This window comes from Callithrix jacchus, chromosome 10 (assembly GCF_049354715.1).
Source record: "Callithrix jacchus isolate 240 chromosome 10, calJac240_pri, whole genome shotgun sequence".
Lineage (NCBI taxonomy): Eukaryota > Metazoa > Chordata > Mammalia > Primates > Cebidae > Callithrix > Callithrix jacchus.
Genome location: NC_133511.1, coordinates 109,592,870 through 109,663,199, shown reverse-complemented (window position 1 = coordinate 109,663,199; position 70,330 = coordinate 109,592,870). Strand labels below are relative to the sequence as shown.

At 53.5% G+C, this 70,330-nt stretch overlaps 1 protein-coding gene across 3 annotated transcripts; it reads right to left on the bottom strand.

Moving 5' to 3' along the window:
• Positions 1 to 11,937: 11,937 nt before the first annotated feature.
• Positions 11,938 to 66,149, bottom strand: CD82 (CD82 molecule). Of its 3 annotated transcripts, XM_009007975.5 has the most exons (11): positions 66,052 to 66,149; positions 65,460 to 65,517; positions 43,465 to 43,546; positions 36,670 to 36,752; positions 31,076 to 31,148; positions 25,580 to 25,704; positions 25,334 to 25,408; positions 16,498 to 16,599; positions 13,598 to 13,801; positions 13,242 to 13,325; positions 11,938 to 12,925 (listed from the first exon to the last, which is right to left on the bottom strand). In XM_009007975.5, exons 4-11 carry the CDS (start codon positions 36,730 to 36,732, stop codon positions 12,848 to 12,850), a joined length of 804 nt encoding a protein of 267 aa, XP_009006223.1. In that variant the 5' UTR covers positions 36,733 to 36,752; positions 43,465 to 43,546; positions 65,460 to 65,517; positions 66,052 to 66,149; the 3' UTR covers positions 11,938 to 12,847. The 3 variants fall into 3 exon arrangements, with proteins under 3 accessions (XP_009006223.1, XP_009006221.1, XP_035118295.2); XM_009007973.4 differs by lacking the exon at positions 65,460 to 65,517; XM_035262404.3 differs by lacking the exons at positions 43,465 to 43,546; positions 65,460 to 65,517; positions 66,052 to 66,149 and adding an exon at positions 37,892 to 37,965.
• Positions 66,150 to 70,330: the final 4,181 nt, after the last annotated feature.

Below are 70,330 nucleotides of genomic sequence, written 5' to 3'. Positions count from 1 at the left end.
ATGCCTATAATTTCAGCTACTCGGGAGGCTGAGGTTGGAGAATTGCTTGAGTCCAGGAGGTGGAGGTGGCAGTGAGTTGAGATTGAGCCACTGCACTGCAGCCTGGGCAACAGAATGAGACTCTGTCTCAAAAAACAAAAAATCCCAAATCTGAAACACTTCTGGTTCAAACATTTTGGATAAGGGACACTCACCCTGCATTTGCCATTCCAGAGGCTGCCAGGGCATAGCCCGGAACTGGGAGAAGCCGGGAAGAAAAGGTTTTTGCCTCATTGGTCCTGTCGTGAGATGGCTTCTGCTCACAGGTCCTGGCAGAGGGCAGTGCTGACTCTGTGGGTCCTTCTGGATGCCTCCTTCCTGCCCTGGGGACCTTTGGCTGCCCTTCCCACACTGCAAGCCAGGGGTATCCTGCAGGCGGCTGCTGCCTGCTCTAACCCTGGCTTTCCACGTTCACCCCACACTCACGCTCTGCTGTAGCGCCTCCCAGATTTACTTGTTCACATGATTCTGAAGATGAGGAGGAGGAATAGCTGTGTTTTGTGAAACTTCTTGGCAGAGTAGGCCCATGTTTGGTCCCCGTTTTCTGCACTCTGATGAACCCTGGGGGATCCCAGCAAATCCCACCGCAGATCCGTCTCCTTCCACTTACTCTGACAGGGAGCAATTCTTGGCTGGTCGTTTCAGATTTTCCTGGTGGGAGCTAACTTTGTCCAGGCTTCTGAGTCCCCAGCTCACTGGAGACATGTGTTACCATCTCACAATCCACTGGGAAGCTCTAACCAAGCCATGGGAGGGGCAGGCCCTTCCCAAACACCCCCTTATAGGGGCTGGAAATCTAAGCATCCCCAGATCTCCCTCCAAAGAAATCCTTTTGACAAAGTGTCTCCTTCTCTCTAGTCACTTGAGCTTTTTATACCCTCCACAGTCAGGCCATTAGCCTGTTCTCGGCCCAAGCTTCCACCATGACTCTTATTCCATGATAAAACCCCTCATGTGCCATCTGCCCCCAGCGGCACTCCTTCCCCAGGGCCCCCAAGCCCAGGAAATAAGGCTTCAGCATACTCAGCTGCTCAAGCTGTATCTGGGTCTTCACTGACCCTTGCACTGTAACCCCAATGGGCCCTTTTGCTCTGGACTTGCCCATCTCACACCTCTCAGCCTTGGCACCTGCTCCCTCCTCTGCCTCCTCTCCCCTCCAGAGCCTGGCAAATACTGCTCCTCTCTGGCTGTCCAGGGTGGCTCTCGGTCTCCTGCCTGCAAATACAGCCTCAACTCTAAGGTTGTGCAAGTGCTGCCCTCTCCAAGCTCTGCACAGGCTCCCTGGGTCCTATAGACCTGCATTTCATTGGACAACACGTATGTGGGCATACTCAACTTACCTATTCATTTGCTGAGCACCTACTGCATGCCAGGCACTATGCTAGGCACTCAGGATACAGTGGTAAAGATTCAACCAAAACCCTGTATACACTCAGGAGCCCCACAGCATACATGTGGACACACATGCACACATGCACATGCACACACACAGGCACACATGCACACAGACATAGAGAACCCAGTTTACAACAGCTTTCCTGGGGGCTGGACTCCATGAGGCCCAAGTTCACAGTCAATATCTAACAATAAAATGTCCCTCTCAGCTGGGCTGGGTGGGAGGCTGAGATGGGAAGATCACCTGAGGTCGGGAGTTTGAGACCAGCCTGACCAATATGGAGAAACCCCATCTCTACTAAAAATACAAAATTAGCTGGGTGTGGTGGCATATGCCTGTAATCCCAGCTACTTGGGAGGCTGAGACAGGAGAATCATGTTAACCCTGGAGGCGGAAGTTGAGGTGAGCCAAGATCGCACCATTGCACTCCAGCTTGGGCAAGAAGAGTGAAACTCCGTCTCAAAAAAAAAGCCCCTCTCGCTGCCTTCTTTCCTCCCCACCTGTGCTGGGCTGAAAACAGGCTAATGGCCCGCCTATGCTCAGGAGGCAGTGAGAATGAGACAGGCATCTTACGTTCCGAATGTCCTCACTGAGTGCTAGTCCTAATGCCTGCTTTGGGAATCCAGACTGGCCACCCTCACTCTGGACCATGATAGAAATGGGAGACGCTGCTGACCATCACCTACCTCGCCTTCTTCCCCTTCCCCTAATCCTTCTAGACTGGGGCAGCTCTCCTTCCAGAGCCTTGGTGCCTCCTCCAGGCAAGACCTGCTGGGCTAATCCCAGGCTTGAGGTTTTGTCCTGACTGGGCCACCTTTAGAAAGTGCTGCCCCTGCCCCACTCCCTCCTAAGCAGAGTGGACAGAGGACATCACGTTCAGGGTGTCCCTGATTTATAGGACCCTGAACTTGTCACACGCTGGGGCTGCAGCCGCCTTCCTCTGACTTCCAGAGGTGGTCATTGTGAGGTTGGAGGCTGGAGCCTCAACCTTTTGGGCCACTGGTGGCGACACACCTCCACCTCTCCTCTTCCTTCCCTGGAAGACTGGCACCCTTCCTCAATACTGGCCTCCATACCTCCTTCTCCAGGAAGCCCTCCAGATTTCTCTCCCCCTGCCTTCTATCTCAGACAGGAGGATCCCCAGCCCAGCCCTATGATACAGTGTTAGCAGTATATTCACTTTTCTCCTCTCCAAGCTTTGCTCTAAGTCAGCATTTCTCAATCTGAATAGACTGAGGTACATTTTTTTTTTTGGAGATAGAATCTCACTCTGTCACCCAGGCTGGAGTGCAGTGGTGCGATCTTGGCTCACTGCAACCTCCGCCTACCGGGTTCAAGTGATTCTTCTGCCTCAGCCTCCCAAGTAGCTGGGACTACAGGCATGCGCCACCACACCTGACTAATTTTTGTATTTTTAGTAGAGACAGGATTTCTCCATGTTGGCCAGGATGGTCTCCATCTCCTGACTTTATGATCTGCCCACCTCGGCCTCCCAAAGTGCTGGAATTACAGGCATGAGCCACCACGCCCACCCAGGATGCTGAGTTTTGTTAGAGGTTGTATCATAGAAAAGCCTACAATGGTGAGTCACACTCTGGGCCATGCTGAGTGCCTACACTCTAGACATCATTTAAAACCTGACAGCTTTTCTAAGCCTGAACCTGTGCTAAATCATTTAGTCCTGGCCACAGCGCTATGTGGTTGAGACCATTATACATTCATTTCCCAGAGGAAGGACTAAAAAGAGAGGGCAGAGTCTGCATTTGAACCCATGGGCCAGGTGTTGGCACACAGGAGGCTCTCCCCATAGAGAGGGTCGCAGGAGAGCAAGGCCACCTCTGTCATTGGGGCCATGGTCTGGGGAGCTCCCTGAAGGAGGATCTGAAGGAGAAGCAGGAATTCGGTGGAAGCAAAGAGGAAGACTGTTCCAGGAAGCAGAGGAGCGCAGCTCATTGATGATGGAGATACAGCAGAGGGGTTTAGGGCACCAGGAGACTCTGGGGCCAGCAACGGTGTCCAGGGCGTCAGGCAAACCAGTATGGAGCATGACCAGACCTGCAGCCCATGATGAATCAGGCAGGGCGTCCGTGCATTTGCAAGTGTGACCCACCCTGAGAAGGGGGGCTGGCAGCCACAAGGCTGAGACTCTGGCATGGGAGTCAGGTGGCTGAGTCTAAACCTTCTGTGGTCACTCACCCGGACCCTGGCAAGTTACTTAACCTCGCTGAGAACTCAGGTCTTAGGGTCATTGTGGGAATAGCTAAGATCATGTTTGCAAAGTGCTGAACACTTAATAAATTCATATCGGTGTCTGTGTGGTTATGTGGCTCTGAGAATATGTCTGTTCAGTTTCAAGGTGAAAACACGGAGGTCCAGAGGGGCCAGGGTGACTAGTGTAAGTTTCTCAGCCAGTAAGGGCTCCCAAGGCTAAACAGGGATATTTCCAGCACCCAAGTTGCCCCAGGGGAAGGCAACCACATGTAGTTGTGGGACAGCAGTTTTCCTCATTGCCTAGAAGACCCATGGGACTCCCAGCCACTCACCGCTATATCCTCCTGCTTCCACACACTGCCAAAGGCTCCATGCAGCTAGACTCTGATTGGTCAGGACATCGGGTGTCTGCTCCCAGCTTGGGAGCAACCCTGGGTGGGGGCTGGTCTCTGGTACCCTTAAGAGACCTGTAGCTAAGCCCCCACTCCTGGGATGTGATGGCCCCAGGAGAAAACAGCTTGGGAAGACTTTCCCTGAATTTCCCATTTGTAAACAGTGCAGCCGGGGAGGGGCAGGGCCCAGTGCCCAGTGCCTGGTGGTGGAAGATGGCAACAGTCCAGCAGCTAAGCAGAGTGGCGGGTGGGGATGAGTGATGGCTGTGCCTGTCAGCTGCGGACACAAGGGAAGCAGGCTGGAGTCTGTGGCTATTTCTCCTCTCTCCGGGGCATGTGACCTCCTCCTGTCCTCCTTGGCCGGCTCACACCATTACCCAGTGCTTGAGCTTCATGCCCAGCATAGGTGCCAGCCAGCTCCAAGAGTCAGGGGACATTTTCCAGCAGCGCCCCCATCCTTTCTCCTCTCTACCTTCCAGCCCCTACCTGCCATACACAGAGCCCAGAGGAAGTTTCAAAATCCTGCCCCGGTTGTTTTTTTAGAAAATTACAGCTGTAGTGGCAGAGTAAGAAGAGACCCTGCCTGAATTCAGCCAAACTTGGAGCTAAATCTTGTTTTGGTCACTTACTAGTTAAGTGACCTTCAGGTGGCCACTTCACTTCTCTGGAACCTCAGTTCTTTCAGCTGTAAAGTGGGGATAATCCCAACAACCCTCGTGTTTCCACAAGGGCTACATGGGCTGAGTGAGAGCATGCCATAGGGACCTAGAAACGTGTCATGCAAGAAAGAACACTCTGAAATTAGCACATAACAGACCCTCTGTAAATATTTACTGATTAAATAGGAGGTGGACTCAAAAAGAAAGAAATTATCCCGACATCTGTGTCTTTTGTCTTTCTCTCCAGAAGCCCAAGGGAATTAGAGGCATTGGCTGGGGATGACAGAAGAACAGGGTGAGACAGGGCATAATTCTTGGAGAATGGAAGGCTGAGAACATGCTTAATGATGTCAGCTCCCGTGTGCAGAATACATTACACTCTCTCAAGTGATGCTGGTTCTCTCTGACATTAAGGCTCGTTTGGTAGGGAGATTCAGACACCAAGCCCGTGAAGACAGAGTTTAGGTTCTCATCTGATCTCTGCCTCTTACTGTTCAGCAGCCTCAGACCAGACTCCTGTCTCCTCTCAACTCTGTTTTTTTAATCTATAAAGTGTGCATCCAGATGCCAACTTTCAGAGCTATTGTGAGGATTAAATGAGTCAGGAGAGCCATGTAATGTATGTCAAGTGTTCAGTGCTGGGCCTGATGTGCAACAGGCCTTCAGCAAATGGTAGCTGTCATTATGATTACCTATCCTTTCAGTTAGCTATTGCTGTGTAATTAACTACCCCCAAATTTAGAGCCTGAAACAACCACCATTTATTGAGCTCATGATTCTGTGTCAGCGGTTTAGATTGGGCTCAGCTGGATGGTTCATCTGGTCTTCTCTTGCATCTGAAGTTGGCTGCAGGTAGGGTGGTGATTCTGCTTCTGGATTAACTGGGCTGTCATCTGGGATGATGGGGTACTGACCCACTCGCCTCTCATGCTCCAGCTAACGTGGCTTCTTCATGAGGCAGTGGCAGGGTTTCGAGAGAGTGAGAGAGACAGAGCAAGAGGAGAACTGGGGAGAATTGTGCAAAACTCCTTGAGACTCAGGCTTAGAATTGACACACTGTGTCTTCCCCCACATTGGGAGGAGGAAGTCACATGACCATTGGCCAAAGGAAGTCACACAACCAGCCATCAGAGAGGTGCTAGCCACATAGTCATGTTTCAGAAAGCATAGATACAGAAAGGGGAATAACTTTTTTTGCAAACGATGACCACATGCAACTAAGTAGGGGACATCTGAGACAGAACAAAGTCAGTTTCTCTATGCCCAGTGCCATGACTTCCACCCTAGCTGCTCATTCTGCCCTGTGACACTGGCAGGAAAGCTGGTTGCTCTCCCACGTGGCTTCCCCACTCCATTCTCCATTCCCCAGTCTGAGCCAAGCTGCCACCTTCACATTCCTTTTCTGAAGGAGATGGAAACCAGACTCCATATAGGACCAGGCACAGGCATTCCACACATGGAGTCATGGGGGTCTGATGATCCGCATCCCCCATGGACTGACCCAGGATGGAGTCCCTGCCCCCTCAGTCCTCAGAGGAAGGAAATACACAAAGCCCACCTGGACAAACTTTCCGCCCAGCTGTCTGCTAAATAAACTCACTGAGCAATCCCTGACGAGGCATTTTATATCATCACAAGCTACAGATAGTTTCCCTTGGCCTCTTGGAAAAGATTTTCCTGCCCACATAGACAGGAGTCCCAGATCAGTTCCCCTTGTGGGTAGGGGGTGCCTGGTTCTCATTTGTATTCACACTGTGAATCGGTTTCTGTGCATCCTCTTAAACTCTGGGCCAGGCAGCCGATGGGACTGGATTCATTCCCCCATGTCCTGGTGGAGGGGCAGCCTCCACAGTGCCCAGGACATCAACAGGCAACAGCCAGTTTGGGGACTGGCTTGTCTTACCCTGTGCACTTCCTGGCAAGTAGAGACAGCGCCTTGATCACATTTGCTCCCTCTCTGTCCCTGACACGGGGCGCTTTTTTTTCCCCCCTGTGCCTCCTCCACAATTATCTTGGTGGGCCTTGATTTCTTCCACAATGCCTGGCATAGAGTGGGTGCCCGATAAATCCTCATTGCATAGATTGATGGAGGAAAAGTTGGGTTTAACAGAACTTGCACCTACTTAGAAAAGGCCCACCCCTCTCTTCTTTTTATGAACCAGGGGTCTTCATTCCCAATGGCCTTGAGAACTGCTGGAAGGGACAGAGTCACAGTTCCCAGGGGCCAATCCCAGTTTCTCCAGTAACTGGCTCTAGACCTGAAGGTGGATTTGTGAACCTGACATGAATGACTCCCGGATTGTGTAGTAGATCAGGGCTATTGCAAATAGCTCAGTGTTTTCAAGTTTTGGTTTCCACACTGTAAAGGGGTTGGGGGGGAGCAAGTGTGTCTACACTGTTGGAGTGTCAGGGTGATGATCATTGGGAAGCAGACAGGGTGCCGCGGCTGCTGGGGCCCACGACGCAGCCCTCGGTGGTGGCTGCCTGCACTCTCCTCTTGCTGCCCAGCTGCCTCTTTGCCTGCTGTGAGCCCCACCTTACCCCAAAGGATCAGCCCTGTTCGTCTTCCCAGCTCCCCTATCTGGGGTCCTGCTCACAGCATCCTTCTCAATCCCACTGTCTGTTCCTCCCCTCTGTGGGCTCCCTTGGGTTTAGAGCCTGCCCCTCTGGGGAAGGGCCTTGACATAGTTTGGCTCTGTGTCCCCACCCAAATCTCATCTTGAATTGTACTCTCGTAATTCCCATGTGTTGTGGGAGGGACCCAGTGGGAGGTAAGTGAATCGAGGGGCAGTTTCTCCCATGCCGTTCTCGTGGTAGTGAATACGTCTCAGGAGATCTGATAGTTTTATGAGGGGAAACCGCTTTCGCTTGGCTCTCATTCTTCTCTTGTCTGCCACCATGTGAGGCATGCCTTTCACCTTTCTCCATGATTGTGAGGCCTCCCCAGCCACGTGGGACTGTGAGTCCCTTAAACCTCTTTCCTTTGTAAACTGCTCAGTTTTGGGTATGTCTTTATCAGCAGCATGAAAATGGATTAATACAGGCCTCTCTCCTTCCATTTTTACCAGACCCCTACCTACCCACCAAATGAGTTCCTCAACAGCTTCCCGTTGGGAAGAATTCAGACACCACCCCAAGCACCTGAGTCCTCTATGAACCAGGACCAAGAGGACTGGCTGCTGGGATCACAGGGTCCCTGTCACCCTGGAAGCCCCAAGCCGGGCTCACCCTGGTGTGTGATGCAAGGGCAGATGGAGCCCTCCACTCCTTCAGCTGCCACCAGCATCCCCTCCCACCCACACGGTGGCCCAAGAGGCTGCTGGGGACTCTCCAGCTCTCTCGCTCCACTCCTCACCTCCGCACAGTCCTTCTGCACTCCCAGCTGTTCCTGCCCGCCGCCCCTCTGCCCCCAGCATCCTGCAGGAAGCCCACTCCTGTCCCAGGGGCTACCGCTTGAGGCATCTGAGGTCACTGGGAAAGAGGGGCTTGGCTCTGGACCTGACATTCCCCTGGCTCAGAAGGCAGGTGCTGGGGAAATGATGTCAGAGGGGCAGCTGGGGGCCTGGAGCTCACAGCTCAAATGTCCCCTAATGGCCCTCCTACTCGCTCACCTTCCCACTAGGCAAGAGGCTGAGCACAGGCTCTTACCTGCCCCAGCCCCAGTCCCTTGGGCCAATCAGAGGCACCAAGGTCCAAAGTCCTCCCATAGGCCTCATTCCTGCTCAGGGAAGGTATCCCCAGTGGACAGAAAATCCCACTTGAAGCTGGGGCCAGTCCTGGAATGGGCTGCTTGGGGAATGAGCTCACTGTGTACGTGACCGCATTTGGCTCCCACAACTGCACTGGGAGTGAGGAATGAGAGCACCCATTTTCCAGATAAGACTAAGAGAGGTGAACTCATGCAGCCTGTAACCTCCAGCAAGCAGCTGCTCTGATTCTATTTGATTTCAGTTGGGAAGGGGATTGCTGGGGCAATGGCTGATTCCTGCACTGTGGCTAGAGGGGACAGGGCTGAGCGATGAGTCCTTCCCCCTACTTTCCTGTTTGTTCCACGCACTGTTCATTTTACTTCCTTCCACAGGATAGGGCCTTGGATGGGCCCCAGGGATCCCACAGCAACACGCGGCTTAGATTGTGCTGTCAGCAGTTGGCAGCATGTTCTGGCATGTACCTCTGTACATGTGGGAGGGTGTGCTGGTGTGCATGTGTGTGCTGTATGTGCGCACACGTGTCCTGGTGCATCAGTTGTGTGCGAGCATCCCTACACTCATCAGAATGCAGGTGCCATGTGGGCAGGGGGTTTGTGTTTATTCACTGCTGTTTCTAAGATTCTACAACTGTGCTTCACAAATAGTCTGTGCCCATTAAGTATTCTTGGGATGAATGAATGAATGAATGAATGAATGAATGAATGAACGAACCTTAGCCTACAGCCTCTAAAGACCCCAAAGAACAGCCAGACCTTGGGCCTGAGGCAGCACGGTAACTTGAGTTTCTGTCCCTCTGCAGGCGAGGGGAGGTGATGGGAGTGCTGGCCCAGGAGATGCCTGATGGCTGGTCCTCCAGTGTCACCAGTGTGCCCCTACACCCTGCTGCTCTTGGCCTGGGGGACTTGCTCAACTGGAAGACCTTGGGGCAGAGGCTGGAGGCAGCTCTGCTGGGAGACAGGACAGTGGTCAGTGGCAGAGGGGCTCTGCAGTGTCGGCCTGGGAAGGCCAGGCAGGAAGACACTTGGCTTTCCCTGTTCACCACGGGCTACCTGCAAGCTTAGTCTCAGGGAAGAAGAGCTGGGGTTCCTCCCAGCTGGGAATGGACTGAGCATTCAGGGGGCTTCAGGGCCTCAAGTGTGTGCATGTGAGAGAGAGTGCCTGTATGTATGTGCACATATACCAGGCTGCCATTCAGTACTCACCCAGCCAGCCATGCTAGTTATTAATAAAATGGTGAAATATTTCTACGCCAGTTGAAAATCCCCCCCAGCCCAACCTCTCAGAGCCCTTGTACCTCCCACCATTCCATACATAAGGATCCTAGTCCAGCTCGGGCCTGACTTCCATTCTCATTGGTCAATGGCCATGCCAGTCAGTGCCCCCCAAAGTCCAGCTTCCTGGACACATCCTAGGCACTGTCTCTAACCTCCTATGGGAGCCCAGAGAGCAGCCCTCTGCCAGAGACATGCTTCCTGCCTGCCCCAGAGAGCTGTGGGTGGGCACTGGCAAGGAGCACCCTTGTATCCTCCTGCACATGGGCACCATGTGCCAGTCCTCTGGGCCTGGCAGGGCTTTTAGCAGGAGAGTCAGAAGCCCACAGAGGGCCCAGGGAGGGCAGCTGGAAGGCATGGAAGCCCCAGATGAGCTTGGGACAAATGGCTGGCTACAGGGACCATTTCTGGTATTAGACATGGGTCTATGCTCCCTCCCTCCCAAAACCTCACAGGCTGGAGGTAAGTGGGGAGCTAAAACTGGGTGATTCCCAGGAGGCCAAAATGAAGAGGTCAGCAGTCTTGGAGCTCACAGTGACCAAATTTCACAAAACCAAGGGCCAGGGCCTCACAAACTCCACGAGCTGGGGCTGTCGTGGGAAATCTGGGAGGGCAGGAGGCAGTAGAGTGTGGTCTTTGAAATCAGATACGTGGATTCAAATCCTGGCTCCAGCCCCTTCAGCTGTGAGCTCTGGGCAGGATGGACGTGTCAGAGGAAGCTACCCACCCCTTCAGTAACTGCCGAGTTTTCTGTTGTCTATTTTGCAGACAGTTTTGAGCCCACCCCCAGCCTGCCAGGCCCCAGGTCGCACAGGAAGATGGAGATAGAGCTGGATTCAGACTCAGGTCCCCTAGCTCCGTGAGAAAGCATTTATGAAGATACCCCAACGGCTCTCTGCTACTCTTCCTGAGGGTGGAAGCTATGGGGGCCCAGGGTGGTCAGGCCAGGTGGAACCATCGATACTTCCCGCCCCTCCCTGCGTCCCAGAGGGAGGCAACCAAGGCCACAGAGGGACCCACAGCCGACCCCTGCTGACGCCTCCTCAGCTACATTTGCTGGGAGGTCAGCACGTGGCCTGGGACAGACATTACCCCAGGTCTGAGAATCTTCCGGAATCAACGCAGAAGGGTGCAAATAGGCAGATTCCTTGTTCCCATCCCAGACCTACAGTGTCAGTCCTTGAGCCCTGGAATCTGCATTTTCACAAGTGCGTCCACTGGAGTGGGACTCCGGTAGGTCCCAGGCTGGCGAGAAGGGGAGTAACCGTGGAACCTTTGGGCTCTGTCGGGCTCCTAGGCTGAGGCTGCACCGCCACCTGGTGGTCACCGCTGAAATATCACTCCTGCCGCTGCCCTGCCCGGCCCGGCCCCACTGCAAGGAGGCAAGAGTTCTCCTGCCCACCTACTCCTCCAGAAATGAGAGGAGAAGGTGGGGCAAGTGCCCTCTGGGCTTCATGGCGCTGGGAAAGGGGTATGCTGGGGCTCAGTTGTTAGAGTAGTCTTTTTTTTTTCTTGAGATGGAGTGTCACTCTGTTGCCCAGGTTGGAGTGCAGTGGCACAATCTCCGCTCACTGCAACCTCCATCCCCCGGGTTCAAGCAATTCTCCTGCCTCAGCCAACCAAGTAGCTGGGATTACAGGCGTGTACCACCACGCCCGGCTAATTTTTGTATTTTTAGGAGAGGCGGGGTTTCACCATGTTGGTCAGGTTGGTCTCAAACTCCTGACCTCAAATGATCTTCCTGCCTTGACCTCCCAAAGTCTCACATTTCATCTTAAAAAGTCCACTGAATTCTGCATATATTGTTCCATCACATTTCTTTAGTATGAAAATGTTTCCTTCCACAAACCTTTGCAAAAACGGATGTCCCAGAAAGCAAGGCCAAGTTTATCCTGTGGCTTGCCTGCCCCCCATCACCAGCCCACTTTTGTGCTCCTTCTGGGGGGACCCATACCCTAGTTTCAGAAGCAGGAAGTGAGAGGTACACTCTATACCTCTCTTAGTACCAAATCAAACTCCAGGCACCCCAGCATGTAGGCGGGCCCCTAAACTCCAGGCACCCCAGCATGCAGGCAGGCCCCTCAGAGCCTGGCTCATCACTGTCCTCAGGCTCCAGCTGCAGAGGGAGTCAGATGCCCAGGGGGAAGCACAGAGCAGTGAGGGCCCAGCAGTCCTCAGCAGACCCAGCCACTCTGCTCATACCCTCTGCCCTGGGTCCTCCCCTGCCCCAGGAAGCAGCAACCCTACCATTCCAGGCTATATCGTTATAAATCCTCTTTAATAGTCTTAGAACCTTGAGTATGTTTTACAGAACGAGGCACACAGAGCCCCCTCCTCACTCCCCCCTACAAGGCACAGCCTCACCCCCACCCCCCACCCCCGGGGACAGAGGACAGCTTACCAAGAAAGGCCAGCCCACCTTCTCCCAGGAGAATCCATCCTCCTCCTCCCCACCCTTGGACAGCTCAGGACCCTGGAGAATACAGGGCCAGCTCTGTGCCATGTCCCCAAGGGCTCACCTGTCCCTAAGTAGCTCAGGGCCAAGTCAGATCCCCTTACCCAGGCAGAGCGAGCCCCTCCAGCCCAGCTCCCATAGGCCCTGTCCCCAGAGTATGGGACAGGCTGATCTGAGCTGTCTGGATGGGACTGAGTCAGGCCTGAGGAAGGGATACCACCCCTTAATAATAGGTAAAACCCACCCTCTCCCATTGCCTTCAATACAATTGTGAAAAAACAAAGATACAAATGTCATTGTGGGAAATAAGTTGACCCACCCAGTAGGCAGTCTCCTGGCAGCCCAGAGTGCCTTATCTAATGCCCACCTCCCCAAGTTTTAATACATTTGCCCCTATACAATATACACACCCTGAGGGCAGGCAGAAGACCAGCCCACCTGAACCAGGGACGCTGTGGGGAGCGTTTTTCTCAGAGTTGCTAAGAGAACCCTGCTGGGCGGTGAGCAGAGGAACCACAGAACAGCCAGGGCTCAAGGCTGGCAGCGGAAAGGCCAGGAGAGCATGCCAGGCCCCAGAAAGCCCCCTACTTTCAGTCAGGGCTGGCAAGGGGGTCCTGGTAGTGAGGTGGGAGGCAGGCCTGGAGGAGGAAGCCAGGGAGACCCTGGGAGCCCTGAGGTCAGGGGCTGGGCAGGGAGAAGAGGACATCAGCCACCTCAGTACTTGGGGACCTTGCTGTAGTCTTCGGAATGGACGTGCCGGCACAGGCAGATGGACAGGAGCATCCCCAGGATCTGTGGGGAGAGGCGGAGAGTCAGAGGGAGGCTGGGCTGTCCTGGCTGCAGACGCCCCAGCCTCCCATCCAGGTTTAGATGGGGAGTAAGTGGGTTCTCAACTTGAGCCTCACAACCACCCTGAGACGCAGGCAGCAGAGGGAGGCCCAGAGGGCTGCGGCAGCTCGTCTGAGGTCACACAGCCAGACAGTGCTCAGGCCAGAGGGTTTCTGGAAGCTGATGGGGTGCTGGTCCCCTCAACCACCACCTCCCCGAGGACATCAGCAGGACAGAGACAACCCAGGAGGATCCGGGATGGGGGAGAGGGGGCTCAGACCTCAATGACGGCCACAGCCACACACACGCCAAGGATGACACCCAGGTTCTCCTGCAGCCATGCCTGCACCTTCTCCATGCAGCCCTGCAAGCGAGAACACGGTCACACCATCCCGCCCCGTCACGCAGATCCACCAAGAGCCCCCAGTCCCAGCCCGGAAGGCCCTCAAAGAGGGCTCTGCCTGTTCCTTGAATGAATACATTAACAAAGAAGTAGATGAAGGTACAAATGACAGGGGAAACAAGGGAAGGAACTAAACGGAGGAAGGGAGGGCTGAGCAGTAGCCCAGACGGCCCCCAATGCCCTCGGAGCCCAGCCCCCGATCCACAGACCTCCCCCTCCCCCACCCAGCACACCTCCTTGTACACAGGCCAGTCTTCAGGGTGGTTGCCGCTCTGGGTCCTGTTGCCAGGGGCCTCGCAGAAGCCCTTCCTCACTAAGCGGCTGTTGTCCTCTTCCCCCTTGTCTTCGCAGGAACAGGGGTAGGTGACCTCAGGGTGATCCATGAGCTCAGCGTTGTCCGTCCAGTTGTAGAAGCTGACCCAGCCACAGCACTTCACCTGGGGCAAGGCAGGGGACAGACTGCTTATGCTAACTGCCCACCCCAGGCAGGCTGCCCTCCTGGCAGAGGCCTCCCCAAGACAGAAGCTCAGATGTGCCACTTCCAGGCCCCTGATTCCAGGCGAACCATCGTAAACTGCAAGCATGGTAGAAAAATCAAAACCAGGACCAGCAAAAATACAAAGCAGAATAGGAGGGAGTTCAAGTGGAAAGGTCACAGGTATGCAGGGCACAGGGAGAGTGGACGGTGGACAGCTCACAGCACAGGGTTTCAAGTCAGGCTACTGGGTTAAATGCCAGCCCTGCCACCTGCCTGCTGAGCAACCTCCCTCAAGGGACTAGACTCTGTTTCCTCGTCTGTAAAATGGGGATAATTAACGTTCCTAACTCACAGGGCTATCAGCAGAACTAAACGGGATGAGGCCGGCAAAGTGCCCAGCGCGGGTCTGGAGAGCACAGTAAGCTTAGGACAGGCCCTTCTACTTTAGTGCAGGATTGAGATTTGCCTCTGAGCTTCCTGGTGAAAAGGAGAAAAAGTGAAAAGTGAAAAATCAATTCGGCCTTTATTTTTTTTTTTTAAAGATAGAGTCTCGCTCTGTTGCCCAGGCTGGAGTGCAGTGGTGTGATCTCTGCTCACGGCAACCTCTGCCTCCCGGGTTCAAGCGATTCTCCTGCCTCAGCTTCCCAAGTAGCTGGGACTACAGGCGTGTGCCACCACACCCGGCTAATTTTTTGTATTTTTAGTAGAGATGGGGTTTCATGATGTTGGTCAGGCTGGTCTTTAACTCATGACCTCAAGCCATCTGCCAGCCTCAGCCTCCCAAAGTGCTGGGATTACAGATGTGAACCACCACACCTGGCAGGTCAATTTTAAAGGAGAAAAATGCTCTAGTTCTAGAGAAAGGAAAGCCTTTCTGGGCTCTGTGTGCTCCAGGAGGCCTCTGTGCACTAATCCCCCGAAATGCTGGAGTTCCCAGGAGGATTCAGTGGGATAGTGTGGGGCCCAGCAGGGATTGCTTCCTGACTGCTTCCTTCCAATCTCTGGGTGTCGCCCAACCAGCAGCCAGTGGCCAGCAGGGGGCGTGCCAGGCACATTCAGGAATGCTCAGTTCCAGGCAGTTGCTAATTCAGGCTTATGGACATAACATTCCAACAGTCTGGCTGCCTCCTCTCATGAAGAAAAGGCTGGCACCTCAGGTCTGCAGGGCTGGGGGAGCCCACAGGCCATCCTGCACCAAAGCAAAATGAGGCAGGTCTCCTTGGACCATCTATGGCAGAGCCTCCTTCCAAGCAGCCCCCTGCCCTGATCCCGGCTGTACCTGGTCCCCAGCAACACATGCCACCTCCACCTGTGTCTCCACAGATATGCAGAGTGACTTCGCCATCACCACCAACATACCACATAGTACACACCGTCTAAGTGCTGCAGGCTTTAACAATGCATCTCACATGGCCTGGGCAGTAGCCCCATCATATAGATGAGGAGGCAGCCTCAGCAAAGGTCTGGAGGCAGTGGCAGTAGTGGCAGTCCAGGCCTGGGAGTCTCACTCGCCCAGCCCAGCAGCATGACAGCATAAGAATCATCTAGAACCAACAAAAGACTTTCCACGGTGGGTTGCTCCCCACCTCCAAGGGACCCCAGTGTCCCTTGTCAGGTGGCACTGGTTTATGTCACTGGTGACATCCAGGCTTGGCTAACATTATCAAAGTCTCAGCAATTGTGGTCAAACTACATCTGTGACCAAAACACCTCCCTGTGCGCACTGAGCCTTCCGGCTGCCATGGCCCCCACACCTGATCTCCTCCGTCAGGGCCAGAAAACATGGCTCTCCCTTCCTCTGCTCAGAAAATGGCCATGTCCATGTCTCCGAGGTGGAGTGTCCTGTCTGTAAACTCTCCTGGTGCCCCAGAGTCAGGCTTTCTTCTGCTGCCCCTGCCCCTTACACCCCACGGCCCTCCCCTGAGGTGTCAACAGGCCCTAAGTGACCGCTGTGTCTTGTGCCCTCACAGGATTGCGGGACAGAGATGGCGGGTCCCAGCCAAGGGCACACACAGCATCTGGGACCACAAGAAAGGAGAGCCAGGTGGCCATCGTTTCACCATTGACACAGGCTGGGAACCTGGTCAGTCCATCTGTCAGTCAGTCGGTCGGTCCATCCATCAGTTCTTCCGTCCGTCCATCTCATTTTAATGGAGGTGGAATACACATAAGCTAATGGGCGCACATTCAGCCTGGTGAATTTTTACATATGTGCACATCCTGGTGAAACCAGTATCAATATTTGGCTGGAATACTCCTGTTACCCTGGAAGTCTCCCTCAGCACCTCCCAGCCAGTGACCTTCCCAGAGGCAGCCTCCACGGGGACTTCTCAGCATCTCAGCCTTGGCACCCAGTTTCCTAACACCCAGGGTGGAGCTCCCAATGCTCCCCAGTGTGGCTTGAGATAAGAGAGCTGACAGCTGCCCCCGGTCTCTCTGGCCACAAATGGGAGCATGGAGCTGTGAAGCTGCCTCTGAGTCTCTGGGCCCCCTCTGAGTAACTGGGGTGCCCTGACCCCTTAGAAACACATTCCCCTACAAACTCACTGTCAGGGACGCACACTGCAGGTGCCCCTCCCAGACACGAGGGCACACAGAGCCCTAAATGCAGAAACGCCCAGACCAGAAAGCCTCCCGCTGCCCCGCACGTCTCACCTGAGCTTGCACGTAGTCCCAGGCGTCCTGCAGGCTGTCCTCACGACTGCTGTTGTAGTCTCGAATGAGCTTGGTCACGATGCCACCCATCTCCTGCTTCAGCTGCAGGGGGGAGGACAAGGCCAGGGTCAGATTTCCTGAAACCCGTGCCCACCTGTGATCACCCCTACTTCAACTGCCTTCCCTGTTCCCTTCAGCCAGCCTGGGACACGCCCATGGTTCCAACCACTTTCCTGGTGCTCCCAGTGCCAGCCACTCCTGCCCCACTGTCTCTTCTGCACTTGGCAGCAACCCAGCCCCTGAAAACACCAGTATTCTCAGGTCACTGCTGAAAACCCTGCGGGGACCTCCCACCACCATGGCAGGTGGGACTGCCAGCATCCCCACTACAACCTAGGATGCCCTACACCACCTGTCTCTGCTCCCCAGACCTTGCCTCCTCTGTTCTGCTTCCTCTGCTTCAACTGCGCAGATTTCCTTGCTGTCTCTGTGCCAGGCACACTCCTGCCTTGGGGCCTTTGCACCTGCCATTCCCACTGCCCGGAATGCTCTTCCCCCAGACATTAACATGGCCCACCCTCTGCTTCCTTCAGGGCTTTGCTCCAATGTCACCTCCTCAGAAAGGCCTTCCCAGACCACTCTACAGAATATCAGCTCTTCCCCATCCCCTCTCCCCACCACCAACCAACCACCCCTCCCCTGGCATCCCTTTTCCCACAAGGAAAAGCATGCTGTATTTTTCTTTAGAGCTCTGATGTTACATGCTTATTGGTTTTCAGGGCTTATGATCTCTCTCTGCTCACACATCAACTCCGGGGGCCAGGAACCACATCTGGCACACTCACTTCAGGGTCCCCCATGGTTGGCACTCAGCCTAGCGCAGAATAGGTGTGCGGTGTGCATGAGTGCTGAATGCACACCTAACCACCACGCTCTGCCAGGCACCAGAGCCAAACCCATGCAGCTTCTTGGTGAACCCTTATCCTCCCACAGGGAAGCTTCAAGGAGAAGGACGGACAGGAAGGAGAGCCCAGCTCATTTTCCTTCTTTCAAGGACCTGAGTGCAGCCTCTCCAAGCAGGGTCCCCAAGATGTCAGGGTAGACACCTAGAGGGGACCCCAAGACTGGGGGGCCTGGAACTTCAGCATCAACTATGTGGTCAAAAGATCCTCCCTCTATGCAGGCATGGTGGTGGGAGCCTGTAATCCCAGCTATTCGGGAGGCTAAGGCAGGAGAATTGCTTGAACATGGGAGGTGGAGGTTGCAATGAGCCAAGATCACACCACTGCGCTCCTGCCTGGGTGACAGAGTGAGACTCCATCTCAAAAAAACAAAACAGAAAAGACCCTCCCTTACCCCTTCCCAGGCCTCAAGCCAGCAGCACCGCCAGCCAGAGTGTGAGCTCAGTTGCCCTTCTGGGACCTGGCTGCTTGCCCCAGAACCCCACAAAATCTCACTTTTTTTTTTTTTTTTTTTGAGACAGAGTCTCCCTGTCACCCAGGCTGGAGTGCAGTGGCAGGATCTCAGCTCACTGCAACCTCTGCCTCCTGGGGTTAAGCGATCCTCCCACTTCAGCCTCCCATGTAGCTGGGGCTACAGGTGTGTGACACCATACCCAGCTAATTTTTGTATTTTTAGTAGATACAGGGTTTCACCATGTTGCCCTGGCTGGTCTTGAACTCCTGATCTCAAGTGATGTGCCCGGTTCAGCCTCCCAAAGTGCTGGGATTACAGGCCTGCGGCACATGGACCAGCCCAAATCCACATCTTGCCTATGCTGGTTCCTACCCTGCTCAGGAATTCAGGGTCCCTCCTTGTGGTGGAGAGCAGCACCTGCTCTCAGCTAACCCCACAGAGAAAACACTAATTTACAAAGCAGGGAGAGGAGGGGTTTCAAAATAAGTCAGCTGTACAAAGGGAGGAAAACGCAGAGCCAGCTAAGGGCAGGGTCTCCCTCAGCCATAAGCGGGCCTGGGTGGAGCGGGGGCTCTGAGATCCAGCCCCTGCCTGGCCCCACCTAGCCTCTCACATGGACCTTACCCAGAGGCCTTCTGGGGCACATGCATGGGTGGGCTGGTCACGGCTGTGGGGAGCCCCAGGGCAAGGGCCCCTAGAGGGCAGGGATGCCAAGGAGAAGACCACATACCTTCCCACCTCAGGTCCTGAGCAGGAGGATTTGGGAGAAATGGGACAAGTACTTCCAGATGTTTTTTCAGAGCCTGACTCCCAGGGAACCCTGTGGGTTGGGCTTCCTACAGCTCCCCAAGGGCAGTTCTGGAACGCACACTGTGCTCAGAGGAGCCATATCCTGCAGCCCTGGCTCCTCACTCAACTCCCTTGGTTAAATGAATGCTGGGAAACCAGCCTCCATGATGCTCCCTGCACTCCTCTCAATAAAGCTTTCAGCATGATACTTAAAGAAAAAACTGGTATGCAGAGTTCTGCAATTTACAAAGCTTTCCTGTTGGTAATTAATCACAACACTAACAGTGGCTTTTATCAAATGTCTGTTGTGTACTGGGTGCTGTGGTAAGCATTATAAATGTAGTATCTCAATTGAATCCTCACAGTGGACCTATGGGCTAGGTATTCACCCCATTCCCTCATCTTAGAGATGCAGAAAACAGGTCCAGAGAGGTTAACTAACTTGCCCAAGGTCACACAGGCCACAGGTGGAAGAACTGAGGTTTGTATCCAGGCTTGGCTGATTTCAGACCCCAGGTTTCTACCTATTAAGCTTTACTGGCATTTAAACCACATGGCCATACCCAGTTTTAACCAGGGCCAGAAATGCTAAGTGGTCTGCCTGAGTCACGTAGCTGGGGCTGCCTGCCGGCAGATCTGAGGTCTCTCTGCCCTGACGTCTCAGCTGCACCTCTCAACCCCAGTGGGTGATTGATCCCTGAGGTGTGGAAAGGAGGGTTTCCTCAGAAGCATCTGTTCGGAAAGCCTGCCTCCCACATCCTTCCCCACCCGCCCAGCTTCCTCATGACACGTTGTGCCGAGGCTCTGTTTAGACCTCAGTGCGGCTGTCACAGCAGCCTGGACTTTCCTGTTTCTCTCCCAGGCCCGTGAAATGAGAAGGTGATGGAGGCTGGGTGGTTTCCACCTAGATGGGTGGTTTCCATGGAAACATCACAACATCTTTCAGTCCAGAATGTGGTTGAAGGACACAGGTGGGCCATGGGGACCATGGCTGCAGGGGCTGGTTCAGCTTGGAGCTGATACCCTGGGACTCCAGCAGAGGCTTGTGCTGGGAGTGCAGGGAGGTCACCCTGGCAATCAGGTAGCTACCGAGACAAAGAGCAGGAGGTAGCAGGAGCAGACATTCGTGATCTCCCTCCATCCCACCAGGGACCACTCCATTGCTTCTGTCTGCCCTGCAGAAATCCACTGTCTCGAAGAAGTTCTGCTACTTGGGGAAAATTACTTCTATGTCTCCATGGAGCTAGGGAGGCCCCACCAGCCTTTTGCCCAGGCCGGAGTACAGTGTTGTGATCTCAGCTCACTGCAGCCTCCACATTCCTCAGGTGATCCTCCTGCCTCAGCCTCCTGAGTATGTTGATACAATTAAAGTTGTGCTCAAATGACTTCTGCCCACTTGTATTAGTTCACATCCTCCTCTTCTCCTGGCTACCCAAGTCCCAGCCAGGACCACAGGAACAAATCAAATCCCTCTCTCGAAGGGCACATCATCCAGCTACTTGAGACCAGACTACATCTCCAGAGTAACTTTCCAGGCTCTTGTGCCCAGCCCTTGGTCTGCTGTGCAGACCTCTCGCCATGCTCTTTAAGGTGTCAAATCACCCCTAAGAATGAGGTACAAATGCACGAATTGGACCCACATCTTCCTGTCCTCTCCAGGTTTCCCACAGGAGATGCTGCCAAATGCTTCGCTAGAATACAGAGACACCAGCTCGGAGGCTTCGTCCCAGTGCCCTGATAGGAAATGAGGGCCCTTGGCCATAAAGGGGGTGGCCAGGGCATTGAGCCTGTGACCAGCTGCATCTGCCCTGCAAACCTGGCTGCAAACCACATAACTAGCTATCCCAGAATCCAGAGCCAGTGACTGGCATGTGCCTGAGAGACTCTGGACCACGTCTCTCCATAATCCTTTTCCAGAGGGGCAGCCTGGACTCTCTCATTCTCCTCTCAACAGGGAAGAGAAAGGCCCTCTCCCTATCCCAGGCTCTAGCTGTCCTTCCTCTCCATGCCCCTCACAAGAGAACCCCAAGCCAGAGAATCAGGAAGTGCTAATCCAGCAAGCAGACAGCTCACCGAGAGCCACACTGTCCCCAAGTAACAAGGAACCCATCTGGCCACCTGTGTATCGCACATGAGGGTATGTGCGCACCAGCAATTGGGGGCTTTCGGGGTGAGAGAGAGGACGACAAGAAGGAAATCGCAGATCTCCTGAACAACATCTCTGGGGAGTTGTCTGGCCAGGCACTGCCACTGTCATGGCCCCCACCTCTGGCTCTCAGCCAGGCCAAGTGAGCCCCTTCCGTGCCAGCAGCTTCTGCTTGAGTCTGATTATTCTCAGAGCCTCAGGGGCCTGGCTAGCAGAGGTACCGCAGGCCAAGGGCATCCAGCTCAGCACCCACACACCACCAGAAAGGGTAACCTGCACTTGCTTCCATCTCACCCCCCACCCCCACTGTCTAGAGAGAATAAGTCAGAATTCTTGACTGCCTGCGCTGGGCACGGCCCAAGAGCTCACCTGTGGATCAGAGGAGCGGGACAACTTATCTGAAGCCACGCAGCAAACAGCGGCAGAGCCCACACTAAGACACAGGGCCCCTGAATCCCAGAGCTGGGCTCTGACCACCAAACAGAGGCTGGATAAACAAGCAAATGAGGAAACAGCTGGAGGGATCTTGGGCCATGCCCAAATCCCACTGCCCTTGCTCTGGTGACTCTGAGGGCAGCAGGAACAGCTGCCACCTACTGAGCCCTTACCAGGCCTTCATGAAGTGAATAACGGGGGCAATAGTAATAAGCACTGGTAATGATGCCAGCAACATCGCCTCGGGCCGGGTGCCGCATAATGCCCTTCCCCTACGCCAGTGCTCTTCATCCAAAGCCCCTGCAGGCTCTGGCAGACAGGATCACATTGCAGAAAGGGCCTGGAGGGGATAGATCACATCCCCCAGCGGGGCCGGGGCAGCAGCCTGCAATCACTCCTGTTCCTATTTCCCCAGGGACACCCGTATGGGGTAGGCAAAGGCCATACACAGCCTTGCTTCCCCTCAGGTTCAATTTTGCCACCAAATGAGCTGCAAATGCTACTTTTGGTTTCCAAGGTGTTCTTTGGATTTCCAAATTGCAGAGAAGGGACGGGGGCCTGCATTGTCACTAGTTTGATAAATGAGGAAACGGAGCACAGGGAGGCTGAGTAGCACGCTCAGGATGTCAAAGCAGTGGTTCCACAGCCGAGGCCCTTGGCCACCGCTCCGCATTTTTATAAGTGCCACAGTCTGTGTTCGCTTCAACGTGGGTGGCAGGGCAGGGAGAAGCAGGTTTATTCTCAGTTTATAGAAGCAGAACCCAAGGCTCCACAGGTCACATGCCATGCCAAGGTCCCCAACTTCCCCAATGCTGCTCTGAGAACAGTGGCTGCGGGTGACAGGGGAAGGAAGAACAGAGGGGCTGCCTGCAGACCACAGCAGGTCACTCCCACCCACCTGCCTGGGAGCCCTATCTCCTTTCAAAAGGCCTTTCTTCCTTAGGCTCAAATGAGCCCCACCCCCTGCCAAGCCCTGTCTGCCAGAATAAACACCACCGACAGTGTGTTTAGTCTTCCACTGAGATTTACAACACGCTGGGAAAGAAAAAAATAAATCATTCATTCCAACTTGGGCGATACAGTGGCACCAGAATTTCCTCGCAAAGCCAGAAAATTTCCCCCTGCCTTCCAGAAAAAGTGGTGGTGGGCTAAGGTGAGGCACAGTGGGACTAGGGGGTGTGGGGTGTGGGCTCTAAAGGGAAAAATGGGGGCGGGGTACAAGCACAGAGCCTGGCGGGGGTCAGGAAACCCACATCTCCGAACAAGTCCGGGACTGGGGCTGATAGGACAGCTCTAAGGCTAAGCTCCTCATCGTCAGCCAAGCAGACTTAAGCAGCCCTTGGGAGGGCAGCGTGGTGTACAGGGAGGCATGGGCCTTGGGTCCAAGGGATCAGGATGGAAATCCCCACTCTGATGCATCCAAGCTGTATGTGTCAGTGGCCGAAAGACACTTTGCTTTCCTGGGCCTCAGTTTCTTCAAATGGAAAATGTTTGTAAATTTCACACGTGTATTTCAGCTCAAATTTCTAGCTCAGCTCCTGGCATGTGGTTGCTGCCCACTCGGTGGGTGCTATCTTTATTACTGTGAGATGGTGAATCATATGGGGTGAGAGGGTAGACTGCCCGAGACCCCTGCAGAGGCATCCAGCTTCTGAGTCATAGGAATCAGCTCACCTGGGCCGGCTTCTACTCCACCCTGATTATATCACTGTGTCCTAAGGAAGCTCCAGTGCCATAAGGCAGAAATGAAGACCTGATCCCACATCCATTTTGCCGGGAAAGGAATTTCCCTCCCTTAATTGCTGGTCTCCAGTCTCATAGCCAAACAAGCTGCTTTTCATTTACAAAATCCATTATTTTCCACTTTCGCCTTGACTGCCAGGAAGCTCGGTGCCCAAGTTAGCCCTTAGCTACTAAGAGTATCTTGTCCTCTGGTTTCAGGAACAACTGCCTTCCTCTCTCTTGATGTAGGTTCTGCTCTCATTTTGACCTTAGCTATCCTGAGCCTATGTTGGGAGCCAGATCGAATTCTCCCGGGAAACAAGAATAAAGGATAATTTTTATTTATTTTATAAATAAAATAAATATGATTTATTTGCTTAAATAAATAAGTAAAACAGATTCAGGCAGGAACTGCCACAGTGAAAATTTCACAGGCATGAATTCAGAAGCCAGGCTTCCTGGGTTCCAGTTCTGGCCCTGCCACTTTACTAGCTGTGTGAACTTGGACAAGCTGCTTGATCTCTCTGTGACCCAGCTTCCTCATCTGAAAATGGAGGTTATTGATGCCCATGATCTCACAGGATTGTTGTGAGGAATAATTAATGCAGTTGGTGTGAAGCGCTGAGCTCCAGGCTTGTTCTAAGTTCTACTAAGTGTTAGTTGTTGAGCTCAGTTTCCTTCCAAGAGGGATCTTGGGCAACTTGACCTCCCAGTGGTAAAGTGCAGGAGCCCATCTGGCTGCCGGCTCTGCCACCCTCACTGTTGGACAAGAACTGGTGGCACTGGAAGCAGGGACCCCAGGGTCTGCTAGGCCACAGGCCACATTCGGCAGGGTCTGGGGACGGGTGAACTCAGGACTCGGAGTCAGGGCGCCTAGGCTGCCCGTACTCTTTCATCTGCAGGACGGAGATTCTCCTGCTACCTTGAGAGGGCCTAGTGAGGATCACCGAGAGGAGGAGTGTAACGTGGTATATGCACTGTCCTTGGTATATGCTGTGCATGGACTCAGGTGCAGGTTAGGGTCACTGTTATCAACGTGGTTATTGCTATTCATCTCAGAGCATCTGCTTCTCCTTCTGTCAACATAAAACCCTGCAGAGCCATTGTGAGGACAAGATGACGTATGGAAAGCTTCTAGAAGATACCATGTGCACACAGTAGGTGCTTCATATATAATAAGTGGATAACTGTGGCTCACAGCTGCTCACCCAATAGCCATCCTCGGCTCTTTGTGTCTCTGTCTTTGGAATCTGACAGTTGGCTACTCACATTCTCAGCCTCCTTTGCAACGAGGGTGGCTTTGTAACTCAGTCTGGGGAAGTCTGTTGGATGCTTTTGGTTTTCTTTTTTTTGAGACAGGGTCTCACTCTGTTGCCCAGGCTCTGTTGCATGGCTTACTGTAGCCTCAACCTCCCGGCCTCAAGTGATCCTCCTGCTTCAGCCTCCTGAGTAGCTGGGACCACAGGTGTACACCACCATGCCCAGCATTTAAGAAATTTTTTTGTAGAAATGGGGTCTCATCATGTTGCCCAGGCTGGTCTCAAAGTGATCCCCCCAAGTCTGCCTCCCTAAGCATTGGTTACAGGTGTGAGCCACCGCACACAGTCAGGGCTTGCTTTTCTGATAAAAGGGATGGCCATGGCTGGCACTGCACATTTCCCCATCTTCTGGCCACAGCAGCACAGATGCCGTGCCTGGTTCTATGGCAGCTGCCTTGGATCCATGAGGTAAGCAGCACGATGCAGGAAAACCATCCCAGCAAGGATGCTGAACAGCCAGAACCAGGGCCGCCGAGCTTCCAAACCAGACTTCCGGTTATGTCAACCGCAGACGCCCTTCAAGTCTGAGTCTGATTTTCTATTTCTGAAAGCTGAACATCTCCCTTCCGACCCCTCATTTGTGGGTGAGTGGCATAATAATTGCTAAAGCATCTTGATAACAAGCCTGACATTTGTTGAGTACTTATGGTGCTCTGTGCTATGCGTTTCACTCAGATAATCTCAAGTATCTTTGCAACCACTCTGAGCGTTCAGTTTTCTTATTGTCCCCATTTCACAGGCGGTGGAGCAGACACATAGAGGCAAGCAGCTTGCCCAAGGCCACACAGCTAGAAAGCAGTGGGTCAGGCTGAGATCCAGGCCCAGCAGCGATTTCCCACACCTGCTGCCTTCTCCTCTAATGCTCCCCCATTTGATTACATGGAATATCATCCAGGAGGCCATCCCTGACACCAACTGGGTCTGTCTGTGACAACTGGGGGGATTTTTGTCAATCCCCCACGTGGCTGGTCCAGCCTAGTGATGGGGCAGGGAGGGAGAGGGGGCTTACCTTGCCCACGTTGAAGTAGAAGAGGGCCCCAGCCGTCACCTGGGCAATGAGGATCAGGAGAAGGAAGGCAAAGTACTGGGGACACAAAGCAGGCAGGAAGTCAGCCGCGGTTCCCTACCTGGTGTACCCAGCCCACATGCCTCGGGAGATGCTCTCCACCTGGGGCTATGACCAGTGCAGTGCTCAGGCTGCGCTTGGCTGGATGAAAGGGAATGGGCGGGCAGCTGCAGAGGGACCTGTACTCACCAGCCCCAGCAGGCAGCGGACTTCATTGACGGCACCAATGCAACCCAGGAAGCCCATGAGCATGGTGACTGCCCCCACGCCGATGAAGACGTAGGCGCCCATCTTGAGCGAGTTGGAGGAGGTTTCTACGGGGAAAAGACACGTACCTACTCATAAGTATGACATCAGTGGGTCCAGCGGGTACAAACGCCCGGCCTAACTGCCCAGGTCTGCTTCCCAATCCCCTCCTTGGAGCCTGGGTATTGGGGTCAGCTGCATTCCCCTGCTGGTTTTTCACTGTCCAAGAGGGAACCAGCTCATTCCCTTGGAAGTTGCCATCCCCAGATGTGTCCCTCCCACTTGTCAAATTGCAATCTGTACCCTTATGGAGCCCAACTTCCTTCTCAGCTTTATTTTTTTCTTTGTAACACTCCTCAGGATTGAACAGACATTTAACTCCTGATCCAAACAGGTCCCTCCTGCTCATTGTCTGCTCCACTCCTCCACCGAGAACCAGAGCTGCATGACAGCAGAAGCTTTGCTTTATTCCCAGGGAACCCCCGGCCCAAACAGCGCCTCTCTCAGTGAGGTGCTGCACACAGTGCGTATCTACAGAATTGACAGATGAGGAGCTGGCTGGTTCTGCAGGGGCAGGGACGTTGATTGCAGGCTGATTTTTAACCTGCCTTTCCTTTTGTCCATACAACAAACGGCAGCCTTTCTTGTCCACTCACTGTGCCTCGGGGCTTTCCACACACCACCTCCAATTCTGACATCACCCTGCCTGGCAGGCACTAGCATGGCCATTTCACAGATGAGAAAACTGAGGCTCAGAAAGGCGCACAGGCAAGGGCCTGAGCTGGGATTTGGAAATATGCAAGCCTCCAATGCCACACTCTTTTCACTGATGCATGGGGACATGTATTGTGACAGGTGTGATGCAGGTTCACTCAGTCAACAATTATTTACTGGGTGCCGCTTCATGCCAGGCACAGTGCCAACTGCTGGGGATACAGAAGAGAGACTGATGAGGTCTGACATCTGGTGATGGGAGTGGAGACAAAATGTCCACAACACAGGTTTTCTCATTGTGTTATACGCCATAAAGGTACCAAAGCTGGCTAAGTGCAGAGACCTGCTGGGCAGGGAGAGGGTTGGGATGGGTTGAGAAAGGCCAGCCTGAGCCGGGGACATGTGAGCTGAGACATGAATGGAGAAGTCAGCCAAGGGAAAATCTGCAGGAAAAGCATTCCAGGCAGTGGGCACAGCAGGTGCAAAGGCCTGAGGAAGGAGTAAGCTTGGTGTATTTTTTTTTTGAGACGGATTCTTGCTCTGTTGCCCAGGCTGGAGTGTAGTGGGATGATCTCAGTTCACTGCAACCTCTATCTCCTGAGTTCAAGCGATTCCCCTGCCTCAGCCTCCTGAGTAGCTGGGATTACAGGCACGAGCCACCATGCCTGGCTAATTTTTTTGTATTTTAGTAGAGAGGGGGTTTCACCATGGCCAGGATGGTTTCAATCTCCTGACCTTGTGCTTTGCCCATCTCGGCCTCCCATAGTGCTGGGATTACAGGCGTTAGCCAAGGCCAAGCTTGGTGTATGTGAAGATCAGAAAGCAAAAAAAATGGACCAGTGAGAGCGAGAGAGGAGCCTGGGAGGGACTGATGGCTAAGACTCTCTTTAGAGCCACCTGTGGACAGGCCCACCCCGGGAGGTGGAGGTCAAGAGTCCTACCGGGACACTTGGCCAGCATTTCCTAAGATACCCAACTTGTCACACAGGGTAAAGCTCATGTCATCTCTAGCTTACCGGCATCGATACACTGTATCCCCAGGGCATGGAATAAACCTGGAGGGCCAGGATGTAGGTGGCTCCCACCACAGCCCCAGGCACTCCGGAAGGCTGGGCATGGTCTCCAGCACTGTGGATCGGAGGAGGCTCGTAGGGATGCAGATACCTGCGTCTGGTACAACCCGACCAAGATACTCTCAGCAGAAGGCCAAGAATCTGCATTTTTAACCTGCTCCCCTAAGGACTGAGGCACAGCCAGGGCCAACCCCTGACCATCAGCAGAAAGAATACAGGTCTGGGGCTGGTCATATTCCTTTAAGGAATAACTACCAAGCTGGATGGTGGGAGGGAGTCTGTGGGATTCAGCTCCACTTCCTGGTCACAGACAGAATGTTCTGGAGCTCAGGAAGAGCCCTGGCCAATCCACCCTACTCCCAGGCTCCCTCCACCCAGTTCCTCACAGGAGTCCCCTGGCTTCCTGAGGGTGAGCATAGGGACCTCCTGGCACCGAGCCCCAGCTATCGGCGTGGGCAGGGAGAGGCTGTCAATACCACTTTTCCTAAACTTCCTGGGTTTGACTTCCAACAATTCCTCCCAGTGACTACTCCCAGAAAAAAGAAACTGGCATTGCCCCGACCGCTGCTGTGTGCCAGCCCTGAACAAGGCCCTTTATCCAAAGCATCCTGCTTAATTTCAGCAATGGCCCTCTGTGGCTGTGCTCACATCCTGATATGTGCGCAAGGACCCTGTGCTCAGAGAGGCTGGCAGGCTGCAAGGCGCCTGGCAGGCAAGGCCCGGGGCTGAGACCCCAACTCAGATCCTTCCCCCAGGAGATCAGAACTGTGAGGGCTCCACATCTCAGAATATTTCACTGACACCGTTTCTTGTCCTCACCCAGGATCCCAGGCCTACGCCAAATCTGAGCAACCTGACGTAGGAAGCAGGCGAGAGTATGTTCCGGGGCAGGCCATCCACAGTGCACGGCACACACAAAAAAACTCGATTCTTTAGTCTTCCTGGGCCTCGAAGGGACCAGGAATGTAGGAAGAAAGTCACCCAAACAGAAACGAGGAATCACGAGAAGCAGATTCTAATCCCAGCTCTGTTGCAACACACTCTGGCCTTGTGTAAGCCATTTTCTATTTCCTTCTCTGTAAAATGGGTCTAAACCTGCTTCCTGAAGGTGGCAAAGGGATTAAATTGTATCATAAAATTTAGTTAGCAATCACTTACGTGGGGTTTTTCACCAGGGGCTGTCCTTAACTCTTTTCACATAAAAATGAGAGGCTAATTTCATTTCTCACAGTAACCACAGAAAGGGCACATTCTATTACAATCCTCATTTTATAGATGAGGAGGCACAGAGAGGTGAAGCAATGTGCTGAGGGTCACAGCTGTGAATCGAACCCCAGCAGGCAGCCTCCAGTCTGCTCTTCGCTGCAGAGTGCTTCCTCTTACTAAGGTGCTAACCAGTGGCACATGACTGCAGAGCCATGTGGTGGTCCAGGGGTTCAAGGCACAGGCTTAGACGCTAGGCCACCTGGTCTATAGTCAGCTCCCCTACCTGCTTGCTGTGTGCCCTTGAAAAAGTTACTGCACCTCTCTGTGCTTCAATTTCCTCCTCTGTAAAATGATAGGAATGCCCAGCCCATGGACTCAGAGCAGGGATTCAACTCAGTAGGGAAAGAGCTGTCCCTAGTTCTGCCCCTCACGTGCTCCGTGACTCTTAGCAAGTCACTTCTCCCCACCCCCAGCCTCAGTTTACACAAGTCCCTAGTGACAGGCTAGAGGATCAGTGTTTCTGAACCCTGGCTGTCTGGGGATCCACCAGGGGAAACTTTTTAGAAAACACCAGTTCTCAGGCTCCCACCCGCACCAACGGAGTCAGGTCCCTCGGGGTGGGTGGGGCTCAGGTCGAAGCATCTGGAAAATGCACCCCCTGCTGCATATGGTAGGTCTTGAAGGTCTGGTCAGCTTGAGATTCTCAGACCCCTGTTAACAGGGAGGAGGCCAGAGCTGCAGCAGGAAGCGCTCCCCACCCAATGGGCTCACCCCCACTGCACCATCCTGGGGCAGGGCACAGGGGGCAGAAATGTGGGTGAGCAGGCTGGGCCTCTAGACTTTGCCCTGGGGTGCAGTGCCTGCTGGGTTGGGCTGTGACTCAGGAAGTGGAGAGCTGGGCCTAATGGGGCCGAGGAGGGTGTGTCACAGGTCGAGAGAGTGTTCGGAGCATGGGCCGCCCCGCTTCCCTAACCCAAGAATGGAGGGTGAAAGGGGTGAGACCGACAGCTCCAGGTGCATCAGATGTGGCTACAGTGTGGAGTATCCTCGCCTTCCAGCTCCTGGAGGGGAGGCCTAGTCCCTGGGGTCAGGGGGACAGATGTGGCCCCTTCATCGTCACAATCTAGCCAGCTTCCGCTTTATGTAAATCAAGCAGCTGCCATGGGCCACATTCCAAACCAGCTGCCTTGGGCAGCTGCTGGGAGAAGTGAGCCAGGGCCACACTCAGCAAGGGGAGTGGCATGGCTGTGCCCTGGGGGCCTCCACTGTGCCTCCCTCCCACCACAGGGACCACCCCCCACCCAGGTCAGCCTGGCAGGCCCTAAGGGCTTCCTGGAGGAGGCTGAGTAGGGCAAAAGGGCTCTTCTCTCTGTAGAAATGCCTTGGGCTCCTTTCCTTCTGCCTCTAAAGAGTGAGAGAAGGGGTTTCCACACTGTGGCTCACCCTGCCATGTGCTGCATTTAGGACCAAAGCCCCTGGAGTCTCAGGCCTATACCTCCCATTTAGAAGCTGTGTGAACTTCAGCAATGACAACCTCTCTGAGCCTCTGCTTCTTCATTGGTAAGGAGGGAAGCGAATAGTATCTACCTCACAGGGCTGTGGTGGGATTAAGAGTTTATCAGGCTAGGCATGGTGGCTCATGCCTGGAATCTCAGTACTTTGGGAGGTAGAGGTGGACAGATCACCTGAGGTCGGGAGTTCGAGACCAGCCTGACCAACGTGGTGAAACCCCATCTCTACTAAAAATACAAAAGTAGCCGGGCGTGGTGGTGAATGCCGGTAGTCCCAGCTACTTGGGAGGCTGATGCAGGAGAATTGCTTGAACTGGGGAGATGGAGGTTGAGGTGAGCCAAGATTGTGCCACTGCACTCCAGCCTGGGCAACAAGAGAGAAACTCTGTATCAAAAAAAAAAAAAAAAGCAGTTTATTGGTGCAGACTGCTGGGCACATGACAAGCATGATAGCTGGTGGTTGCGCCTGGAACTTTTCTATCCGTGCATACCCTGACCCACCCAGCTCCTGCCAGACTCACAGTGAAGGACCACTCATAGCGGCTGCTTCACCAGCCTCTGACAATCTATCTTTCCTACATCTCTGTGAAATGGGAGGGACTGCTGCCCACATTCTGCTGAGTGGGCAAGTGCAGGGACAGAGAATATAAGAGGCTTTCCCAAGGTCAGGGCTGAGGGAAGGGGCCAGGGAGGGAAAACAAGCCTCCCTCTTCCCCCAGTGTTCCTCAGACAACGGCAGCTTTGTTCGGGGAAGAAGAGAAAATTCCTTTTGGAAACCCCTGCAGAGGGAGCCATGGGCAGTGGTCGGCAGCGGGACCTGGCCACATCCCTGAGGTCAGCTGGAAAAGCAACAGGCATTGAAGCCGAGGCACTTGTGGGAGCAGCTGTGCCTGTCTCGAGGGGGCTGGGTTCCGGGGAAGCCGAGGGGTCCTTACGCAGGACAGAGATGAAACTGGTCTTGTCAGCCAGGATCCACACCCCGAAGCCCAGGATCACCGCACCCAGGATCTGGAAGGAGAAAGGGACAGTTAATGGGGAGCCAAGAGCAGATGGGGTGAGAGCCCTCCCCTTGCCAGCTGTCCCTGCAACCCAAGTCAGGGTGGGGTGGGCAGGGCAGGGGGCCACAGAGGGTATCAGCTCCACCCTTCTCCAGGCCAGGGATATCCAGATGGCCTCAGGGATGTCCCACAGTCCAGCAAGCCAGACAGCAGGACCCTGGGCAGGGAGTCCCTCTTGCCCCCATCTCACCCCTCTACCACGTGTGACTCAACGGAGCCTCCTGGTGCAGCCTCCCGCCAGGGGCACCCTTCCTGCCGCATCTCCCAGCCCTTTTCTCAGCTCATCCTCTCCACCCACCCAGTTCAGGGCCCAGGAGCTTCCCAAACAAGACAGGCTCTGAGGAAGACACTCCGTGGACTTGAACATCAAAGTCCAACTCATCCCCAGGTCTAAGCAATGGGGCCACCTGCCACAAGAGCCTTCCTTGACCCCCTCAGGCAGATTTAGGTACCCCATTCTGAGGCAACCACTTAAGTCATTCCCACTGGGTCTAACTGCTGTGATGGTTTCTCTGGCTAGACTGTGAGCCCCCTGAGGGCAGGCCTGTTTGGAGGCGGCTCTGCATCTTCAGCAGCTCTATCACACTGGGCGCTAAGTGGCTGGGGGAATGAATGAGCTCGTGAACCAAACGGCAAATGCAGGATTCGAAAGAAAAATGAAGGTTGGGCGAGGTGGCTCATGCCTGTAATCCCAGCACTTTGGGAGGCCCAGGTAGGCAGATCACTTGAGCCCAGGAGTTTGAGACCAGCCTGGCCAACACAGTGAGACCTCGACTCTACAAAAAATTTCAAAAATGAGCCAATGTGGTGGTGCATGCCTGTGGTCCCACCTACTGGGGAAGCTGAGGAGAGAGGATCACTTGACCCCAGGGAAGTCAAGGCTGCAGTGAACTGTGTTTATGAGACTGCACTCCAGCCTGAGTGACAGGGCAAGACCCCTGTCCCTACCCCACCAGAAAGAAAAACAATGAATGAGGGGTTACAAATAAGGACCCCAAGCCCAGGGATTCCCTGCTTCTCTCCCATCTACCAGGGCTGAGGTCATCTCCCCAGGTGGTGTCCCAGATACACCTTCCCACAAAGCTGGCTAAGGCTGGGGAAGTGCTGTCATCTGGGTAAAGATGCAAGTTCACTTTGCAGGTGGGGGTGGCCTTGTGTCAGCCCACAAGGCTGGCCATTACATGGGGTCTGGACTGGACCCACCTGATGGATGAAACTCCCACCTGTATCACCAGCCCCAGGTTCAAACCTCAGCCATCATCCCATAATCTCAGGTCTCAGGTCAGCAGCTACCATAGAGTCCTGAGCCTGGGGCTGGTCTGGGCCCAATGTCTCCATCGGCCTCATTCTATCATTTATCAAAGACAAGAGCCCTGACTAGCCCAAGGCAGGAGGCACCTTGCCTCAGGGGTAACACAGAAGGGGGCACTAAAAACTCAGGAATTAAGATAAATAATATTTTGCAGCAATAGTTTAAAAAGAAAATTAATGGCCGGGTGCAGTGGCTCGTGCCTGTAATCCCAACACTTTGGGAGGCCAAGGTGGGTGGATCACCTGAGGTTGGGAGTTCGAGACCAGCCTGGCCAACATGGTGAAACCCCATCTCTACTAAAAATACAAAAAATTAGCTGGGTGTGGTGGTGGGTACCTATAATCCCAGATCCTCAGGAGGCTGAGGCAGGAGAATCACTTGAACTCAGGAAGCAGAGGTTGCAGTGAGCTGAGGTCGTGCACTCCAGCCTGGGCAACAAGAGTAAGACTTCGTCTCAAAAAAAAAAAATTAAGGCCCCAAATCCGTGATAAATGAACTATTAAATTGTGAAATAAAATGTTGACAGCATCAGTATTATCGACAACTCCTTTTGCCCCAGGGCCCAGGTGGCTCAGTGGGGGCGGGGGGGGGCTGCCTCTCTCTTCTTACCCTTGAACTTGCTTCCTTAAAGACCACTGTGGCTGATGGCTACAACCACAAAGGCATGGTGACAACCCCACATCTATCCCCCAATGTCTCCCACCAGAATCATCATGGAGGTCCTCTCTGTCCTCTCCTCTCTCCCAGTGAGATGGGCCTTGTAATTGTCCTCATTTTGTACACGGGGAATTTTATAGGAGGACTTGATTTTATCCATTAGGGACTGGAAGCCAAACAGTGGCAGGTGTGCTCTAGGGATATCTGTGATCTGTCCTTGGCCTTCACCAAGAAAGCCAGTCTCTGGGGACAGAAAGGCCCCTGAGACACTGGGGAGGAGAAGGGTCTGCTGGAAGGTGGGTCCACATTCACCTGCACAGCTGGGGGAAAGTGGGGCTTTCCAGGACCTGGGAGTTTGGTTCCCCAAGACTCCTGCACCCCTTCCCAGACCGCCACCACCCCACAGGACAGTAAGGCAGAGGCCAGTGCCCAGGCCTATGTCTGCTCCCTCTGCACCTCAGACCCACATGGGCAGAGCCTCTGCTCCATTCCCTCCCACATTCACAGGAAGGGACAGGAGGGAGGACAGCTCCCACCAAAAGGGAGTGGCAGGCAGGACAGAAAGTCTCCTCTGGGCACACATAATCCCAAGCAGATCCAAACCCCACACTCCTCAGCTGCCTCCTCAGCTCACCAAGAGGAACCCAGACAGCAAAGTCCCCATGGCTACCTCTTCAGTCCCTCTGCAGGTCTGACGACCCCAGCCTGATGGTCAGGTGTGGCTGGACCAGCCACAGGGCCGTGGCACAGGCAGGAAGGAGGCTGGGCAGCCTACCAGAATGGGTAAGGCACCATGGCACCCCTTTTTCTCTGTGAACGAAGACTGGGGCTGCGGGGCACGCCCCATGTTAATCACTCCGCAGCCCTTCTCCAGTCCCCAGATGGGACTCAGCCAGGAGCCAGGACCCTCAGGGCAGCGAGCGTCCCTCCCCAACAGAGCCACAGCAGCAGTGCCTCTGTATTTCTTTGGACCTGAGAAAAGTGGCCATTTGCTGGGGAGTCTAGAGTCCAAAGGGAGCTCAGGCAAAGCACACACAGCAGCCATGGGGGTTTTTCCAAACCACAAATCCAAGCACCTGACCACTCCCAATGTGCATAAATCAAAGAGGCAGGCCAGCCTGGTCTGTGCCTGGGAGGTGCACTCTGCCTCGACCCCTTGACCCCCTCCCCAAAGCCATGCCCAGAACCCCAGGAAGCCTTTGCTGACCTCCCTGACCAGGCCAAGAGCCTCATCTGCTTTCCCAGGAGCCTATCTGTTCCTAGCACCCCAACAATCGCAATTTTCCATGCATGTGAGCCATGTGAGTAGTTATTTGTTGGAGGCCCACTGCTCCCTAGGACACAAGCTCTGGATGTATAGCAATCAGGGAGGGCTCTTCCATCCTGAACATCTGAAGATACTGAGTGTCAGATACACGTTTGCTGAGGAATAAACAAGCCTGCTCTGCCTCCCCCAACCTTCTGCTTTCTCTCTCACCCTCCTGTCACACAGGCTCCCCCTCTCCTGCTCCAGCATCCTGATGGGTCCTCCTGGGCCCTGGCACATGGACAGTTAACACCAGACTCCTGCCAGCTCCCTGGAGAGCCAAATGAAGGCTGAGCCTTGGCCAGAGAGCAGCTTTTCCAGTCCCTGGTTCCATAGGGCAGCCTGGGAGCAGCGCAGAAAGGGACACCCTGGCCAACACCACCAACCCCACTCCCTTTCTCTACTAGGATCTCCCCACCCACTCACTGCGTGGAGGAAAGTTTTCATACCCCTGAAACTCAAGCTCCTTGTGACCTCCCAGGCTAGATCCCAGGCCCCCCTCTCTAGTCTCTAAAGCCCCCAGGGATAGAGCTATAGCTCTCCTCTCTCCCCCACCCCTCGGTCCTGGCCTGTTGGCCTTTATGCTGAGTCTCAGCCCAGACAACAAGTGGCTGCCAGGAAAGCTTGGCTTTGCCTACACGGGCAGCTGTTTCCCAAAGTCCTAGGGCAGCCAGGAGAGACCTGACCACCAAGCTGGGGAAGCCCAGCCTGGCCTGGGGTGGGTTCCAGCGCTGGCTGCCATCAGGAACAAGCCACAGTGGGGCCTCAGAGGGTCCCCTAGGAGGCAGCCAGGGTGGACAAAAACAGCCCTGTGCCAGAGCTGCTTGTGTGGGCACATGCGTGTGTGTACACTTGTATGCGGGTGCCAGGAACACACGTGTACATATCTATGCCTTGGGTTAAAGTTAGGAAGGGGAATTTTAAAAGTTTTTTTTGTAGAGAAACAGGGTCTTGCTATGTTGCCTGAGCTGTTCTCGAACTCCTGGCCTCAAACGATCCTCCCGGAATCCCAAAGCCCTGAGATTACAGGCAGGAGCCGCCATATCTGGCTTGAAGGGGAATTTGGAATGATTCTTTTTTATTTCCCAAACTTCCCATGAACTACGTAACTTGCAATGTAAACCCCCCTCCCCAAACAAGTAACTCATATCTACCATAGAAAATTTGGAAAATACAGAGATGCATAAAGAACAAAATCAAAGTTCCCGGGAATCCCAAAGTTAACATTCAGAGGGATTTTCTTCTCCTCTCAAATATGCTCACTTTTGATGAACAGGTACATTTAAAAATGTGGATCATAATAAACATCCTACTGTACAATCCTGTTTAACAGTGTAGGGTAAATTACCAACATGGAGAAGCCATTGCCCCCAACACTATTCCGGGGCTAGGAAGGCCTCTCCAGGGCACTCTCCCCCCACGACACACTCACACACACCCCACCTCCCAGCAATGCCAAGGTAAGAGGTGTCCGTGCCAGGCCAGAGAGGAAAACCGAGGCCCCAGGAAAACCAGCAGTCAACGTCCACAGAGCTGACATCCGGATGGCCCGTGGCTTGGGGACCCAGTGAGGCCTGCTGGGGTGGGTCTGGGGAAGGAGGTATGTGCCCTTCACTGGCCCCCTCTTGCTCACCCTGTGAGAGCTCAGGGAGATACCTCCCAACAACAGGGATGGGGTGTCATAGGGGCAACTGGGGCCTGGAACTGTCACAGGTCACTTTTTGTAGATTAAACAGGGTCTTGCTATGTTGCCCAAGCTGTTCTGGAATTCCTGGCCTCAAACAATCCTCCTGTAAGGAGGGCCTGGTACCTTCCCTAGGCCTAGGGAGATGCTAAGAGGCTTCTTCCAGCAGCTCCTGCTGTGGAGTTAGGGGGATGCCCAGGGGCTCTCCTTGTCCTCCCATACCCATTTATAGCCCTGGCCAGCCCAGGCTTCCGGTGCTCTAGGAGAGGGGAAGGCCGGGTCGGGATTCTAAAGCTTTGTCAAAGGACAAACTGGGAATGCCAGGGAATCTCCTCGCCGCCCCTACCAGGTTCCATTGAGACAGTCCATCCTCAGTCCCCACCCCCAAACCTTCCCAATTCCCAGCCTGGTTGATGCTGAAAGGGCTCAGGCTGGGAAACCCCTGGGAGGAGAATCTCTCGGAGGCAGTCAGGATGGTACGGGACAGTCAGGGTGGCATGGGACATACTTACAAAGAAGATCAAGTTGAAGAGGAAGAGAAAGTATTTGGTGACTTTGATACAGGCTGAGCCCATCCTGCCAGTCCTGGAACTCCCTGGGGGAAGAGAGAAGGCAGGCAGGCCAGTGAGGGGGTCATCTTGATTTGCCATTGCAGCAACCCCAGGAGGTGAGTTCTAACCCTGCCCCTGCCTTACAGGATGCAGAGGCCCAGAGAGGTCAGACAACTAGTCCAAAGCCACACCGCTAGGAAATGAGGTCCCATGAGCAATCTCGTGGGCCAGGTACTTGATGCTTGGCAGTTAGGATCTGGGTCAGACACTGCACTGGGGCTGTGGCTTCCGGGAGCAAAATGATAGAGGGATACCCTCGCTCCGCACCTCTGTGACCCAGGCTCTGAAACTTGCACGGATGGACTCTGGCTAAAGTCAGGGGGCCAGGAAGTTAGTGACGCATTGACAGAGACGCAGAAGTGAGACCTGTGCTGGTTCCACAGACTCCCTCTGGGACTAGGGGCTGGGAGCTGTGGGGGCTGCCAAGGTGAGAAGGGGAATTCTGGCTTCTCGGAAAATGGGCTGAGTGTCTCAGCTTCTTATTACAGAGGCAAGAAACATGCATTGTAGACTATCCAACAAAAACAGAAAGCCAGAAATCAAACAAAATGTAACACACCCCAGAGATGAAAAATTGTCATCACTTTAGAAGCTATAATTCGTATGCATGTGTGTTTGTGTATAACAAACGGTTCTAAACAAAGTTGGGCTCGTTCTGTACAGCGTTTTGCAGACTTTTTTTCATTCTACAGTATTCACTCTCTATGTGTTGATAAAATGCCCTTCTACAACATAGCTTCACATGTTACATAGGATTCCATCCTATTTGCCAGTACTTATTAACATTTGGGGGCTCCCAGAGTCCCCCAGAAAATTCATGTGCAGTTAGCATTTTGTGATGCTAATACTTTCTGGGAGTTCATGGGCCTCATGAAACCCATTCAGAAACCCCAGTGGCCCCAGGATAAAGTCCCAGAGGTGCCATCCCATAAAGCATTTCACCGACACTCTAAGATCAGATGCACAGCTTGTTTCCAAGTTTTCAGTCTCCCCAGTGACACAAGCTGTGCTTCTGAAATGACACAAATCATGCTTAAGCACGCTGTGCTCCTCCACTCCAAAAGACCCTAGGCGAGGGGAGGACCCCGGGAGGAAGAGGGAAGCTGGAAGCTGACTGCCTTACCCTGACTCTGAGGCCGGAAAATCCAGGAGCGCCCACCGCCAGCCTTCAGTCCCTGTGGGGCCAAGGGAGCCAGCACCGCCGGGCAGCTGGGGCCTGGACAGCTGGCCTGGGACAGCTGCATGGGCAAAGCTGCCTGGGGGGTGGTGGGGAAGGCACCAGGCCCACTTGTGTTTCCCTGCCTTATGGAGGGGGAAGGGCAGGCCACAGAGCAAAAGGAAGGGAAAGCCCGAGGTGCGGGCTTCTTGAAAGTCTGCAATTTCCCAGGCTACACGTAGGTTCCCTACTCTTTTTTTTTTTGGATACAGAGTCTTGCTCTTTCGCCTGGGCTGGAGTGCAATGGCACAATCTTGGCTCACTGCAACCTCCGCCTCCCGGATTCAAGCTATTCTCCTGTCTCAGTCTCTCGAGTAGCTGGGATTACAGGTGCTCTCCATCACACTGGGCTAACTTTTGTATTTTTAGTAGAGACATGGTTTTGCCATGTTGGTCAGGTTGGCCTCGAACTCCTGACCTCAGGTGATCCCTCACCTCAGACTCCCCAAATGCTGGGATTACAGGCAAGAGCCCCTGTGCCCGGCCCCTACTCTTTTCTGGACATGTTAACAATCAACAATCTTCTATTCTCCTTGTCAAGTGGGAGCTCAGCTTCCACTTTATATACCTCCAGTGATAGGGAAGGTGGCTACTGAGGAGGGCTCATGACCTCCCAAGGGGTCCAGTCCAGTTTTCTTTCCCCTAGCAGCTTTGTTAGAGGTTTACTTTAACTGCCTTTCTAAAGGGCAGATTTGGGAGGTACCACATGAAGCAAAGCTGCCCAAGTTAGGAAAAAGCTGCCTGGGTGGTAGTGAGCTCCCCATCACAAGTGGCATGGAAGCATCTAAAAAAAATACTCATTTTAAGTGCTATGTAGGGAGATGGGACAAAATGGCTCTTCCAGTCTTGGGGGGGGTCTAAGGCGTGGGTCTGAGACTGGCAGAGATGGCACTGACTCAGGAGCCAGGGCAGTGCACCCTGGGCACCTCCCCAGGGGCCTTCCCCAGACCTAGAGAGGAGAAAACATGACTTCCCTGTACCCAGAAAGCCCAAGACCTTTGATGCCCAAACCCCGTCCTGGCCTAGGAAGGCTCCTGGAGTCTGCCGCACATCGAGGATAGCTGTTGTTTTTGCTCTCTCACCTCCCAGCACAGAGCCTGAAATACCGCAGGCACTTCCCAAGCTTCAGGAATAAGACAGCAAGAAAAGAGAGATTCTCCCCCAAAGTGAGGTGGCCTCTGTTTTTCTTTCCTATCACATATCTGCTGTGTTGGGGCCTGACAGGGTCTCCTCCCAGTAAACAACACAGGGCATCCCCCAAGAGACCAACTCAGGCTCAGTGCCCAAGCAGTAACAGCTAAGCTGCCCTTCAGCAGAAGAACGTCCTCTAACCGAGGTCCAGAGCTAACTGTGCATCTGGGCACCAGGGCCACTGGCATCCTTGTGAAATTGAAGTGAGGAAAGAGCTCTTTGGCAACCCTGAGTCAGACGCATGGGTTGCAGTCTCAGAAAGTCCAGGAAGGGGGTTTCTACGCTTTCCAGCTCACACGTCCTCTGCTCAGCTTTGCGGGGGCGGGGGCATTCAGCAAAGGATACCTTTTAGAAAAGAGTAAGTATAGGCCGGCCACAGTGGCTTATGTCTATAATCCCAGCACTTTGGGAGGCCGAGGCTGGCAGATCACCTGAGGTCAGGAGTTCGAGACCAGGCTGGCCAACATGATGAAACCCCATCTCCACTAAAAATATAAAAATTAGCCGGATGTGGTGGTGGGTGCCTGTAATCCCAGCTACCCAGGGGCTTGAGGCATGAGAACCATTGAACCCAGGAGGTGGAGGTTGCAGTGAGCCAAGATCGTGTCATTGCACTCCAGCCTGGGCAACAGAGCAAGACTCTGTCTCAAAAAAAAAAAAAAAAAAAAAAGTATGGGGTCTGTGAGGGAGAAGGTGGCCATCAGGGAGTAGCAACCACGACAAGAAGCCATTTTCAGATGGTATCCCTCTTCATCCTCACAACCGGCCCAGGAAGTGAGTATCCTTGGCTGACCAGAGGCTCACACAGGTTCAGTAACGTGCCCCAGTCACACAGCTCATAAGCTGCACTGGTTTCCAGAGCCCAAGATCTTTCTTCTATGAAGGGGTCCCTTCTGGGCAACAGCCGGGATCATAAAGGGATCTCTAGGGATGGCCGGGTTTCCTTTGTCCAGTTAGGTGTGAGGACAGAAGGACTCCGAGGAGCTCTGCTTGGATGGCAAGGAGGAGGATGGGAACCTCACCGCCAAGGCAGACATGACTGGGCTGGTATTTCCATGATATTCCAGACCCTGGGCAAGCTTGGCTGGTCCCTTGGTCACACACACAGATTTTGTCAGGCATTAAGCTAAGCTCTTCAGCCCTCTATGTGCAAACGGAGGCACCGAGGGGAGAAGGAGCCTGCCCAAGGTTACAAGTAGGAGGACGGGCAAGGACAGGGCCCAGGCTGCCTGGCTCCTTACACCACCCATGGGCTCCATCTCACACAGGAGGCAGCTAGGTGGGTCCAGATGCTGAAATGAGAGCCAGGCAGCCCGGCCAGCAGGACAGACCCAGAGGGTACCTGGACATCACCCGAGGGAGAAGATCGTGCTGATACCTGGAACCTGGGTAGGCGGCAACCAGGCAAGCTGGCCAAGATCCAGAAGACAAAGTCTTCCTGCCCTGCAGGTGTAGCTGTTTCTGCCTCACAGCAGCAGGGAGCAGGGGGTGAAGGACATTCTCCACACTCGGCAGGAGACGGACAGTCCACACAGGCAAGGGAGTCAGCTCAGCCGGCAGCAGGGACACAGCCAGGTCACCCACAATGGGCTATGGCATCGACTTCAAGGAATCCACAACCACCGCCGAGCTCCAAGGAGCACCAGAGGTTGGATTCAGAGGGCCAGGGGTTATGTCTGGCTCTGCTCTCCCATGCCGAGAGCTGCGCCTCAGCCTGCCATCCATGAGACAGAAATAAGGGTTGGTGTGGAGCCAGGGTTGTAAACTGCAGCCTGCAGACCACCCCGGCCCCCTGCCTCTTTTTTATACAGCTTCTGAGCTAAGAACAGATTTCATATTTTTATATAGTTAAAAGAAAAATTAAAAGATTCTTTAAGGCATGAAAATTACATGGAATCTCAATTTCTGCTTTCATAAAAAAGGTGTATTGGCACATAGCCCTGCCAACTGGCCTAGCTGGCTCTTTACAGAAAAAGTCTGCTGGCCCCAGTATAGGGGATCAAATGGTGCACCCACAAGTGTCTATAAAAGGCAGCAGGGGGTAGGACCACCCTCAGCATGGGATCTTCGGGGAAAGGAAACAGCCAGCTGTCTGGCAGGCATTGATTGTAATTTAGAGAGAGAAGACACAGAATCCCCGGACGAGGGTTCAAATCCTCTGCCAATGTGTGGCCACAGAGGAGGGACTTCCGGGGCCTCATTCATCTCCTTGGGCACTGGAACTCCCAACTGCACCCCCGTCCTGAAGAGGGAGTGAGGTCAGCGCCTGGCACGGTCAGGACTTGGTGACCCGGAGCTGGGGCTGGCATCTGTCATCACCATCAGTTGGCTCAGTACTTGAGGAAGAAGTGAGGGATGAGGATTTAATTCACAGATGATATTAAGCCAGAAGAATGTCCTCCACTGTTATGTTTTCTTGTGTATACTTTTGGTAAATATTGGAGACTCCACCCAAGCTTTCCTGTGTTTAAAACACTGACAGCTAAAGGGAATGAGGTATAGGCACACCTTATGGAAACTTCCAGAACAGTCACGGAGAGCCATGAGCAGCAGGATGGAGGTGCTGCTCCTCATTGTTGTTTTGAGACAGTCTCGCTCTTGCCCTGTCACCCAGGCTGGAGTGCAGTGGTGCGATCTTGGCTCACGGCAACCTCTGCCCCCTGGGTTCAAGTGAGTCTCCTGCTTCAGCCTCCCAAGTAGCTGGGATTACAGGCATGGGCCATCATGCCCTGCTATTTTTTATATTTTTATTTGAGATGGGGTTTTGCCATGTTGGCCAGGCTGGTCTCGAACTCCTGATCTCAGGTGATCCACCCACCTAGGCCTCCCACAGTGCTGGGATTACAGGGTGTGCCACCATGCCTGGTGAGGTGCTGATCTTACGTTATACTTTGCAACAGGCAAAGTGACCATTTCTGAGCAACGATAATTTTCACTGACCAAATATATCAGGTTTGCCAAATCAGTTTGCATAATAAAATTATTATATTAATATTTTACCAACCTCTACTTATCATTTAATGCTCACCTCAGAAATCTCCACCTCCAGGAAACCTACTCCACCCAGCCTTGTCATCGCTGCCTCTGCTATGCCCTGACCCCCAAGACACATGCTGGTTAGGGGCACTCCCCCTCTCCTTCCTTCCAGTGGCACTAGAGACTGGAGCAGCTCCCTGAACAGCCTCTGGCATTAGACTGCCTTGGTTTGAATGCAGTTCTAATGCCTCCTAGCTGTGTGACCTTGGATAAGTGACTTAACCTCTCTGAGCCTCACTTTACTCATCTGTGAAATGACAAAGACAAAACCTATTTTTTAGGCCAGGTGCAGTGGCTCATGCCTGTAATCCCAGCACTTTGGGAGGCCAAGGCAGGTGGATCAGGAGGTCAGGAGTTCAAGACCAGCCTGGCCAACATGGTAAAACCCCATCTCTCTACTAAAAATACAAAAATGAATAGGGTGTGGTGGCGGGTGCCTATAGTCCCAGTTACTCAGGAGGCTGAGGCAGAGGAATTGCTTGAACCCCGGAGGCAGAGGTGGCAGTGAGCTAAGATCATGCCACTGCACTCCAGCCTGGGGGACAGAGCAAGACTTCATCTCAAAAAAAAAAAAAAAAAGACAAAAAAACCCCAAAACCCTATTTTGCAGATTTGTCCAGACATTAAATTAGATCATATGGGCGAAATGCCTGGCACACAGTGGGCTGTGGATGAATGGCCGTTCCTGTAATGCATATTGTGCAGTCATTTGCTACTTACATGTCCATTTCCCCTGAGGACTGTGATACCTTGAGGGGAAGACTATGTTATTTAAGAGAACAAGGTAGACTCTCAACAAATGTTGCCGAATGAAAAACTGGCTAGATGCAGGGGTGGATAGGTAGGCAGGTGGACAGGTGGATGGACAGACAGATGGAGGGACTGCCACGAAGAATACCAGGGCTTTCAAGTGCTCGGCCACCTGAAGGCAGTCTGAGATCCACTGTCCCTGAGTCTACAGGGACTGGTCTCAGGCCTCTTCTGTCCTTGCCTGCAGGGTGGGTGGGGGGTGGGTGAAGTGCTCAACTCTGGGCTAGCTCTGAATGCCAGGACCTGCTGCCAAGCCTCCCTGGAGACCAGCACTCCAGGACTCTAAATGCTGTAGGAGCCGGAGGAGGGGAATAAATGGTCCCTCCACTCACCAAGTGGCTCAGCCTGAACACCCAAGAGCCATGCTCGAGTCTCCACCTTCTTCACCCCACAGCCCACGTGTGTCCCCTCCAATCCACCTCTCCTCCTGGCCCAGGACTCACCTTCCACGAAACCAGTGCAGCTGGTCACAGGGCCTACTTCTGCCCTCACCCACGAGTCGTCCACACAGCAGCAGGGAGGACTCTGAAAAACATGACCCAGATCTTGTCACTCCTGTCTGCGACTCTCCAAAGGTGACGAAGACATACTGACTATAAATCCAGGGTCCCTGTGTGGCCAGCAGGGCCCCACCTGGGTTGCCACTCCTCTGTCCTCTTCCCCTCCATGGGCTCATGTGGCCTCTTTCCTGCTGTCCTGGTATATCAGGCCCTTATATCCACCTGAGGGCCTTTGCAAAAGGGTTTCTCTGTCAGGATTACTCTTTTCCCATATTCCCCTGCAGGCCTTGGCTCAGAAGGCTGACGTCCCTCCTTCCAGAGGCCCTTCCTGAACACCCAATCTATTCAGAAGACCTCAACTCCAGCTGCTCCTTGCAATCAACAGCTGCTCCTTGCAATCAACAGAGGCCATGCCCAGGCCCCCCTCCCGCCCCCACCAAGTCATCAGGATCCCTAGGGGTAGGGCTGGGCTCCCCAGGAGACTCGAAGGAGCAGCCCAGGTTGTTACACGGCACCCTCACTGCAGTTAGCCTATTTGTTCACTAGTGTGTCTACATCTGCCACTAGAATATGGGCTCCTCAAGAGGAGGGGCTGCCCCTGTTCCACTCACCCTGTGTCCCACAGCCCAGAACAGTGCCTTGTGTATAAGCAGCTCTCAGTGTATATTTTTAGGAAGCAGGAGAGAAAAGAGAGGTCTAGAGAGATCAGGAAAGTTTCTTAGACCAGCATTGACCCTGCAGCTGGAGGTTTCTGATCCTTAGAATGATATCGCTGGATTGTGGTGGAGATGGGTTGCTTCCTCCTAATATAATATATATATATTTTTGAGACAGGATCTCACTCTGCTCTGCTGCCCAAGATGGAGTGCAATGGTGTAAACACAGCTCACTGCAGCCTCCACCTCCTGGGCTTAAGTGATCCTCCTGCCTCAGTCTCCCATGGGGCTGGGACCACAGGTGCACACCATCACACGTGGCTGATTATGTTGTAGAGATGGGGTCTCACCTTATTGACCAGACCTGTCTCAAATGCCTGGGCTCAAGCAAAAATTTTCATCTCCTTTGGGTCAGAAAAGCTGATGAAAGCTGTGAATTCTTCCTAGAAAGACGCACACAGATGGGCAGGCACGTGCTTCTTTCCAATTTCAAGAGGTCACAGGCCCTGGAAAGCCCACCTGGGGGCCAAGGCTTTTTCTGGCCCTGTCTCCTAATGCCCTAGAGTGGTGGTGCCCAGCCTTGGCTGCACACAGGAATTACCCTAGGAGTTCTAAAAGTTGTTGATGCCCAGCCCCCACTTCCAGAGACCCGGACGAGCTGCTGTGGGTACAGCCTGGGCATCAGGGTTTCTTCAGTTCTTCAGGGGGGTCCAGTGTGCTGAGATCTACTGCCATGGTGCCATCCCTCACACAGGCCAGACCCTCTGCTCCTCTGTGGGGTGCAGGCAGGCCTGGGGTTTCTGGTGCCGCAGTACCTGGCCAGGGAGAATCTGCCTGGCACTCTGGCATCTGAAAAACTGTCACATGGAGCTCCCTGCACCATCTTCCAACCTTCACTGCCTCAAGGCTCCGTCCACTCTAGTCTGTTACCCCAGAGCAATATCACTGTGCATAAGAAGACCTTTATCACTGTATTTTTCAGAGGAGCCAGAGAGAGCAAGAAGTGGCAGATGGCACAGCAAGCTCGGGCTAAGCACGAGGTGGAGAACTTAAGATTCCCAGAGTCCAGAGCTCCTTTCTCTACCTGTGGCCCCACCCTTGCTAACTGGGGCTCCTATGTGGGAGGGATAAGGAGCACTGGACTCAGAATCACACAGCTGGCCCTTGGCTCCCAGCCCTGGCTCTGCCGGGTATCTGCCACATGACCTCAGGAAACCCTGCAGAGCTGCTCCCTTATCCACAGATGGGGATGCTAACCCCACCCACCCATCACAGGCATGAAGGAGAATCACCATCAGGCTAGCGCATAGTAGGGCGCCACCCATGATGGTGCCTGGCCCTCTCCTCCCACTTTCCCTGCCTAACCTCCGCCACACCTTGCCACTGTGCCTCAGCTTTCCCACCTGTGAAATGAACTTAATGATGGGTTGTGGTTGGGCTTAAAGAGTTTGTATCTATAAAGTACCTGGCACCCAGTAAATGTCAGATAACTCTTACCAACTATGATGACGCTGAGTATTTGGAAAAGTTGTTGCTTTCTTAACCAACAGTCTGCAACCCTCCGAGGCCTGATCCAGCCTCCAGCAATGTCCCCACCCCGGAGAGGCTCTGTGCCAGCAGATGATCACTGCTGCTTCTGGGTGAGGGGCTGGGAGACAAGCAGGACCAGGCTGGGCCGCCTAAGGAAGGAGGAGCCTCTGCCCCTAGCCTCCAGGCTGTGCCACCAGGAACTGCCTGCAACTCAGAGGTCCAGCCAGTTTGGTGAGTTGGGCATCCGATCCCGTGGGAGCTCAGTCTGCCCAGTCGAGCAGAATGTAGTGAGAAGTCCTGACCTGGCTGTTGTGCCCTGGATGCCAGCCCATCCACAGGCACTCCTCCTGCAAGCTGGTTCTTTGGCCACCAGCTCTCTGGTCCTCTGGACTTTGTCCTGATCGCCCATGGGAAGAGGCTGGGCACAGAGCGCTGTGTTTGTTTTCATGTTTGACAGGTGATATGTTTCCTGAGGTGCCAAGACTCACCAGGACCTGGCTTTTTTACCTCCCACTCTCTTACTTTTCAATCTCTGATCTTATTTTTATTGTTGATATTAACCCCCACCCACCAGAAAAAAAAAAATAGCTGCTACTCTGAGTGACAGGAGAAGAGTGAGCTTGAAGCAGATTGAGGGCCTCAGGTTTCCTTTAAGAACTCGGCTTCGGCCAGGAGCAGTGGCTCACACCTGTAACCCCAGTACTTTGGGAGGCCAAGGAGGGAGGATCACCTGAGGTCAGGAGTTTGAGACCAGCCTGGCCAACACGGTGAAACGCCATCTCTAATAAAAATACAAAAAATTAGCTGGCGTGGTGGCGGGTGCCTATAGTCCCAGCTACTCAGGAGGCTGAGGCAGGAGAATTGCTTGAACCGAGGAGCCGGAGGTTGCAGTGAGCTGAGATCATGCCGCTGCACTCCAGCCTGGGCAAAGAGTGAGACTCTGTCTCAAACAAAGAAACAAAAGCATAGGCTTCTATCCCAGCTCTACTGCCTCCTCGCTGTATGAGCTTGAGCAAGCGAGTTACTAAACCCCTCTGAGCCCCACATTCCCATCTCTAACACTAAGGTGCTAGTGGGATCCCCATCTCACGGGATTGCTGGAGGAGTGGGAAATGACATGGAAGGAGCTTTGGGGTCACTCTCACCTCCTCACCATACAGTGAGCAGATCCTGTCATTACCGCCACCACCAAAGCGGGAAGAAACACATCCAAGTCAGACCTTCCCAGGAATCACAGGATTTCAGAGCCCAAAGCACCTTCCTGTTTGTCTCAGAGATTAAGGAAGAGCCCCTGTCACACGATCCCATGAACCAGTGAGACAGGCTCCCTCTCTCCTGAGATGGCTGGGATTGACCCCAGAGCTGGGACTAACACCTGACATTTGGGGAAAGGAGGCCAGGGGGACAAGAGCAAGGAAGGCCAGCAGCTCTCGTGTATTATGCCATTACCCAATGTATCCATGTAACATCCATAGTGCCCCCCATTATTATTAAACAAGAGATTATTGAGGGATTATTATCCCCATTTAACAGATGGAAGGACTGAGGCTCAGAGGTTCAGTGACTTGCCTAAGGCCACACAAGTGGCTAAGCCATGATTAAAATTCAGGTCTGACTTTAAAGTTGCATCATCCTCACCTGCTGCCCAAATGAACAAGGTAAATGGCAGAGCCCGCTCTGCCCCCACTTCCACACCTCTGCCTTCTGCCTGATCCCCACACCCTACCCCAGCTCCCTGAGGTCTGACTCTCAGCTTCCTATCAGGAAGGAAAAGAGCAGCTCCACCAATCCTGACCAGGACATTCCTTCAGTTTGGCTAATGAGGTTGACAGATGTGGCCCTTATCAGGAGGTTTTGCTTTGAAACCCCAGCAATGAGATTGGAGGGTCTTTGGGTAAAGAAGGGGGCTGCTCTGACATGAGGGTGCAGAATGGAAACCAGCAGACACCTGGAGCCCTCCAGCATTCCCACTTGGACCCCATGCAGCCAAAGAATCAAGTTGAGGCTGAGCCATAGCCTCTGACCTTGTGCTCTCCACGGCTCCCTTGCTTGACTGTTTTTGGCTTCTTAGCTGACTGCTTGGGCCACAGACAGTCCCACTCCTTTCCAGTGCTAGGTGCCAAGACTCACACGCTCAGATTCACAGTGCCAGAATGGCCTTTGACATCACTAGCTCAGCTCCCACTTCTCAGATGAAGAGACTGATGTCCAGAGAAGACAAGGAACCCCCACCCTTAACCCTTCTGGGGAATTTATATGTTCAGTATGTACGTTGGGGGACAGGGAGGGGATTGGTTAGGGCAGTCAGTGTTTCTCAACTTGTTTGGCAACATGATACACATTGAGAAGTGTATCTATTTGTTCAGTGCACTGGGACAGACAGATAGAACTACATCTGGCTTGAAGTTACTAGCCTAGGGCTCTGTTCTCAAGGGCTGCAGAGATAACCATCTCAATAGCTCATTGATCGGAAAGCTCTAACCTAGAGGGATATTTAGGAGCTAAAGAGAGGCTGCAAGAAGCCCTAGATTCCAGAGGCCCTGACAACAGGATCCAGATTCCCAGGTGGGCTCTTGGGGATCAGCCATCTTTTGAGGCCCTCTCCCCCATGCCACAATTGGAGGCAGAGTAAGGAAGCAGATCATAGTATGGGCCCTGAGAGAGACCTAAATTCCAAATCTCATTTTCCACATCCACATGACCTCTACAAGCTGCCTACCTGCACTGAGCCTTGGTGTTCTCATCCATAAAATGGGCTATCTAGGACCCTCTAAGAGGAAGCCAGAATCCCAAAGTGTGCCAAACTCAGAGATATAAGCATGACAGAGGCAGAGGATTCTGGGAGGAGGTCCCATTAGGCCCCACAGCAAGAAAGTCACATGAAGTTTGTCCCTGGAGGCATGGGACGGACACAGGTTTCATGCAGACTGCCCCAGGGAGGTCACCAGCACCAAAGAACTTGAAATGAGGTTGGGCAGAGGGAAGACCGAGGAGCAAAAGGCACATTCATGAAAGCATCCTCAATGGGAGTGTTGCTTCACTGATCTTATCTCATTCAGCCTCCAAACCCCAGGCAGGATCACTGGGATTCAGGAGGGTGGTGGCACTGGCCCTGGTCACACAGGGGACAGTGGTGCAGCTGAGCTCTGCCCCCGAGACTCTGGAGTTCAATATCCTACTGACTTTGTGACATTGCTTCCCACCACCAAGGCAATCTCAAGGCAGGGAGGATAGTCACTGCAGACTACCTGGTGCAGATCATGCCACCAGGCATGAGCCCTGGTCCCAGGACTATGAAATCAGAACATCTGGGGGTGGGGCCAGTCACCTGCAGGTTTAGCAAACACAAACCATTTCAGAAATCTCTCCCTCCACCAGCCAGCCACGAAGAAGGTGGACACAGAGGGCCGAGCTGCAACAGCAGGAAATGAAGCCAGGCCTAGCCCTTAGAGGGGACCTCAGAGGGAACCACACACTCTCCTCTTAGAATAAACAGCTCATGATCCAGAGGCCCGAGGGGCTGTCCTCTCAGGGGGCTCCCAAGTGGCCCTTCTGTGCTCAGTTTCCATCCTGAGCCACCATCCACTGCAGTTCACCAAATCCCCACTCCAGGCTGGCCCAGAGCTGGAATGAAACAGGAAACAGGTGACTCCAACCCATCCCTGCCCTCAGGGAGCACCTGAGGAGAGCACCTCTGGAGAGGCAGAGACATGAAAGTGACTAATTATGCACCAGCATAGTCACAAAGCAGCCTGCTGACTCCATCTCCCTCCGAAGGACAAGAGAGGCTGTCTAGAACAGACTCAAGTGTTTAACAGTGAGAAAAGTGAACATGTTTGCATGATTACTGGCTAGAGATTGTGCCAAGCGCTTCACGTGGCCCAGTTTATTCCTGCAATCACCCTATGAGGTAAGCACTGTGTATCACCCCATTGTACAGCTGCAGAAACTGAGACTAAGGGTGGTCAAGGGCCTTGCCCAAGGTCACCTTGCTGGTAGAGCAGAGTTGAAACCCCACAGTCTGACCCTCCCAGAGCCCCTGAGCTTTACTGTCACACCTTGCTGCCTGCAGAAACAAAGCTGTAAATGACAGGTAATGAAAATTACCCACCAAGGCCCCGCCTAGCTTACTTGGGTTTTACAGCCCAGCTTCTGAACCCAACCAACTAAAGACACTCTGGGGGAACCCAACCAACTGTGAAGACACTCTGGGGCAACACTGGGCACCAGCGACCAGCTTGCACACCCATCCCAGAGCCTAGCCAGCTAACAAAAGGGTGTGGGCTCTGAGTAGGGTGATTAGAGAGGGAGGGGGACTCTAATCAGGGACCTCACATGGCAGCAGGAAAGCCCTTTGCCACATCATACTCACCCCAGGTACTAAGCTCAGGAAGGTGGAGACAGGGCTGCTGAAATGTCACCTGCTCAAGGCAGCCTTTCCGAAACATTGTCCAGCACAGACCCTCAGCAGCACCATATGGTGGCCCTACTTATCTCATCATGGGAATTTAGGACAGACATCTGACAGATGTGGCTCAAACCTTGGTTCTGTTTACCCTTTCTTTTCTGTTTATTGAGACAGAGTCTCGCTCTGTCACCCAGTCTGGAGTGCAATGGCATGATCTCAGCTCACTGCAACCTCTGTCTCCTGGGTTCAAGCAATTCTCCTGCCTCAGCCTCCTGTGTAGCTGGGATTACAGGAACCTGCCACCACATCTGGCTAATTTTCATATTTTTAGTAGAGACGGGATTTCACCATGTTGGCAAGGCTGGTGTCAAACTCCTGACCTCAAGTGATCCACCCTCCTCAGCCTCCCAAAGTGCTGGAATGACACGCATGAGCCACTGTGCCTGGCCTGTCTACCCTTTACCTAACTGTCGTTTAACTTTTCCAAACCTCAGTTACTTCATCTGTCCAATGGGCTAATCCTTCCTGCCTCCCACAGCCATAGTTTTGAGCACTCTGTAGGGCTTTGGGAGTATTTGATGGGCAGAGAGAGGAGTAAATGAGACACAGCGAAGGCCAAGTGCTGCATGTAGGTACAGGGACTCTGTCTCCATAGATCCTTGGGTGAAAATGCAGAGAGATGGGGCTAGGGGTGGAGGGTAGCAGGAGGTCTCTAGCTCCAAGAACTTGGGGGTGGGTGTCTTCCTGGCTGAGACCTGGCTGGAGGCAGCTCAGCCCAGGTGAGAAGGAGAGGGCAGGTCAGGGCTCTGTGCGGGCTCAGTCCTCTCTCAACTTCTTCTCCCTCACCTATCTCTTCCCTTCTATAGGGGTCCCTATCTCTCTGTGGCTCCCTGGGCCATCCCCTCTTCCTTGTTGCTCCCCTTCTCTGTGATCATCTAAGTCTCTCCCTTTAATACCCTGAGAGCCTTGGAACACCCAGAGTGTCCGGGACAACCTCACCCAGCCCACAGGCCTGTCTCTAGCCTACCCAGCCTTCCGCATGATGGGAGCCCAGCTCCTGCAAGGAGTGGTGCTGAGAGACCCACTTCCATGCTCCACTGCAGAGATCTGGGCCCGCCAAGCCAGGAATAAAGAGGTTGTGCTTCCCACAGAGGGCCCCTGGTTTCTAGGCAGGGAAGCAGCCATTAAACCAGCCCAGACACTTGGCAGCTCTGGCAGGAACGCTAGTAACGAAAGGAAACTGGCACAGGCCTGCCAGGGCTCCCTGGGCCTCTCCTCTGTGATTGCTGAGGGGCCTGGGCAGAGGAAGGTACAGAACGGAGAGTGAGAGAGGCAGGGACAGAGAGACTAAAAAGAAAGAGACAGACAGACTCCAGGGTGAAGGGAGCCTCTGGTCCCTGGGAACACCAACTTGCAGACCCTCAGGCCCTGTCAGATTTCACCAGGAAGTCCAGGGAGCCTTCAGTGAGGCCGGTCCAGGAGTGCAGGCCCTGCTGACCCAGGAGGATCCCACCCCCAGAGCCAGCCCAGCTCCCCAGCTACCACTCAGGGGCCACCCCAGAGGCTGCCCTGTACCATCTGTCTCCCTCTGTCTTGGAGCCAAGAGTACTACCTCCCCTGTGGCTTCCCAAGGCATGGGCTCCCCCTCTGGCCTCATCCACCCTGCCCTCTCCCTACCTCCCATTAACAATGACCCTTCCCAGCACATTTTTCTCTGCCTTGGCCTCCCCCAGATTCTAGGAACTACAGTGCTGTGCCCTAGAAAAAAATCCTATCCCCCACCCAATGTGATTCCTGAGCAGGCTGATGGCCAGGCCTTTATAACGAGAAAGAGCCTGCAGTGCTCTGAGCCAGCCACTCCGAACCCCCCAAGGAAGCTAAGGCAGACAGAAGGGACCCGGCCTCAGCTTGCAGCAGCTAAGACAAAATGAACATCCGGGTCCCAAACAGCCCCATCCAATCCCCTCCACTAGAGCAACTCAGGGCCATGGGGAGGAAGAGAGAAGGGGGAAAAGCCCAGCCAACTCTAGGCTGTAATCAATCACTCCCCTTCCCCAAACCTCGACCTCCTGACCTCAGCCTCCCAAAGTGCTCGAATGAGCTCAGAGAGAGGCTGCCTCCTTTCCTGGGCAACCCAGGAAACCAGGCCCTGCATCAAGAGCATATGGTCCTAGTGCCTGGCCTGTCTACCCTTTTCTAACTGTCATTTAACTTTTCCGAGCCTCAGTTCCTTCATCTGTCCAATGGGCTAATCCTTCCTGCCTCCCACAGCTATAGCTCTGTAGGGCTTTAGGAGTATTTGATGGGCAGAGAGAGGAGTAAATGAGACACAGCGAAGGCCAAGTGCCAGCTATGGCAGCTCCTCATGCAGAGTGGAGGAAATCTGGGACCCCCCTCCAGTCCTGGACCTAGCCCTCTGCCAGCTGCCAGCCCCACCTCTTCTCAGAGGCCAACCAACTTTCCATTGCTGGTGGATTTAGCCAAGAATTTGGCACCTGCCAGGAGCTGGGGCAGGCAGAGAAGGTAGTGAGTCCAGCTGTGGGCCTCAGGAAAGTTCCTCTCTCTGGGTAGTAACAGTTCGATCCTGTCCTAGAGGGAGGAGTATGGTTTGAGGAGTGAAATGTTCCAGCACAATAAAGGCAAGCGTGGTGATCACTATCGCGGTGAGAAGGTGCTGGGCCACACGGAGCTAGAAGAGGGGTGTATGGACGTACAGACAGAGCTGAGAAGGAAAGGTGCTAGGCGCTATAGGAAGGAGTCTGTCCCCAGGGGGCCAGGCATGGGACATGTGGTGACACACCATCGTGGTCTCAGAACCAGGCAGGGCCTTACACCTGGACTGGCTCCCTGACTGTCTTCCTACAGGAAGACAGGAGCTCAGAGAGAGGCTGCCTCCTTCCCTGGGCAACCCAGCACCCCAGGCCCTGCACCAAGAGCATATGGGCCTGGTGAGCCTCCGGGTGTCCAGAGGAAAGGGGACTGTTTGTTCCTTAGCAGGAAAATTGAGATGTAAATAAGCAGCCACTGGCCTGACCCAGGTCTCCTGGGAGGCAGCCCTCAGGTCGCCTGGGCCCCATCCCCTGGTCTCCTGTTTGCTGATCATGTGTGATCCTGAGAACACAGGATACAGAGTATCTCTTTCTACAGATCTGGAAATTGAGGCTCGGCTTGGTGGGGGGGGAGGGGTTAGTCACGTGTCCAGGGAGGGATACAACTTGGAACTGGCAGTCTGATTAACTCAGCCTGATTCTGTCCCTGTGCCCAATCCTTGGCCCATTATCGGCCCAGGGCACCCTCTACCTAGAGCAGATATAGTTCAGGCCTTAGGCCAAGGCCCAACCAGGTGTCCCACTCAGTGGGGTTGGGGTGGGTGGAGGCAGAACGTAGCCTGAGCCCACCGCAGGGAAGTCAAGGGACTGGTGTTTCCTGAGTGTCGCCAACCCCCCAGATGCCTGTGCTAGGTGTTTTGCACTTTATCTTCTGCAAGTGTCAGAAGCTATCAATGAGGAAAGTAGCTTTCTTACTTTTCAATGAGGGAAACCAGAGTTCAAAGAAGATAAGAGTGACGTGCTGAAAGTCACAAGCCTGAGAGTTACAAGTCTGAGGCTAACCTTTCCCTACCATGCACAGATTCTGCTGCACACCCTGCCAGACCCCGCAGGGGCTTGGACCCACACCAGCCACAGGCCCCGCTCTCATGCCTCACTAGGGACTTAACCAACCTGGTCAGCCAGTTTACCCACTGCACAGAACCCAAGAGAGTTGAGTTGGCTTGGCCAGAGAAGCCGGTCTTCCCCGAGGGAAGAAGGTGGCTGGAGCCAGGTATGGAAGAATGAGGAAGACTCAGGAGGAAGTGACGGCATTTAGGTGAAACTGCAGGGCCCAGGCCCCTGTGTGTGAGAGTCTGGAAAATTCTGCATGATACGTTTTAGAGGACAAGCACAGTTCCCAGGAGAAGCAAGCAGCTGAGCTGGGAGGAAAACCTGGCTGAACGCCTCCTTCCCCGTAGCACCAAGGGCCTCACGTGCAAGGCCTGGGCAGGAGTCAGAAACGCAGACAGCCTGGACCACCCTAGCTTGTCTCCCCATGGGTTCTTGGCCAACAGCAAAGATCCCAGGCCAGCTCCTCCTGCGATTCTGGGTCCCTTACACCCACGACCCACCAGCCCAACTAAGAGTCCTGGGATCCTTCATCCTGAGGCTGAGAATAGAGAGAAAGAGTTCTCCCTTCTTAGGGGCTGGGCTCAAGACAGGCAGCAAAGACAACCCAGGTTCCAGTCCTAGCTCTCATACCATCCCCCGAGCATCCGCGGGATCCTGGACAACTCACTGCCCGGTCATCCTCATCCTCTGTGAAACAGGCTTAGCGATAACACCCGCCGTATTTCACAGGGTGCTGGAAGGCTTGAGGGAATGGGAATAAGTGCGTGAGAAAATGTCCACGGCCAAGAGCTATAAAGCATAAGGGATCATTAAGAGAAAGGAGGACCCAGATGCCCCAAGTGGTGCAGTGACTTGTCCCCAGGCCACACAGCCAGGCAGCAGCAGAGCAGGATTTGAGAGGGGTCTCTAGTGACCAGCCAGTGCCCTCCCACTGCAAGACCCTGAATCCCAAGCAAGCTGTGACCCTCAAGCCGACCCTCTCTGCGTGGATGGCAGGTGGGGCAGAGACTCCCTCCTCCACATCCTGGCTCCCTCCAGAACAGGACCTGCTGCTGTCCCAGACCAGACCCCAGCCTTGAGTTTGAAATCAAAAGCCCAGCTCTTCCCCTCTCAGTTTTGTGACCTTGGGCAAGTTGTTTCACCTCCTGGACCCTCAGTTTCCTCATCTGTACAATGAGACGTGGTGATAACCCCTACCTAGGATGGCTGACCTGACATCATGGCTGCAAAGTGCCCAGGAAAGGCCTGGCACACATCAGACACTTTTTTTTTGAGACGGAGTTTCACTCTGTTGCTCAGGCTGGAGTAGGGTGGCATGATCTTGGCTCACTGCAACCTCTGCCTCCCTGGTTCAGGTGATTTTCCTACTTCACCCTACCAAGTAGGTGGGATTACAGGCATGTGCCACCACGCCTGGCTAATTTTGTATTTTTAGTACAGACGGGGTTTCTCCATGTTGGTCAGGCTGGTCTCAAACTCTCAACCTCAGGTGATCTGCCCACCTCAGCCTCCCAAAGTGCTAGGATTAGAGGGGTGAGCCACCACGCCCAGCCAGCTGAGGCTTCTCTCTTTTCCCTCTGTTGTGCCTGCCAGGCAAAGCCCAGGCTTGACAGGAGAGAGTTCCTGGCTTCCCGGAAAACCTGCCAGAACAATAAGTGGGAACATAAACTGCTGGAGAACACTAGACCTTGGAAGAAGATCATGTTACTGAAGAGTTAGTCAGGGGATAAGAAGTAGAGCAAGATCCCAGCTCAGAGATGGAGTGGGGGAGCCTGCTTCCCAGACCCCTCACTTGGGGCCAGTACAGTGGTCAGGCAAGGCCTCTCTGCTTCTGCACCAGACCTGCCCTGGAGAAGTCGAGGTGGGAAGTGTGACGGGGCCAGGGTTCCAGGACTAGCGCTCCTACTTTTGACATCCTTAGACACATCGGGTCACCTGTCAGAGACTCAATTTTCCTTTCTGTAAAATGAGGATGCTGATAATCCCATTGTCCTCTTGCACAGAAAGTTTCCAATATATACAAAGGATACCTGGGAGGAGGGGAAGGTGAGTTCAGGCCTCACAAGATGAGCCTTTATTCAACAGGACAAGGTTCCTACTGTCAGCAGCATCAGGAGCTGAAACTCACCACAGAACCCCACCTCGCCCCATCCTACTACTTTACTGGTACCCACAGTGTGGTCCAGGGCCAGCAGCTGCAGTGTCCCCTGGGAACATGTTAGCAATGCACATTCTCAGGAAGACCCCCAGACCCACAGATTCAGAAACCCTGGGGGTGGGACCAAGCAATCTGCTTTCACCCACTGGCCAAGGAACTGATGCTTGTCGGAGTTTGAGAACCCCCTCACCACCCACTACCCATGCCCACTCTGGAGAAACTTTCCCCTGTTGACTCATCTTCCCACCTCCTCCTTTCCAGGAGAGTGTTGGGGAGGAAGGAGTCACTGAGGAGAGAGGTCATTAAATAGTAAAGAGAGCCCATAATTAGTTAATGACACTGCAGACTCCCAGAGAGGAGAGGGTCAAAAGTCAGACGGTAATTGAAGAGAAAACACTCCTCCATATCTGTCTGCCTTTCTCCATCTCCTTCTCTGTCACAGATACACAAACCCTAAAAGTCTGCTCCTTGTCCTGTGGGTGGGTCCACTAGCACCAGGGACAGATAGAACGCTTCCCCACCAGTGGGGCTGAAGCTAAATCGGGAGACTTGTTACGGTGAGAGGTTCTGGTCCTCTGACCTCAAGTTTAAAAACCACCTGAGTTGGAAAGCCACTTCTAGGAATTCATTCCATGGAGCTCATTAGAGTTGAGCACAAAAATATACATAGGGACAAGGTGATCACTCTAGCAACGTGGATGCTAACGAGAAATTCACAAGGCCTAAATGTGCAACGGGTGAGGAACGCTTAACCAGGTCACAGAAATACCACAGAGCTGGGAAACTTGCTGAAGAAGAATGCTCAATCGCATGGAAAAACCCTCCCTGCACAGTGTTCAGCCAAAAGTGGCAGTGCAGGAAGCGGTTTGTGTGGTATAATCCCAATCTTGTATGTGTGTGCTTTAAAAAAAAAAAAGCCAAAACACCAAACTGTTCACAGCAGTTACCTCTGAGCAGTTATTTCCTCCTGCAGGTCTGTTCTTTAACCCCTAAGTTTTACACACACACACACACACACACACCCTCTTTCTTTAATCATCAGAAAGTTTGTGGGGGTTTTTGGGGTAGCCATTTGGGTTAGATAGAAAGTTTTTAAAGGAAAATATCTCCTTCCTATGTCATAATCACTGGCCTGGGGTCTTCCGCTCTAAGATTTGGTCCCACCAGGGAGTTTCCACATTGTGTGTAATTCCAACAAGCAAAATGAGGATCAACATGGGGGAATCCAAGGGAGGGTGGGTTTGCTCAGATTCTATCTCATATTTTCTAAGAGTCAGTTCTTTCCAGAAATAAAAGATCATGAGCTCTCCAAGCCTTGAGGTGTGTGAACAAAGGCTAGATGTGGTCCATGGGATCAGACTGGGCAGGCAGGTTGATTGGATGAACCACAGAGCTGCTCAAAACACCAAGATCCTGTGACTCTAGGCGTAAGCCCTCAACTCTATGCCAAGAGCACCCAGGTCAAGGCTGGGCTCAGATAGTCTGAGGATTGAGACTACAGAGACCTAAGACCTCTGCTGACACTGCCACCAGAGCACGAGGCAACCCTGGAAAGCTCCTTCAGTCCAGATCGGGGACCTGAGCCTTCGGAGAGGAAGACTCCCTGCCATTTCCCCTGAAGTAATGACAGCAGCAGCCTTTGTTTATCATCACCACCCTTATCCTCTGACTTCACTGAAGGTGCACTCTTCCCTGGGCCTGCCACTAAGCATTTTACCAGCATTATCTCATTTAATCCTCATAAAAACCAAGGCTCTAAGAGGCCAAGAAACTTGCCCAGAGGTGAGCAGATACTGTGCCCATAGGTAGGTCTGACTGACATCGATGCCTGCAAAGCTAGAAGCACCTCAAGATGTAGGCGCAGCCCCAGTGTTTCTACATGCAACTTACAGGGACCATTAGGGATTCCTGATATGCACACATTTGGAAACCATAGCGCCATGCTATACCGTCTCCTGGCAAACGAGGAGACTTGCTCAGCCCTGACAGGAGAGGGTATGGGGCAGAGAAGGCAGATAAGAGGGGCTTTTGAATGGAAAACAAGTGACTAGTCCAGAGTAGAGGATACATCCTCCCTGCCTCATTATTCCACTGCTGTGTGGTTAGAGGGGCCAGGGATCAGGGAGGTGGGCTATCTACATGTCCCAAGGTGACTCAAGGCCTAGACACCCACTTGCTCCATAACCTCAGATAAGTCAAACCTCCCCTGCCAAGTTTCTATTTTGTCTACATACAATGATGTCTCATAGGTCCCATCATAAAGCATTTTAATATTCTACCTTTTAAGACAGTGAGTGGGAGACCGTTTTCCGATCATACTAGTATAATTTACCACTTGTTTTTATCATCAACAACAGCCAACATTTACTGAGTGCTTGCTTCATACCAGGTATCATTCAAAACAGTTTGTGTGCCCCCATGGGAACACATACTCCCCTCTCCATTTGTTTCCCAGTCAAGGGACCTCTGTCAGAGAAACACCTCAGACCTTGCTCCGTCCTCAAGCTTCACGCCACGCCCCAGGCGGCTTATGATTGGTTCATTTTAGAGACACACGGGGCAGGCTCAGTGGGGCTCCGCCCCTTGCAGAGGCAGGTTACCCGCAGGGAGAGTTCCATCTGGGCTGTTCTCTGCTCTTGCTAACCGGTCCTGCAGAAGGCTGGCTCCTGTCCAGCACTGCCTGTGGCGGGATGGGTAACTCTGCTAGGTCCAGGTCAGGCCAGTCAGCAAGCCCTCTGGGCCTTGGATCTAAAGCCACACTCTCCTGTCAGCTCCCATTTGGAGCTCCACCTTCATGTGTTAAGCTCACAGCTGCCCATCCCTATGTTACAGATGAGAAAACTGAGGTTCAGAATGGTCATTAGGTCTGCTGATGTCAACTACTGTGGAAAAGCTTTCTAAACACCACCCAACACTCAGGGTGTGTCCACTGCATGGGAAAGTGGATTACACTTCTCTTCATATCTAACTTTCGTCTTCCAGGCTGGATGGCCGCAGGCCACAGACACTCCTACCATAGGCGCTCCCTCCAAGTCTTCTGAGGCTTGACAAATTGATATTCACTTCAAACCAACACCCCACCTCTCATCTGAAAAAATATGATTGATTCACAAAAAGAACTTCAATATGATCCCAAGTTCATATAATACATTTTTGTTTAAATATGTATGGTACTTTTTTATAGCTTCATTGTATGAATGGGTTCTTTTTTTCTTGAGCATAAAACATATGGGCTCACTGTAGAAGATTTGGGAAACGGGGAAAAGTGGAAAGATAATAAAGGTCTGTCATCTAATCTATATAACTGTATTTTGTAACAGGTACATTCCATGTAGTTGTCCATATTTCAGCCTGATTGAATAGAGCTGTCGGGGAGCAGCTCTGCCATCCACTGTCTGCAATGCTTTAGGGCAGCAGCTGGGACCTGCCCACCTACAGCCTTCCTTCCTAGGCTGCAGGAGAAGAAGCCTGCCCCCAGGAGTCCTTCCCTTGAATGAAACCCTGCAGCTGCCCACTGTGGCATCACACGTGCCTCACTTACAAAAGCCAACTGCAGCAAATGCAAGATAATATAGTTTTGTGGCCCAAGAAGGGCTATAATTTACCCAAGGTCACACGGCAAGTAAAGGATGAGCTGGGAACAGAGCCCTGATCTCCTGATCTCCACACTCAAGCTCTTCAAAGACTTACATTCTGCTTCCTATTAAGAGCCCTACCAAAACACCCAGCACTTTGGGAGGCCAAGGCCAGAGGATCCCTTGAGGCCAGGAGGTCAAGACCAGCCTGACCAACATGGCGAAATCCCATCTCTACTAAAAATACAAAAATTAGTCAAGTTTGGTGGTATATGCCTGTAATTCCAGCTGCTTGGGAGGCTGAGACATGAGAATCACTTGAACCCAGGAGGTGGAGGTTGCAGTGAGCTAAGATCACACCACTGCACTCCAACCTCAGCAATGCAGTAAGACCCTGTCTCAAAAAAATAAATAAAAATAAAATAAACACTACGAAAAGCAGCAGGAACGTATATAACACTTATTATGTGCCAGGCACTGTCTTAAATGATTCACATGCATTAGCTCATATGTCATTCTCAAACAACCCTATGAAATGAGCACTATTATTGTCTCCATTTTATAGATGCTGAAACTGATGCACAGAGAGGTAAGATACAAGGTCACACCCAGCTGGTAAGTAGCAGAGGAAGGAATCATCCTTAGGTAGTTTGATTCCAGAGCCTGTGATCTTGCCTAGGCTTCCTTCCTGAGCCCAGCTGGGACTCAAGAAGGCTCCTGGGACACCTGTTGCCTAAAAGGAAGAAAACCAGCCTAGAAGTCATCTCTCTGGCCAAGGTTACTCTGCAGGTCCACAGCAAAACCAGGATTTGAACCTGGGCCTCCTAATGCCCAGCCCCCAGGGCTTTGTCCATTTCTCCACATTGACCCTGAGAGCCAAGGCCGAGAACTCTGAACAACTCCCAAGCCAGATCACTCTTCCACACTGCAGGGAATGTCAAGGGGCAGGCAGAGAAGGGGCAAAAGCCTTCACTGCAGGGCAGGAGGCCAGAGGGGAGAGTGGGGCTTCCCAGGGCTGCCCACCTGGGGGTCTGCATGGATGATGTCCAGGATGGGCTTCCTGGAGGCCACCATCCCATTTCTCCAGGTCCCAGCTTGAGTCCCCACAGGACGGCGGCACCTTCCACAAACAACTGCTGACTCCAAGTTGCTCTTTCTGGCTGAGTCAGAGTTCACTGAAGGCCAGAGTGGCCCCTCACTGGGTTAGGCTGAAGGAAGTCGTGCTGTTCCCCTCTCAGGAGGGTAAAAGCCAGGCGTCAGAAGAGAAGCAGAAGCTCTGCTGAAAGCAGTCCCAGGACAGAGTTCATTCCCATCTCCCTAGATCCAGTTTCCAGGAGTGGGGCCAACAGGCCTGAAGGACCAGTCAGTGGTGACCAGACCTGCTTCCTGGCTCTGCCTTTACCAAGGGGTCACCTGGCATCTGGCACCAAGCTGGGTCCTACTGATACCCCTGGCCCCACCCAGGAGAACCACTTACCTATTCGTTCAGCCATCAATCCCCAAATGTCTGTTGTGTGCCAGGAATCAGTGATACAGACACAGAGGGGACGGGGCAGCACCTGCCCAGGAGGGCTTGTGGAAACACATCATATGCCACCAAGCAGCAGGATCAAAGAGGAGGGTTCTCAGCATAGACTAGCACAGAGGAGAGAGTGAAAGGCCAGGAGGGGCTTGGGAAAGGCAGCCAGCAACGTTTAGACCTACAGCCCCTCAGGAAGCTGAGTATCACAATGAGGAGACCCAGCCACTTTCAGGAAGAGCTAGAGAGCCACGCACAGCCAGACATGACTGGCTTCTCGGGACGCACACATATTGGAGAGGCACAGAGGCCCTGTGCAGAAGGCAGGTGCTCTGGGAATGTCCATGGGGGCCTGAGAAGGAGCCTGGCACCAGCCTTGAAAGACCAGCCAGATGCAGCAAACAAATATGGTTCTCCTCTACTGAGCATTTACTATGTGCTAGATATAACACTCCTAAGTGTTTCATGTATACTTTTGTGTTTTCTCCTCTTTTTCTTTCTTTTTCTTTTTTTTTTTTTTTTTTTTTTTTGAGACAGTTTCACTGTTGTTACCCAGGCTGGAATGCAATGGCATGATCTCGGTTCACCGCAACCTCCGCCTCCTGGATTCAGGCAATTCTCCTGCCTCAGCCTCCCAAGTAGCTGGGACTACAGGCACGCACCACCATGCACAGCTAATTTTTGTATTTTTAGTAGAGACAGGGTTTCACCTTGTTAACCAGGATGGTCTCGATCTCTTGACCTCCACCCTCCTTGGCCTCCCAAAGTGCTGGGATTATAGACGTGAGCCACCACGCCTGGCCTTGTGTTTTCTCCTCATGCCCTATGAAGCCATGACCATTATTATCCCCATTTACAGATTCAAAAACTGAGGCTCAGAAAGGGTCACGTAGCTAGAAATTGGCAGGGCTGAGATCCTTTACCGCCATGCTGTACCATCACCTCCCTAATCTGTGAACAGGCAGATGGTAGATAAAGGTGATTCAGGTAGGGGAAATAAGGTAAAAAGAACAGGGTGGGGGATCAAGTGCTTCCGTCTGAGGGGGTGCTGCCCAGTGTCTCTGTGTTGGGCTGCATTTGCTTGTGTGCACACCTGAGTAGGGGTGGGTGTTCACAGACATTCCCTACTTTGTAAAAAATAGATCCCAGGTCCCAGAACTCCCCGAGAGCCAAGGAAAGAATGGGCCATCGGCAAGTCAGGGAAGGAATCCCAGAGATGAGAAGGAACTTAACTAAGGTCACACAACACACAGCCGAGCCAGAGCCAGAGCCAGAGCCAGAGTCAGAGCCAGAGCCAGCTCTGAGGAGCAGCACACAGGCCTCTCTCCTCCACCAGCTGCCTCTCCATGTCAGCACGGTGAATCAGCTGCCGACAGGAAAACCACAGCGGAGGGGGAAGCCTGGGGGTGAGTCAGGAACGAGCCAGCCTCCGAGAGACACCAGCTGTGCCTGCTGCAGAGGCCCCGGGTCTGTGGTTGTCTGCCTCCCTCTCAGGGCAGCGTCAGGGGTGAGGGGAGCAACACACCCCACACCACTGGGTCCCTGTTTACCTCTGGGCTTCCCCTCCCAGCTCCTGAGACCCCAGCTTAGTGGAGGGGAAGCAGGTGGGTAGGGCAGTTCCTGCTGAGATTAAACAGGTTCTGGCCTACGGAGGGCCCAGGCCAAACAGCCCAGGCTCTTCCCTCCCTTCCCACCTCTCACAGAGCCAGCTCCTGGTCGTTTGATGTTCTTGATTAAGTCATAACCGCCCCCTGTGAGCTTCCTGTGGAGCGGAGGAAGTGGGTATAACGGTTTGGAGCAGGGGGCCAAGGCCAAGCCAGAACCAGGGGTGCCAGCTGGCCCCAGATGCTCCAAAGCTGAAGGAACACCCAGGACTTGGGACTGCTCAGCCATGGGCCGAGGGGGGACTGTCTGGTCCTTAGGGGAATAGGGTTGGGTCCTCAGGGTAGAAGGGGATGGCCGGTGGGGGCTTCCAGGCTGTGACTCTAAAGGGTGAGGCCTCAAGAAAGAGGGGCTGCCCACACACAGCGGAAACTTCAGAGGAGCCCAGGGGAACCAAAATCCTGCCTCAGTTTCCCCACTGTGGGAAACCTGTGCCCTGACTACTTGCCTGCTGCCAGAGATAGCACACGGCTAACCTCTCACCCCTATCCTCCCTGGGCTGGGATGGGAGGGAGAGACTGTCAGGAACTTCTTCCAACCACCCCCGACACACACACACACACACACACACACACACACACACACACACTCCCAAACCTACCGCTGGCTGGCACAGGCTCCCATTCAGCCCAGATGCCTTCCCTTCATGGGCAAACCCCTCCATAGCACTCATCATTACCCTCCCGGAACACGGCCCCCGCTTCCCCCACCACTCACCCAATCCAGCCACCTTCCTGAGCCCCTGCTACATACCAGGGGCTAGACAGGGTGGAAAAGAGAAAGAAGTGCAAATGTCCTGGAAAAGTCCTCTCCCACCCCTCTGATGGCACCTTTGCCATCCCCATGGCTGGTGTCTCTTCCTTCACTCCCAGCTGCAGACATCCCCAAAGCCACCCAGACCCCTTCTTCCCTGTCACTGTATCCATTGGTTTATTATCCCTTGATCACTGGAGCCTCCACCCCAGCACATCTGGCACAGACTGATCTTCCTAAGGTGCTGCTCTGCTGTGTCACTCCTCTCCTCAAACACCTTCAGTGGCTCCCACTTTCTGCAAATCAGATCCAAAGTTCTTACCCTGGCATTCGAGGCCCTCCGTAAGCTAATCCCACCTACTATTCCCACTGCATATCCCAGTACAGTCCCAAACTTCAGCCAGAATGAGCAAGCCAGCAGTTTCTCGAGACTTCTTAGAACAGGTTGCCCTCCTGCCTCTGCCTAGGCATTTTCCTCTCTCCAAGACACCCTCTTTGTTCTGACTACTGAAGTCTTCCCAGTCCGTAAGGCCTGGAAGATCCCTCTAATCCGTTCTTCATTTATCTTGCATCAGAGTCACTGGTATTCTTGTCTAAGCCCCTTCCCAGATGGTAAGCAACCTGAAGGTGCAGGCTTTCTGCAGTCCCTTGTCATTCATCATTTGGGAAGGAGGTGGTGGTGGCAGGGAGGGCTTTCCATTAAGGCTTACTAGGTAGGCTGTTTTGAAATGAACATCTGCCCACCACAGGCACCACCTACCAGACCGTCTCCCTCACCCACTATACTAAACTCCAATTTATGCCACTTCAGTGCTTGGAGAGACTGTGGTCCCACATTGATCCAAGCCAAACCAGGACCAGGAGCCCTGGTAGAAAGTCCTATTCAAATCTCACCCACTCCAGGAAGCCTCCTTACTCCCACCCCCTGCCCTGGCTTCTCAAGTGTCTCACTCTTCTGAACACCTCCCCCTGCCCTACATACACACACAGTCTCCTGCCACAGCGCAGCCGCCAATTCGTCTCTGTCCCACAGTACTTTCCAGTTTGTTTCATACTGTACAGCTCATCTCCCAGAAGATGCAGGGAGCCAACATAACGCAGCACCTTTAGTGCCCTTCAGTGCCCGACCCTGCTTAGATACCGGGTGCTCACACTGCCCCTCGCCTCCATCCCAAGCCATGTGTGCAATGGTATAGCTGGATTCCAGCCACCAGGTCCACACAGACCCATGAACTCTCATCTGGCCATAAGCCCTGAATGTGAGTGATCCTCTCTACAGGGACATGGTAGGGATAGGGGAGCCTTCATTGTCAGCAACTCAGGTCTGGCTAATTCACCTCTGTACCCTCTAGCTCTCTCTAGCATATAGTAGGTGCTAGTAAACATTTTTAGGCTTATTTAACTCAACACTCTCCAACCTCAAGCAACATTACAGAAAACTCAGCCACTCTTTGTTCCAGGTGACACACTTCCCATCCCTCCAGGGTGGTGGGTGGCAATTTCTGACTCTCACACGGTCAGAAAGGGCTTCAGCCAACCCCATCTCTCCAAAAAAAAAAAAAGACTCATTCCCCACAGGAAGCAAGCCCATCACCTGCCCGTCCAAATCGAAGCAGCTGTCATGGAGGGAGGTCTCACTGGTTTCCTGGCACCCTGCTAAGGAGCGAATACACATTATTCTATTTCGTGCTTGCTGCTACCATTGGATATTGTTATTTTCCCCATTTTACAGATGAGGAAACTGAAGTTTGGAGGGGAAATGGAATCCAAATCAGTTTCATCCTAAAGCCCAAGCCCTTGACCACAAAACGAGGCTGCCCTGCTACTGGGGCCCAGTGCAGAGCAGCCATCACCACCAGGAACAGAAACCGTCAGCCAAGAAATGAACCCTGGGTATGCTGCAAGAGCCCCTGGGGCCCTGGGCCTAAGGATTGGTGGGGTTTTCCCTTCTCTTCCCCACTCACCAGAGTAACAACTCTTCCCCGATTTCCAACCCCCTGCTCAGGCCAGCTCACCTGGAAAAGCCCCACTGAGTTTCCAACTTGAAGTCTTAGGCGGTCCGGCTTAGTTGAACTGTCAGAATTGGTGGGAAGCAGGTGAGGAGGGAAATGGAACCTCCCTGCTTTGGGCTCGGCTTCCCCAGGGTTCCTGGGTTCGAGCCCCAACCGAGGAACTCGTGCACTCTTTAAAGCAATTCGCTTTGCTCAGTCCTATTTTCCAGGGAGAGAAACTGCCGAGGGCAGCGCGATGGGAACACCTGTGGTGACCTGCAGCCAGCTCTCACCTGCCAGTCCTCACCTTCCGAGGTTTTAAGTGAGAAAAGGCAACCGGAGCGTGGAATTCACCTGGTTCACTTCCTCCCACTGAAGCCCAGGAGGTCCAGAGCCGGGTGTGGGGACGGACCCGGGGTCACGCAGCTGGTGCACGACAGAGTGGGAGAACTGAGGGTTCAGGACTGGGGGCTAAAGCTCCTTTTCACCCACCAGCTGCCCCGACCTGTCACTGTTTCGAGGAAAGCTGTCCGAGCCGGGCTGCAGAAGCTGGGGCGAAAATAACTTCGCTTCTGGTTGTCCGGGAGACTCCCCCGGCCCGGTGCCTCTTGCTCACCTGCTGGTTCTGCTTTCTGCTCCGCGCTGCAGGCCCAGCGTCGCCCGCTCGTGCCCAGTCGGCGTCGGACTGCGCCGCCCGGAGCTCAGTCACTCCTCGGCCCCCTCTCGTTGGCAGTCGGGGAAAGCCGCAGACTCCGCAGGCCCCGCCCCCTGATGACACGCCCCCTCAGCGCCCCTCCGCCGGCCCCGCCCCCGAGCCCTGTGGTGAGACGGTGCACTCCCACCGGCCAGGTCCCGCCCACTACGGCCCTACCCCGGCCAGCCCCGCCCCCGGGCCCAGCTGGCGCTGAGGCCCCGCCCCTCTCCCAGTCCTGCTGAGGCCTCTCTCCTCTATCCCGGCAGCCCCGTTCCCAGGTCACACGGGGGATGAGGCCCGCCCCGCCCCTTTCCTATCCATTCACGGCGCTTCCTAACGGTCCCGCCCAGCTCACAACTGCCTCGTTTTCCCCGGTCTCCTCCTGGGCCCTCCCAGTGCCCCCGCCTCCTTCACTTTCTCCTTGGGGCCCACCCCGCCCCTGGCCCTAGTAGGGTGAGGCCACGCCCTCCTCGCCCCAGCCTAGGCTCAGCGCCTTCCTAATCCTCCCCTGCCCTGCCCCTTTCAACTCGGGGCGGGTAGCCCTGGGGCCCCCACGCTGGCATTCCAGGGCGGGTGTATCCGGGTGCAGCCGGGGAACGGCGTGGGAGCGGTTTGCGTTCCAAGTCGGGGCCTCTATTAAGAGGCGGCCTGGGCCCAGGCACTTTTTGAAAATACTATCATTGATTGAACCCTTGCCAGGCGCCAGGCTCTATGCCAACTGCTGTATAAAGTTCTAGCCCTTGAATTCCCACAACTCATGGTACACCCGTTGCATGCGTTTTACTAATGTGCAGTTGAAGGCTCAGAGAAGGGAAGTTGTGGGCTCTGAATCTCATGGTGGAGGCAGGCGTGAGTGGGATCCAGCCTCAGGTCCTGAGTCACAGGCTTGAGCTGCCCCAGCTTGCCTGGACTGGCCCCCGGAGAAGTGGCCCAGGCCAGCCAGTGCTGAGGCAGTGCCCAGCAGCTATCTGAGGTGAGGGAGGAGGTGTGGCTTGATGAGAAGAGTGGCAGGAGGGACCACAGCCCTGAGCCCTCAAAGTTGGCTTTCTCCCTGAAGAAAAAGTGGCCCAGAATTGAGGTGGGCTTCAAGAGTTTTCTAGATGGCCGCGGTGCCCCACCCTGTGTCTCAGCCCTCTGCCCCTCCAGGCTCCAGGGGACCAGCCTCAGCTAGATCACCTGGTTAATGACCAGGGGCATTCACCTGTGCAGCTGACAAAGCTCTTTTGCTCCCATTATCTCATTGGCATCTCACAACACACCATTGTGGGAGGGTATGATTATGGGCGCTTTGCATGGGTAGAGTGGTGGGGGCGGGGGGTGCTGGATCCCAGCCCAGCACTATAGTTCTCACATTGTGGTCCCTGAACCAGGCGCAACATCATCTGGGAACTTGTTAGGAATGTGTATTTTGACGCCCCTCACAACTTATTGAATGGAACACTGTGGGGCAATTGGTTTTAATAAGGCCTCCAAGTGATTCTGAATCACATTCAAGCATGAACCACTGTTGAGCACATTGTAAAGAATTAGGGTGGTCAAAGAATCACGCAGACATGGGTAGCCTCCTGGTTACTTTTTAAACCCAGGACAAGGCAAACTACTTAACCTCTCTGGGATGAGCCCTTAAACAGGGAGTAACAATCAAAAGCCATAACAATAATACCGATCTTGACATTGGCTGTTGAAGATTACATGTGACAGCATTCATAAAGTATTTGGCTCACTGTTTGAATGCCGTACAGGCTCAGAAATGTTCTCTTTTCAGTAAAAAGTTTCCTTCATAGAATTCCCACAGCAAGGCAGAGAAGTGAGGTTGGGGAATCATTTAAACCCAGCAGCATGTCCCACCTGTAGAGACACCATCTTAGGAGGTTAAGCTCCTAAGAAACTCCTAGATGATGTGGATGCTGGTCCGGGGACCACACTTTGAGAACCACTGTGCCATTCTGTCTTGGGCTGGGTTTCAGACCCCTAGCCTACCCAGCCCATGCAAAATGGGCGTAAAAACCCTCCTGTTCCACCCTACTCCACACCCCCTCCCTCCAAGCTAGGGGTGTTTGTGATGGTGTCTGGCAGATGCTCCTGACAGCAGTAACTTGACTTAAGCATACCCTGAGAATGGCCCTGTATGACTGATGCACCCAAATGTGTTTGTAGTTTCCAGCTAAGGAAGTGGGATGGCCAACCTGGAGATTCATTCCTTATCTGTGAGGAACATTTGAACCATGACCCATCCTGTGAAACACAGGCTGTACAGGGGCTCAAGGCTCTTTGTTTGGGGCTAAATGAAGGTTATCAGGTGGGGGCCGTTAGGGGGAGGGTGGTAAGTGAGAGTCATGTGTAAACTGCAGGCTTTTTGTAAGCAGTCGTGGTTCTCCCGCCCAGCCAGCCATGGGACTGTACAGTTCTGTCGAGCCCACTGCCACTGGACCATCCCTGTGTGTAAGTTTCCCAATAAAACTCCATGTCCCCATTGCTGGCTCAGGTCTCTCCTTCAGCCTCTTGAACCTCGTGCCATCCCTACTGAAGTTAATAGGGCTCCAGCATGACAGACAGGGACTGGCCATTGGCAAAACAGCTGGATCCCCTCCTGCTGTCCCCTCCCTCATGAAGGCATTTCCTCATGTGAGTCCCATCTGCTATTCCTTGCTGCCCTGCCACTCCAGATTAGAGATAGAGGCAGCTGCGGTGACATGGACAGCAGTCTGCAGGCAGCTTCTAGAATCTCTGCCATACTCCCTGTCATTGTCTGAGCCCCACGGAAGAGTGCCTTCCTGTAGGAGCGCAGGGCCTGGAGCGCTAATCCTGTTATGCAGACCTACCTGAACACAGGGAGCCCAAGAGTGCAAATTGAGGACCAGATACCTTGTATCAAAATATTTAACAGACTGTAAAATAAAATATGTGTGTTCTCCTGCCTCAGCATATGAAGTTAGGATTCAGTTTCCAATACATTCAAACTTCCCTTCTAAGGACCAGGAAGACCATGTTCAACTTGAGAATTCTTGGACTTTTTAGAATTTTATGCAAGAACATGGCAGTGTGGGAGGATAGCCTGGCCCTAGTCTTCAGGCCACCCACTCCACTTCTCTTCCTATCCCCATCTCTGTCTTGTGTCACAAGTGGCCTAGGATTCAGGCATGTGGACACTCCAGCTCATGCACCCAAACTCTGCCCACACGCCAAGCCATCTCTTGGTCACCTCTCTCTGGGTGCACACTCCAGGGACAGGATGTACCCTCAGGATGGTACCCGGGCAGGGGGCTTTGTAAGACTTAAAACTGGCTTGCGGGGCTGGGCACAGTGCCTCACACCTGTAATACCAGCCCCTTGGGAGGCCAAGGCAGGAGGATTGCTGAGCTCGGGGCTGAAGACCAGCCTGGACAACACGGTGAAACCCCATCTCTACAAAAAAATGCAAAAATTAGCCAGGTGTGGTGGCACGTGCTTGTGGTCCCAGCTATTCAGGAGGCTGAGAGGGAGAATTGCTTGAGCCAGGGAGTTGGAGGTTGCAGTAAACTGAGATTGTACCACTGCACTCCAGCCTGGGCAACAGAGCAAGACCCTGTCAAAAAAAAAAAAAAAACTGGCTTGGGCCAGCTGGGTGGTCTAGGTTTTTAGACACCTGAAGCAGGATCAAGGTCAGGTGTGGACTCTGGGTGGCCACAGGTGCCCTCTTGTCCAGGTCTCTGGTGGCACTGCCATTTGGCCTTGTCTCCCTTGTAGTGTCTAGCACAGTGTCTGGAAGCTTTAGGGACCGTCATTGAGTAGATGTGCATCTGAGTCTATCTTAGTCCATTTTCTGTTTACAGTCTGGGTAATTGATAAAAGAATTTTATTTTGTATAGTTCTGGAGCCTGGGAAGTCCAAGGTCAAGGGGCCACATCTGGTGAGGGTCTTCTTGCTGCCTCATCGCGTGGTGAGAGGGCAAGGGCATGCCACCGCAGGTCTCTCTTCCTCTTATTATAAAACCACCAGTCCTCATCATGAGGGCCTCATCCTGATGACCTAATCTAATCCTCCCAAAGGCCCTACCCCCAAATAACATCAACATACGAATTTGGGGATTCAGTTTCGAATACATTCAAACCACAGCAGAGTCATTCACTGAACTATCACATGGGTTGGCTCTCCTAGCATTGTCCCTATTCTCTCTCCTCCAGCAGAAGGCAAGCTTTGTCGTGACTCGCCTTGGGCATTT

Excerpts from the sequence above, each read along its gene's own strand:
- CD82 (XM_009007975.5), bottom strand. The coding sequence starts at position 36,732 with ATGGGCTCAGCCTGTATCAAAGTCACCAAATACTTTCTCTTCCTCTTC. Across the intron at positions 31,149-36,669 it reads TCTTCAACTTGATCTTCTTT|ATCCTGGGTGCGGTGATCCT; the intron begins GTAAGTATGTCC and ends TTCTCCTTCCAG. Across the intron at positions 25,705-31,075 it reads CAGTTTCATCTCTGTCCTGC|AAACCTCCTCCAACTCGCTC; the intron begins GTAAGGACCCCT and ends TTTTCCCCGTAG.